The sequence below is a fragment of the Cetorhinus maximus genome, chromosome 19 (assembly GCF_964194155.1).
Source record: "Cetorhinus maximus chromosome 19, sCetMax3.hap1.1, whole genome shotgun sequence".
Classification (NCBI taxonomy): Eukaryota; Metazoa; Chordata; class Chondrichthyes; order Lamniformes; family Cetorhinidae; genus Cetorhinus; species Cetorhinus maximus.
Genome location: NC_135897.1, coordinates 41,494,655 through 41,566,743, shown reverse-complemented (window position 1 = coordinate 41,566,743; position 72,089 = coordinate 41,494,655). Strand labels below are relative to the sequence as shown.

The 72,089-nt window shown below is 42.6% G+C and overlaps 1 protein-coding gene across 1 annotated transcript; it reads right to left on the bottom strand.

Moving 5' to 3' along the window:
* Positions 1-39,601: 39,601 nt before the first annotated feature.
* Positions 39,602-56,993, bottom strand: otol1b (otolin 1b). The gene is made up of 4 exons (XM_078564532.1): positions 56,452-56,993; positions 54,535-54,624; positions 53,950-54,021; positions 39,602-40,987 (listed from the first exon to the last, which is right to left on the bottom strand). The coding sequence occupies exons 1-4, from the start codon at positions 56,813-56,815 to the stop codon at positions 40,113-40,115; spliced, it is 1,401 nt and encodes a 466-aa protein (XP_078420658.1). The 5' UTR covers positions 56,816-56,993; the 3' UTR covers positions 39,602-40,112.
* Positions 56,994-72,089: the final 15,096 nt, after the last annotated feature.

The window sequence follows — 72,089 nt, the reverse complement described above, 5'->3', positions numbered from 1 at the left end:
TTAACTACTCATAACTATGTACATATATACAGTATAAGGTCTAAGCTAGAAGCTGTCTCCATGCTTGACTCCACACACATCTCTGTCCAATACAAGACTGCCATCTAGATTTGAGTCATGTGTTCCTTTACATCACAGTGTGGGTGGTCCTGTACCCAGTCCTATATTAACCCTTTCTATGCCAGACCTTATACTACACCTCTCCCTAAGTCTTTATCTGCGATATTTACAACATACTCCTGATTGACCACCCAACATATTTGCATTACTTCTATTCCCCCTTCTCCCCCACCTATGTCCCTCATGTCACCATGTTTACAGGTCCAGGTGGTCTGGAGGCTTTAGAATTCTTCTGGATCATGTCTTTACAACAGTTTGAGGAGTGGTAGACTCTATTGTACTGGCTAAACCTTGATGAATAGGAGGTTGTTTTAAATGCGGTTGTTCTGGTGTTTGGTCACGTTCACCAATTTCTCTCCAATGCATAGTGGGAGGATCACCTTGAAAGATAAAGAGGAGACTCCTCCTGTTCCTCCTGACCATACCTTTCAGAGTACTGACAAGGTATGACCATGGCTGGTCATTGTCTTTCCAGACAATAATGCCCTCTCTAGCAAGGTTCTTAATCCAGACTCTGTTATCCTTGTGTAGGTGTGGCAGGTGTCCAGTGTGGTACCTTTTGTTGTAGGAGGAAGCCTGCTTCTGCCTGTTGGACTGGTCTCTGCCCTGAATGTTTTGGTAATTTTTGGCTGCCTGCTGAGTTTTCTGCCTATCAGGAGTTCAGATGGAGCTAAGCCGTAATGAAGTGGGTGGACCTGTAAGTTAACAGTGCTGTTGGGAAGTCATCGTTCTTCATCAGGAGGGCTTTTATGGTGTAGACGCCTCTTTCTGCCTCACCATTCAACTGCGGGTAACTTGTGGAGCTGGTATGGTACTAGAAGCCGTTAGTGATGGCAAATTGGGTGAAGTATTCATTTGTAAATTGTGGACCGTTATCCAACATTATCTGGCCCGAGATGCCATGGCTCATAAACATCTCCTTCAATGCTCTCACAACTGCCTCTGAGGTTGTTGTGTACAATTGGTTCACCTCAATCCATCAGGAAAAGTAGCCCACAGCAATGAGGAAGAAACTGCCATTGAGATGGATAAATCAATGCCCAACCACTCCCAGGACCTGATTGGGATCTATGTGGTGATAAGGGACTCCCTCTGGCCCTGCATGCATAGCACTCACACCTGGCAGTTTGCTATCATGTCTTTATTTGCTCTTGAAATGACTGGTCACCACACTGCAGATTGGGCCCATGCTCTGCATTTGGTACTGCTCAAGTGTCCCTGGTGCTTTTTTTTTGGAAGGTTCCCAGCCAAAGGGGGGTTGGAATGACCAGACGCTCAATGTATACCAACAGATCATCAATGACGGTAAAGTGCTTCTGTTCTTGAAACCAAGTCTTCATGGTACTACCGCTCGGTCTCCGCTGTGGCCACTCTTATTGACAGTAATGGCGGATATGGGCACACTCCTCAACTTGCATTTGTTCCTGACGGATTTGCTGGAGTTTTTCTGTGGTAACTGGTAGGTGTTTCCTTGTCAACTGGGAGTTATGATTTGAGCTCCTCGATCAGGTTGACATCACATTTTGCTGGAAGGCCCACTAAAGCCCTGAAAAGTGTTTCTGCCATTGTTTGCTTTTTTTCTCCCTGAAAGTATACCATCTTGTACGCGAACCTCATGAGGTGTAGACGGAATCTCTGGATTCTGGGGGCCATCTTTGCGAGTTCCTTCTCATCGACCTGTGAAACCAGTGGCTTATGGTCTATTTCAGTGGTGACCTTTAGGCTAATAATGTAGTCCAAAAACTTCCCACACCCACGTGACTGCGAGAGCTTCTTTTTCGATCATGGCATATCTTGTCTCCAACAGTCCTCTGGATATGTAATACACTGGTCAGTGACATCTGCCCTGTTGTTCCTGAAGTAAGACTTCTCTGAGGCCTGTGGACGAAGCATCTGCTGCTATGGTGGTGGTCCGGGATGGGCCATAGTGGGCCAGGATGTTGGTTGAGAGCAGCACAGCTTTTATTCAACCAAATACTTGCTCTTGGTGCATGTCCCAACAGCATGCCTGGTCTGTCTTGAGAAGGTGCTGCAGGGGTTGTGTGACTCTAATGGTCAGTTAGGGTATTGCTTCTGGAGTGTCCCTGCTCTTCTGTTGTTTTACCAGCTGGGCAATGGGTGGTTGCTCTGTACCATGGCTTGCCTTAGCCCCTTAAGATGTGCTGTAAATGGAAGTTGGATCGCCTGACAAGCTGAATGGCCTTTACAAGGTTCAAATCTTCCTTAGCTTGCAGCATGTCCACCGCTCCAACAATAGCTCTGTCCCTGATTAGCACTGATTTCAGGTCACCATAGTCACAGCCTTCAGCTATTCTGCACAGCTTTTTAATGAAGGAGTCCTGGCTGTTGGACATATTTATTAATCTTTGCTCTTTCAATGATCTTGTTACTGCTCAGATTAAAATATGGGTCAAATGATTTTTAAACTTCATCAATTTTTTCTGAGGATTTATCAACTCCTTGTCTAGCTATTATATCATCAACTATTGGACCTACCAAGTAAAGCAGTGTGCTAACCAGTTCAGCTTCTGTTTCTTTGTCTAGTTCTGAAGCAATCGTGTATCTAAGGAATCTCTTTCTCCAATGTCCCCAGTTTTGGTCTGGGACTTGGATGAGTCCAAACTGATCTGGTAAGGTAGATTTTTTGATAAATGGTCATCTAAAATTAAAAGTGTGTATAGCTTTAAATGTTGTAAGGAAATCCAAGATGGCACTGCCATATATTTCTTTTCAACAAGTTTTCCCACACTTGTCAGTTTTGACAGGCTTTTGCAGTAATGGTGCTTCTGATTTCTGTGTTTTAAAGTTTTCAGCAATGACACCCTCCGGATGAACCTTTCTGAGTCTTCCCGGCGGTATCTAAGTATTTTTGGGTCGTGATACCGTCAATTCCCAGCTTTTGCTGGGTTATTTAACTGCTGTTGACTTTCAAATTATATTTCTTTTTTTGATCAGAGTAAGCTTGGCTGCCACCCGGTCAGGCAATGACACAGGACTCAGGCTGTTTGCAGTCATTAAAATGGTAATTCTGATTGCTGCTGACTTAAAAGCTTTTTAAATTCATTCTGGCCAAGAACTTAAGTTTTTTAGTTTATCCCTGCTAGGCTTCCTGACTCTGCACTCTTTGGGTATTGAAGCTGGACATCCATGGGGTTCAATGGAGTCTTTTGCTGCAACATGGAGATTTATTTCTGCCATCTGCTTCCAATCTGAAAAGTGCCCAGTCTACTTCAGTTTACTCTGGAAGGGCAAGGTATTCCAAAAATTTGAGCAACAGGTGAAACTAGCTGTTTCACACTGCTACTATGCAGTAGCAACATGAGTGGTATTCACCACCAACAGGATGCTGCCATCAAGCCAAAAAGATGTTCTGCCTGTCACACAAATGAGTAATGTGGTATATGAATTTCAGTGCTAATGTGATGTTAGGTATGTAGGTTGTACATCCCAAAGACTGGCGGATTGTATGAAACACACCCCTTCTGCTATTTGCAATTGGCAGGGTACAGACCATACCCAACCAACCCGTGTTTGCAAAATTCAAAACACAGTGTCCAACATTACATGTGACTCCGCAGTTGGATGACGTTTGCTAAATAATCCTCAGTAAATTACATTGCCAACCAATTTAAAATTATCATTCGGCTCGCAGTGTGGTGCATTTGCATGTACAGTAAGCTACATATAGTAATACACAGGGCCCTGTTCTTTGCAGACAGTAAGATCATATACACATATTGCACCTGTTTCAGCTAAACATGGCAACCCCTCTACTAATCAGAGTCCACTTGCCAATGAATCAGCAGTCTCTTCTCAAACAGCATAAATTGTTTTTTCCCCTGACATTGGCATTTTGTTGTGAATTGTCCTGATGAATGCAAGATGAAAAGCTTTGACAAAAATAAGTCTCTTTTTTGAGCAATTGTCTTTCTTATTCTTTCTGCCCTGTCCTTCTGGATCCTATCTTTGCTTTTGCATAAGCATTTCCTTCTCCACTCACCATGATTGTCTACAAGTCAACGGGGAAGTCTTCACTGCACCTCTATTCCATTTCCACTTGCATTCTCAAAAGCTGCTACTCCCCTCACAATTACCTCCCTCTCTTGGCCTCACACTGCATCTTCTCATTATAATTCACACAATTGGAAAGCTGGCTCATAGATGGCAAGGTTTTCAAGCCCTTGCCCTGGGACCATTTTTATCCATTTATGCTGTATTTTGCAAAAAAATCTTTCACACAACAGGGGGGAGAAAAACAGCACAGGAGAAGGTCTGACAACTCCATTGACAATGAGAAGAGACACAATGGTCCACATTTGAAATGATGAAGTTCAATACCTAATTCCATAACTGGGTTGTTGGTATTCTTCCACTCTTTTCTCTTTATGCCTAACTCTCACTCACACATGTTTCTCTTGAACATGATGACCTGCTTTGACAAAGACCTGCCAGTGATCTGACAAGTGTTTACCACCAATGTTATATGTCTTTCTCCACAAGTAAACTGATGAACAATCACATGCTCTTACTATACCAAATATCAGCACACTAACTGGCATTTCATCTGATCTAGGTAGAGCATGATGGAGAGGTGCACTTGGCATTCAATGAACACAAGTGAGCATGAGGTCAAGGTGGCAAAGAAGGTCAGTGGGATAACTCACTGGAGGGCCAATTAATTTAGTTCTACTGAAGAGGGCAGAAAAGCGGGTTTAAGGGGCCGAGCACAAAAAGTAATTGCTGATAGCACTAGACTACCTATGAGGCAGCTTCCAAGACATCCAAAATAGTGGTAATCTTATGTATGGTGTTGACATTTTGCAGATGGCAGCATGCCATAAATTTAAGGGAAGTGTGTCATGTGATTTGGCCTCAGTTTCACTTCTGCAAGCACCAAAGAAATGCCCAGATTTCTATAAATTCTGCAAAGCATGTGGCAGAAAGGGTCATTGGCATTGTCAGTGCACTAGAGCAAAGGCTGGTGCAGCTACAAAAGGCCATGCACTAATCCAAATGGGCCGTACACAACAGGTACATTCAAGCAATAAGAATAACCATATGGTATCCCATCGGAAACATATACATGAGGCGATGGGCAAACCAGAAAGTGATGATAATGTGCACGATGAGATGAAGACTGGTGGACACATGTTTCACACCATCAGTCTTGTGGAATACATAGATGCCGTCTCCACCGTGTGAAGTGTTTACCAGGATTCAAGTTATCTGCCCTAAGAAAGTTGGTGCCTACTTGTTATTGGTCAAGATTGACACAGGGGCAAGTGCCAACATGTTACCCCTGCGAATTCTAAAAGACGTGTATCCAGAGACATGGAAGGCCATGGTGAAGCCTACTGCCATGAAACTCTCAGCGTACAATAGCTTACTGATTCTGCATGAAGTTTCTACCCATCTTTGGTCCAAAATCTTTAAGTCTTACTATTCCATCCCCATCAGACCTCTTGTTTGGAAGGTCAGTACATACCAATTTACCCAATTTACCTGCTGTTATCCATTCTGCTCTCTCAGAGACTAGAGAGCAACTTTTAAAACTGCAAGAGAAGTTGACCAATCTGCACGATAAGAATGCAGGTAGAGAATTGTCAAGTTTACAGTTGGGACAACAAGTTCACATCCAGAATCTCACAAAAGGTATGTGGCAACCAGTCAAGGTGACGAGGATTTATTTGGAAACAAGGTCCTATGAAGTCATTACACACAAGGGCACAACGGTGAGGCATAACCAAGGACAAATCAGATTCATTCGAGATCCTCAACCACCATGTAGTCACATTACAATGAGGGCTAGATCCCAAAGGCAACCAGGAACAACTTCCAAGAATAACATTCCCACAGATCACTGTGAGCAAATAAAAACACCTCCAACAAGGTTACCATTCCAAGTCCTGGGCGTACAAGTAATTTACCTGTACACTTTAGAGACTCGCAGATTCATCTGTTCTATACGCTTATGTAATGGTAATTAAACATAGACAGGTATTGTAAGTAGTTATACTTCTTTGGAAGGGGCAAAGTATCTTTAAAAAGCAAAGGGGTGCTGTAGGGATAGCACCATGACATCACTTAAGGGGAGTGTGCCATGTGATCCAGCCTCAGTTTCACTTTGGCCTGGAGCAGAACATGCACACACGGCCCTACAGCTCTGGTGTCCACAAGCTTTCTATCCATGTACAAAAATACCTGGAAAAACTCAACAGGTCTGACAGCATCTGTGGAGAGGAATACAGTTGTCATTTCGAGTCCGTATGACCCTTCATCAGAACTAAGGAAAACTAAGGATTTCCAGCATCCGCAGTGTTTTGCTTTTATCTTTTTGTTTCTATCCATGTATATCTGTTCTCATGTGCCTAGTCTTAATAAATTAACCCACAACATGTTTACCCAATCCATTATGAGTGAGTGGTGCCTTTATACCATTATAACAATGCTACAACTTTTAATTGCAGTTTAAGCTCCCTTGCCCCCAATGGAGTCTGCGACACTAGTCATAGCATCCCTTAGAGATACTCATATTGAGATATGCAGACCTTGAGTTTGACTATCTCCACCACCTTTGGCAGGCAAGAAGATCTAATGTATTTGGGATTTAATCAATGCAGTGATGTCATCAATTATGCTATCCTGCAGAGCAGTGAAATTGTTCAGCTATAGGCTAGTTGAACCAGCACCATGCCCAATTACATAATATCTCATCATGAGACTACCTTTGTATTCTTCTGAGTTTTGGAGCAAACTCATGCCTCAATGCCAGAAAGCCACCTCCCTGCCAGCTGTCAAGTTGTTGAAGACTGGAGCTGCACCAGCTCCCATAGGTCACCAGGTTCTAGCACAAAATTCTCCCCTTTCCACCCATATTGTATTAAAATAATTGCCTGTATTTTGCAGTCAGCAGCAAAATGAATACAGCTCACTGCAGACTTCAAGGAAAGTTTCCTAAAAATATCTAGTAATCTTTATGGCATGGATTTTATCTTTTCTGGTAATAATTTAATTCTGGTGCCAACCATAAGTGTTCTCCAGTGTCCAGTGACAGTGATGTCATCAAGAGAGTTAAGTAACCAATAACATTAATGAATTCTCACAGACATCAATGCAGGGTTAATAAAGCAAGGATTATCCTTCTCTAGAATCATTTTATGGAGTACAAAATAAGAATTGGGACTGCACAACTTTAAAAGATGTATTATTTTAAACATCTATAGAATTTATCATAATGAAGGAATTTGACATTCTGCAAATATAAAATTAGATTTCAGGGCTAGAGAGGTTGTTCATCAATGAATATGACTTAGAAGACCATTAAAAACACAGTTACACCTCAAACTACAGGGCATAAATGTTTCAAGAGTTTTTACGGTGAAGACTAATGGCGTGAGAAGTCTAATTTCACATCCAATCAGTGATTTCTAATTGATTTTCATCTGTGAGGACTTCAACATTATACTCAGTGGATGAGCAGAGAAACATTGTCAGCAATGTCTGGATTTCCATGGTTAACAATGCATGTGCAGATGCCAATGGTTGCTGTTAGCTTCATAGGGTAATGACAATGAATGGTGACAGTTTTGCTGTCATTGCAACCACAAAATCCAGCCCAATGGCTTCACGACAAATAATTTAAGGTCTCAATTGTGTTGCTTGTCAATCAACCATATCCTTAATTGAATAATTAATTTGAACAATTTCTCTGAGTATGTAAACAAAAATTAGTAGGAATAAATTTTCAACTTCAAAGTCCCAATAGTGAGCATCATCCTGTGGGAAAGCATGTTGGAAATTCAAGCATGTAGAGTATGAGCTTTTGAATACATACCATTATTGACAAAGCTCAGCTGGCATTGAGCAAGAATTAAATATTTCTGCCACTGGTGGTAGTTCTGGTTACTAGTGGATAAAAAAACACAATTCTACTAAATCATTAGCATTCTTCATTTTCTTTTTGTTAACGTCCCTGCTTTTGTTCGTTACACACAAGCAGCACTGGAAATCATGGAGGTAGTAGTAAAAAGAAATATTGAATGTGTTGCTGCTTTACTGTAACATTTACACTGCCATTAAGTATTATTTTTGGGTCACTACTATTAGCATGGAAAACAAAGCAGATCACTGTTGGGAATAGGGTTACTGTGCATGGGTGTAGCTATGGAATGAAATTATCAGTATTTCATAGGACATAATGGTTTCTGTCCTGCATGGAGCAGAGGAAATATTAGGGCTGTAAGAATGGTACATATTTTAGATTTTGCTAACAGGTTGCGCTGAAGTGGTAAGAATGCATATTAAACAAATATCTGAGTAATTAATTAACATCTTAGATAGCCAGAGAGGCCAGCTGCCATTCTTTGTTGCATTTCCCATTCTTTTAATTTTATTCTATATGTTGTCTTCAATTGTGCTTTTCCTCTGTGCAATCTGTTTAAATGTTTTCTTCCATTTTGAACTTTCTTTTTCTGTCCATTTCCATTATTCTCAACATTCTTCAGTTCTCTTTTTCATTCCAATTATGAAAGCATTGTACCTAGTAGCCCAAAATTTATACTATTTGTTAAGCTGAGAGTAGCAGGGCTCCAAGTTGTACATTTTGCAGTTTATTGCTCTTAGCTGGAAGAAAAAAAATTGTAGTTTAGTGGCAAGTATCAGAGGTGTAATCAGAACTGGAGTAAAGTGAAGGGATATGCGGTTTCTTCTCGAGTCGTTGACTTGAGTCAGTGAGAGTCGAGTCTGACTCGAGTTAATTTTTTTTGACTTGACTTGAACAAAAATAAATTGTGACTTGACTTGAGTTGGACAAAATTAACTTGGCGACATTCCTCAGTTTAAAAACAAAGGTTTTTTTTATTCCTGGCATGATGCAGTCAATCAATGTTTCGCACAAACCGCAATGTATGTAATCCAGCACAGATTTTGTCCTCCTACTGTTTGATCCCACCCATTGCCACCACTGATTGGCTGCTTTGGAAACTGGACCACCATACCACAGCAGCAATTGGCCAAGCAGATTGCCAATCAGGGATGGTCAAAGTGCCAGGTTCCCTATCCCTTCCTTTCTCACTGACCTCATATGAGGAAAGGTTTGTTTGTTGGCATCAGTGGAAACACCTGGAGGCAGAGGATGCAACTCCAACTCATGTGTTGAATGAAGAGTTTCTGTCCAGCTCCTGATGGCATGCACTGCCTTTCAGAAGCCCAAACACAAAAGTTTTCCATTGCCACCCCCAACCGAGGGTCTGCCATGACTATCCCTGACCTGACACTTCCATGGTTGCCCCTGAGCCAGCCTTTCCATGGTCACTCCTGACCCTTCCAAGGCCACCCATGACTCTTCCATGACGACCACAGAACCTTCCATAGTCACCCCCAGCCCTTCCATAGTCGCCCCTGGTTCTTCCATGGATACCCCATTCGAGCTTTCCATGGCCATCTGCCTGAACAGCAGAAAGATACAGGGGACAGGGTCAGAGGAAATGGACAGAGGAATGGGATAAGAGAAACATACAGGAGAGAGGGAAGGGAGAGAGGGATGGGGGAGTGATGGGGAGAGAAACAATGGAGCAAGTCATTAGTACATGTAAACAAAACCTCAAAGCAAAACCTCAAAGCAAAACTGCATTGAATGTTGAAATGCTGAGGTAACTTTGATAATTGATTCCTATATAACACTTGTATTGCCCCCACAAGCTATACAGTAATTATGTCATCATCAAAAGTTGTATCATTTTGTTATAAAAGTTATGAAAGTTTGGTCACGAATATAACTGCTGTCTAAAACATGTGGAATGAAGGCTCTGTGATGGCATCAAATTTCATTCACCATCTGAAAAGCCATCCTGAGAAATAAGTTTTAATCTTTTTTCATGACTTAAATGCAATTTTTACATGTGCTTACATTTGAAGAAATGCCACCCTTTTATGAATTTATAGTTCTAAATGACTTCAGATATTATATTAGTTGTAATATTGTCATTGAAATCTTTCATCATGAACAACTGAGAATTTCTTGTCGCAATATTAAAATTACAATTGCTTATCCTGTCGCTCATTTCAGAAATTTTGAGTGCATGAAGTAGGCAAAGTTCATAAAGCAAGAGGAATAGGCTGAGGATTATTATTGTTCAGTCAACAAATGGAACAAAATAAAGGCTTCTTCAGCTTCAATGGGCAGAATTTTGCCCTTGATGGGCGGGCGGGCCCCACCGGCTCGGTAGTGGGCGGGCAGCCGATCACCGCCACTGAAGCGGGCCCCACCACCATTTTAAGTGGGCGGGCCAATTGAGACCCACCGAGCGTGTTGCCCAACGGGAAGCGTTATGCGCTTCCTGTGCGGGGGGGAGGGATTCCCCAAATGTCAAAGTGTGCTCTTTCACTCATGCGCGCGAAAGAGTGCACATCTCCCTGAGACTAAGTGCTGTCTCAGGGAGATCACTGACAGTACTTCAAAGTTTAAAAATAGAATAGTAAAAAAATTATTAACATGTCCCCCTCATGTGACAATGTCACACGAGATGGGACATGTAAATAAATATGACTTAAACTTTATTAAACTTTTTAAAAACAGACATGAAACCTCATCCCTCCGGTGGGTGAGGTTTCATGTTTTTTAAGAAGCCCGCTGGAGCTCCTGGCCTGCCCGCCAGCCTTAAGGTTGGACGGGCAGGGCCTTTAATTGTCTTAATTATCCTGTCAATAGCCTCAATTTGGCTGTCCATCCGCCTTCCTGAAAATTTAAAAGGTGCGGGATGACGTTGGGGGTTCTGCCCAACGTCATCCCTGTCATTTTCGCGTCGGCGAGCGGGCCCCACCCCCAACTCACCGACAGAAAAATTCTGGCCAATGTTTGCATTTTAATCCATATCATATTTTCAGAATATGCTGAAGTAAAGCAAAAAGAGCAAGAGGACTTCCACTTTAAAGAATGACTTCTGACTTGGCTTGGGAAAAAAAATTACTTGGTTAGAACTCTAGTTTCTTCTCTTCACTGCATCCTATCTATATATCACTTTCATCATTGCTTACATTTGATTCACCCGTTTCAGATTTTTTTTATTACTCACACTCACTTTTTCAGACAATTTTGTGATCATTACCTATGAGTACTGTGCAGTCAGCCAATCAACTGTGCTGAAACATTTACCACTTACCAAAACAAGAGATAACTATGGCAACAATGCAGAAGACGTAATAGCATTAGATTCAGAGACAAGAGACAATGGACTGGATGTTCGCTACCTAGGCAGATGGCTAGAGTTGACTAATTTCTCAACTCGACAGATCTACCTTGGTAGAAAGTGTCCTTTCAGACCCAGTTTGGAGTGGTTGTGGAATGTAGTCAGGCGCGCCACCACCAGAAGTAGTTCAGAGGGAGCCATGGGGCAGCCGAGTGCCAAGAGTGCCAAGTTTAAAAGACACACCCTAGTTCTGTGAGGCTTTATCCCAGTTGTTTGCTTAAATTTTAGGCCCCCTAGCCTTCACTCTCACACCCCCACCCACTCCCCATGCTATCTCCATGCCATCTCATGCCAACTCAAGGCTCCTATGGCCCCTTATATCTTCCATGCCAATTCATGAACCCCACCCATCCCCAATTGCCCCTCATACCCTCCATGTCAATTAATGGTACTTCCATGCCCATGCACCCAGTATACATTCTGTGCAGAACAATGAACCCTATAAGAGGAATGGTATATAGAACTGCTTAAAAAACACACACATTCATAATTTTCTTTTGAAAACTGCTGTTGCTACAGCCCTATAAAAGTATCAATCAACCAGACTTTTGAAGTATGAATAACAGAAGCTATAAGCACTTGACACCTCTTTATCTTGTGCAAATAAACTTTGAGCCATGCATAAAAGCGATCACAGATAAAATAGCTCCCCAGCTATGTCAACAGAGGTAATTATTTTATGGGAGTCTGGACTCTCAGTCAAGCTTCATTATGCATGCTTTACTGAGTCCAGACTCCCATAAAAGGTTTTAATTTGTTGATGGGGGAAGCTGTGGGATCAAAGGTGGCCCTAGGTTCTTTTCTTACCTGATATTATCAAACAAGGGGTCAGTTCATGATCAGAAGCAGAACATTTATCCTGCTTGTAGACTTGAAATGCTGAAATACAGATTCTGTACCAACTGAGACAAATGAAAACAAATATTGAACTGAAGACTTTTCTCACTTTAGACACTTGTCACTCAGACACTAAGGGCAGAATTTTATGGTCCCTCATCAGCGTGTTTAAAGGCGGTGGGGGGGACCAAAAAAATTCTCCAGATAGCCATACCACCGCCCTCCCATCTGCCTTCAAACTGGCTGCAATTTTACGTGAGTCAGGTGAGGCCTAGGGCGGCCCGCCCACTCTCACCCCAATTTTCACAAGCCTTGACATAAATTTGCCACTAGAGAAACAGGGAGCACAATGGCCAAACTTTATGGCTTTTATCACCCATATTTCCATTGCAGTGAACGCCAATGTACTACATATGTATGGATACATATTGGGTCATTATTTGCTGTAGCATGGCATCTAATACTTTCTGTTCTTAGACTTGCACTTGAATATTTAAGTGTTTAAGCCTTTTGCATGGCAAGTTGTTCAAAGTTTGATCTGACAACAGTGCAGTGGGGCAAACTGGTCCTGAGTGAACAGGACAAGCAACCATGTATCTCCAAAACAGATCAGATTGAAGGATTGTGAAATTAACACTTCAAAGACTGAGAAGTGCACGTAAATTAGAGTAGGTGATTTCAATGTCAAATCAGATTCAGAAAGGAAAATAAAGAGATGGAAAGATTGGATTAAGAGAGGGAGAAAAAAGACAGATGGGAAAAGTTTAATGCTCTGCTGAACGTTAATTGGCTGCCTCACCCGGGCAGAAGTCTCACCTCAGAGAATTCCCAGTCAATCTGAAGATCTGTACTTCTAGGAATGCCAGTGTCAGCAGTGGTCGGAACTGAGACTATAAGCAGTCCCCAGATTCTAAGAGCAGGTAAGTGCAGGGGGTCTTACAGCAGGGAAGGGATGTGAGACCCGGGGGTGGGGTCAGGGGGTTGGGGGGTCTTGATGGAAAGGCCGGGAGGGAGGGACCACCAATAGAGGGTAGACCTTGTGGGCAATGCGTGTTGTGGAAAACGGGTCCTTGATAGAGGGCCCCTCCTCTGCTTCCCACCCGAGGCCTGAGCAGGATGACCTACTGAGCTTTCCCTCTACCCCAAAATTGAGGCCAGGTGGCAAGTAACCCTTAATTGGCCAATAATTGGCCACTTAAGGGCCTCAATTGGGGCGAGAGCGGGCAGGCCACCTGAGGCCTCACCCACCTCACGTAAAATTGCAGCTAGTTTTGGGGGCAGGCAGGAGGGCAGTAGTAAGGCCATCCGGGGAATTTTACAGCTCCCATCACTGCCTGCAAACCCGCCAATGGGAGACCAAATAATTCTGCCCTTAGTGTCTGAGCCGAAAGTGAGAAAAGTCTCCAATTCAATATTTGTTTTCATTTGTTTCAGTTGCTGCAGAATCTGTACTTCAGCATTTCAAGACTAGAAAGAGGACAAATCTTCTGCTTCTGATCATGAGCAGTGACCTTTTGTTGGATAATGTCAGGTAAGAAAGTAATCTAGAGCCACCTTTGATCACAACTGGCAGAATTGTTTTCTAACGTGCACAGTCCACACTCAAACATGAAGAACAACTTGAGTGAGATACACTCATAGGAATGGAAAGTACAATTATACTGCCTGCAAATAAGTGGAGCAGAATATATCATGTGGGTTAGTCCCAAATATAAGATGACTAAATTATATAATAATTATATAATATACTAATAAAGGAAATATATAATGGACAAACGAATCCTAACTTCTATTATATTCTCAAAGCATTTAAAAAATTGAGGATACCAACCCATAACTTACAGTTTAGAATGCTTAAAAGCTTACAAGTAAACATATTTATGATTTAAACTACATTTTAGTATTCCTGGTAGAGAAGTCATGTGACTAAGATGAATATTAATTTCAGCATTGCTCCTGGTGCCCACCTAGCTTTGGGTGTTATGCTGACCCAATTTGCTCATGAAGTATGTCATATTAGGAAGCTAAGAAGCGTACTCACAGTAAAATGTAACAATACTATGTATTTTGTAGTGTATGGGCAGAAACTTCCGGTCAGCGTGTGACGTGCTGACGCGTAAAATGACACGTGATGATATCGGACATGCGACCCAAGGTCATCGCGCGCCATCGCGATATTTCATTCGGCAGGCACGCGCTGGAGTTGGCTGCACCCCCGCCAAAATATAAACAGCCCATTAAGGCCATTAAGTAATCAACTGAGCCACTTGAGAACGCTTTTCAGGAAACCTCATCCACGAACGGGATGAGGTTTCCTGAAGCTTTTATTGAATAAATAAATACATTTTCATAAATATAAAAACATGTCCCCACAGTCACATGAGGGGACATGTTTAAATAAATTTTAAAATCCATTCTGTTATTAGTTTAATATCCACTCAATCTCCCTGTGGCACGGAACTGCCTCAGGGAGATTGGAGCGTTCTTATGTGCACGTGCGCGAAAGAGCGCTGGCCCTGACTCTCCTCCTCCCGTCGCCCACACAGGCAGCACTGAGTGCTACCAGCCACGTGTTACGCTGGGCGGGCCTTAATTGGCAGCGTGGAGCCAATCGCGGGTGGCGATCGGCTCCACGCCTGCACCCACCCATTCCTGCCCAGCCCACCCGCCATATGAAAAGTCCAGGCCTATAAGTTGCTGCCAAAAATGTAATCAGTTATATTTAGCACCACAAAAACGTTTAGTATTTGTTGTGTTATACAGGGTAACACTTTCTTCCGATCTGACCAAAATTAGTGGAATCAAAGGAGACAACTGATGATAAATGCTACTTTATTATATTTACACAACTACAAGCAATAATCTCACATCCTTCTGCCCATCGGGGACCCTGTGGCGATGGCTGGTTGAGAGATATCCTCAGGTTCCTTGGCACCAGTCACAAACCCAGTCCACAGGTGAAGTCCGAATTTGACTGGAAGGTCTCCGCCTTTATAGTATGGTTAAACAAAGGACTTATCTTGTTTGCTACATTTTTTCTTGAGTTAGTCATGGCCACCTGGTGTTTGCAAGCATTAGACAGATTATATTATATTAACCCATGAGTATCGTTCTGATATCCCCACAGTATTAAAGCCTATATATTACATTTTCATTAGAATATGAATAACGAATTCATTTAAATAAAAGTGAAAGAACTTCATGGCCAAAATTTTACATCCCACAGGCAGGCAGGTCCCTAACCTGTCCGGCCATGAAATAGTGCGAGATAGTGCCCGGCAGGCACGCATGGCAGTCAGAAGCGTGCCCGACGACAATTAAGCGGGCAATTAAGCCCATTAAGGAGGCAATTGAAAATGATTTTTTGTGGCCCGTGCACATTTTTGGTTGGTGGACGGGTCAATTAGTCAGACGGCCTTTACGTTTTTCCTCAAACCTTGTTCTAGGGAGGGATGAAATCTCCATGGGGAAATAAAGGCCCATAACTTCCGTACTCCCCAGCATCGGATTTTGAGGATACCCCAAAGATGCGCCGGGGAATCCCTCTGGCAAGTTCCCAGGCAAAGGTTTGCACGGTAATTGCCCAGAAGTGCTAACTTCCTCTGGACAATTGCACTGCGCTAGGAACCATCCGAAAATGCAATTTAAATCGCAAGCTTCGGATCGTTTCGCCGGGGTTATACCAATAGTTGCCCAGAAAAAGTTAGAAGAATTAAAACCTTTTCTAACTTCTGGCTAACTATTGTAAAGGCCCAGGCCTACCCCATGGCACTCCCCCCATCCCCCCCCCCAAGCCCCACCCCGACCTCCGACAACCCCGCCTAACCCCCAAACCAATCTTAGCTTCCCCCCGACCTCAGGCACCCCCCAACCTCGGATCCACCCCCAACCCAACCTTGGATTCCCCCCAACCCACAACCTCTGGACCCCCCTGACCACCCTCTTCCGGACCCCCCCAAACCCCTCCTGACCAGAGACTCCCATTCCCAACTCCCTGACCTCCGGACACCCCCAACCACCCCTCCGACCTCCGGACACCCCTAACCTCCAATCCCTCCCACTCCGGACACCCCCAAACCTCAACACTGCACACCCCCTGACCTCCAGACACTCCCCCCAAACACCAACACCCTCCCGATCTCCGGACCCCCCCCAAACCCCTCCTGACCAGAGACTCCCACCCCAACCCCCTGACCTCTGGACACCCCCAACCACCCCTCCGACCTCCAGACACCCCTAACCTCCAATCCCTCCCCCAAACCTCAACACTGCACACCCCCGACCTCCGGATACCCCCCCAACCTCTGGATACATCCCCCGGCCTCCGGATACCCCCTGACCTCCAAACACCCCCTGACCTCCAGACACCCCCCCTAACCACCAAAATCCCCCGATCTCCGAACACCCCCAACACCCCCAACCTCCGGACACCTCCCTGACCTCCGGACACCCACTGACCTCCGGACACTCCCCCCAAACACCAACACCCTCCCGATCTCCGGACCCCCCCCAAACCCCTCCTGACCAGAGACTCCCACCCCAACCCCCTGACCTCCGAACAAACGCATCCCAACCCCGGGCACACCCAACCCGCAACTCCCTGACCTCCGGACACCCCCAACCGCTCCTCCTGACCTCCGGACACCCCGAACCCCCCCACCCCACTCCGATCATCCCCAGCACCCCCTGAACACCCCCAACCAGCCTCCGAACATACCCAATGACTTCCCCCCGCCCCCCCCCACCCCACCCCCCACCCCCCGAATGTATCCAGCCCTCAAATCCTATCTACTTACTTTAGACACTTACCTTCCTTTTGGCCTGTCAATTTCCATGGCTTTTAAACTTATCTGCTTTATGGCAGCAAGAGCTGTAAAAAGGTGGGCATGGCCTCCTTGAATACGGTGGAGTTAGACTTTGCTGGGGAGGCGAGGAGCCTTTCAATGCAGGCCCCAAGCAGCTCCGGCAAATGGAAGTAGCAATGCTATTTTCAAGACCGGGTAAAGTGTGCATTTATTTCTTCTAATTTCTGTGGGGCAGCGCTTTCCGACGCTAGTCAGAAGTTACTGCCCGAAATAAGAAGAAATATCTGGGGACTGGTTATTTATGAGGTTTGCTTTCAGAAGCTTGATTGTGCTGCATGGACAGTTTTTTGCAGCATTTTTGTTGTTTCGTTCATTCTGTGGAGGTCTGCAGCTCCCTGAGGCAGGGAGCTCACTGTAAGCGCTCACCAGCTGTGACATTGGCGCCTGGGACCCTCTCCCCGCCCCCACCAGCAGTGCTGAGCCTTTCTCAGTGTGCGTTTCACGTTGGCTGGCCAATTAACAGCCAGCCAGCGTGAAATCGCGGTCAGGGGTCAGTCGCAGCCACGGCCCCATTCCCCGTCCACTCCCGGGCCCACCAATCGCACACACCTGATGAGCAAAAAATTCAGGCCCATTTTTCAATGCATTAAAAGAGGCTTCATCGCTTCTTGAGCAACAGTTACATTCCTAAATCACGTGTCCAACATTTAAATTCAATTGGATGTCACTAGTTATATTGTAAATAATTCCCAATTGCTTGGTCAGATCTCATTGCTAATAGCTAGAAAACCATCATCTTGAAGATAGCAAATCAAAAATTCACTGGGTTAAGCAACCTTATTTATCCAGTACAGTTGAATCTCAGGCAAAAATGCTCGAGACACAGATTAAAGTTAAAATGAATGGATTGACAGGGTCAAGGTTATTCTTTTGCTTGACAGTGCTAACAGGAAAAAATGAAGAGCTAAAGATATTGATGTTGATTGGAAAGGACAGAAATAGTTGAAGGAGCAGAGAGTGAGTGAATGGAAGCATAAGTTAAATACTAGAAAAATAGTTACATCAGATTTTACAATCCACATTGTTATTTTTAAAACTGTGATTCGTGTTTCCACTGAACTATTCTTTTCCCAAATAGTTCTAAATGTACCATCATGAATTGTACAATAATATTGAGAAATTCTGCTAGTGCCATGAAAATGAAGCTAATTTAATCATTGGAAGAATTTTATAAGCATTTCTAGGTGACCTTCTTGTTAACCTCCAATCTTGTACAGACAGTACAGCACCCCCAGAAATATTACACTTACATTACATAGGTTGTACGGCACAAAAATTGGTCACTCAGCCCAACCAATCCATGCAGTGTTTATGCTCCATTCGAGCTTCCTCCTATCTTTCCTCATCCACAGCTACCATTTTAACCCTCTATTTCCCTCACCCTTATGCAGTCCAAAATCACATAACTCTAATAGTACTTGCAGTTATATAGTTTTTTTCACAGCAAAAGATCTCAAAACAATTTACAGAATTATTTACTTTTGAAGTGATGACTAATGTCATTCAGACCAATGCATGGCACACAGGAATAGCTAAGCCACAAAATGAGCTGGACTCTTCTTCAAGAAGCTACAGGCTTCCAAGCGCTGCTGTGACTTTACTTTCTCGACTTGCATATTCTGAATCAAAACTGAGAGCAAGCTCCCATCGGTATCTGCTCTTTCTATTAGGAGTTCATTTCTGGGGACAGGAAATCTGGCGCTGCGACAGTGTTTAAATGGCTGCAGCATTTCAAGGAATGGGTCACCAATTATCTAGGAGCAAGAAATTGAAGTACTGTGAGGAAACAAATGTGAGGTTGCTACAACATGACTTAGAGCCCCAAAATTTTCTGAATTGGCTGCGGAGATTTTATTATCATAAATAAACCAAAAGAAGCAGAAGGAATGTGGCACAGGGAGAAGGGGGACAAAAAGGATGTAGTACAAAAATTGCTGGAAAAGCTCTGCAGCTCTGACAGCATCTGTGGAGAGAAAGAGTTAATGTTTCGAGTCCAGATGACTCTTCTTCAGAACTAAAGAGAAGTAGAAATGTGGTGAAATATATATTGTATAAGGGGTGTGGGACAGATGAAGCTGGATGAAAGGCCAGTGATAGGTGGCAAAGGAAAGATTGCAAAAGATGTCATAAACAAAATGTTGAAGAGGTGTTGATGGCGGTGATACTGGCTAAAGGAGGTGCTAATAGTGACATGAAGAGTAGAAAGCAGGATGAGCCAGTGACAGAAGGCCCTAGTCGGGGTGTGGTGGGGGGAGGGGATGGTGTTGGAGCAAGGATCAAAATAGGCTAAAAGGTTGGGGTAAAACAATGAATGGAAATAAATTTTTAAAATAAAATTAGAAATAGGTGGGAAAAAATGTATGTATAAATATTAAAAAATATTTGAAAAAAGGGGATAAAGAAGGGGTGCGGATGGAGGAGAGAGTTCATGATCTGAAGTTGTTGAACTCAATGTTAAGTCCGGAAGTCTGTAACGTGCCTAATCGGAAGATGAGGTGCTGTTCCTCCAGTTTGCGTTGAGCTTCACTGGAACATTGCAGCAGGCCAAGGACAGACATGTGGGCATGAGAGCAAGATGGTGTGTTGAAATGGCAAGTGACAGGGAGGCCTGGTCATGCTTGTGGACAGACCAAAGGTGTTCCGCAAAGCAGTCACCCAGTCTGCTTTTGGTCTCTCCAATGTAGAGGAGAGCGCATTGGGAGTAGCAAATGTAGTAGCCCAAGTTGAGGGAAGTGCAAGTGAAGCACTGCTTCATTTGAAAGGAGTGTTTGGGCCCTTGGACGGTGAGGGGGTGGGGGAAGTAAAGGGGCAGGTGCTGCACCTTCTGCGGTTGCATGGGAAAGTGCCATGGGAGGGAGTTGAGGTGTAGGGGGTGATGGAGGAGTGGACCAGGGTGTCCCGGAGGGAACAATCGCTATGGAATGCAGACAGGGGGGGGTGAAGGGAAGATGTGTTTGGTGGTGGTATCATGCTGGAGTTGGCAGAAATGGCGGAGGATGATCCTTTGAATACGGAGGCTGGTGGGGTGAAAAGTGAGGACAAGGGGGACCCTATCATGGTTCTGGGAGGGACAGGAAGGTGCAAGGGCAGAGGTGCAGGAGATGGGTCAGACATGGTTGAGGGCCCTGTCAACCACCGTGGTTGGGAAACCTCAGTTAAGGAAGAAAGAAGATATGTCAGAAGCACTGTTTAGGAAAATGGCATCATCGGAACAGATGCGACGGAGGCGAAGGAACTGAGAGAATGGGGTGGAGTCCTTACAGCAAGCAGGGTGTGAGGAGTTGTAGTCGAGGTAGCTGTGGGAGTTGGTGGGCTTGTAATGAATATTGGTGGACAGTCTATCACCAGAGATTGAGACAGAGAGGTCAAGAAAGAGAAGGGAAGTGTCAGTGATGGACCATGTGAAAGTGATGGAGGGGTAGAAATTGGAAGCAAAATTAATAAATTTTTCCAGGTCCAGACGAGAGCATGAAGCAACACCAAAACAGTCATCAATATACCAGAGAAAGAGTTGTGGGAGGGGGCCTGAGTAAGACTGGAACAAGGAATGTTCCACGCACCTCATAAAGAGACAGGCATAACTGGGGCCCATGCGGGTACCCATAGCCATACCTTTTACTTGGAGGAAGTGAGGCGAGTTTAAGGAGAAATTGTCCAGTGAGAGAACAAGTTCAGCCAGACGGAGGAGAACGGTGGCGGACGGGGATTGTTCGGGCCTCTGTTCAAGGAAGAAGCGGAGAGCCCTTAGACCATCCTGGTGGGGGATAGAGGCATAGAGGGATTGGGCGTCCATGGTGAAGAGGAGGCAGTTGGGGCCAAGGAACTGGAAATTGTTGATATAATGTCTACTGCATTCGCATGGAGACACCAAACCCAGACTGGGTGACCACTTTGCGGAACACCTTCAGTCTGTCCGCAAGCATGACCCAGACCTCCCTGTCGCTTGCCATTTCAACACACCACCCTGCTCTCATGCTCACATGTCCATCCTTGGCCTGCTGCAATGTTCCAGTGAAGCTCAACGCAAACTGGAGGAACAGCACCTCATCTTCCGATTAGGTACTTTACAGCCTTCCGGCCTTAACATTGAGTTCAACAACTTCAGATCATGAACTCTCTCCTCCACCCCCATTTTATGATCCCTTTTTTTCAAATATTTTTTTCAAATTTTTATATTTCCATTTTTTTCCCCACCTTATTTCTATTATTATTTTTAAAATTTATTTCCATTCATTGTTTTATCCCCACCTTTTAGCCTATTTTGATCCTTGATCCCACACCATCCCCTCCCCTCACCCTGCCCCCACTAGGGCCTTCTGTCACTGGCTCATCCTGCTTTCTACTCTTCATGTCACCATTAGCACCTCCTTTAGCCAGTATCACCGCCATCAACACCCCTTCGACCTTTTGTTTATGACTTCTTTTGCAATCTCTCCTTTGCCTCCACCTTTCACTGGTCTTCTACCTAGCTTCACCTGTCCCACACCCCTTATGCAGTATATATTTCAGCACATTTCTACTTCTCTTTAGTTCTGAAGAAGAGTCATCTGGACTTGAAACGTTAACTCTTTCTCTCCACAGATGCTGTCAGAGCTGCTGAGTTTTTCCAGCAATTTTTGTTTTTGTTTCAGATTTCCAGCATCCGCAGTATTTTGCTTTTACTTCAGAATTTTGTGCACCCCACGGAGTTGGCTGGCAGGTTGCAGAGGGGGGTTGTAAAATTGGATGGAATGTTGAGGGCACCATGTCTGTCACCTACTCACCTCCACTGGTATTTTACCAGCGGTAGGGTAGGTGTCAGGCGGTCCACCAGCCACTGCACAAACTGAGTCCCTTAAGCGGCCACTTACTTTTATCAGTGATGAGGGGTGCCTATGCAATGTGGCAAGTCTGCTAGATAAACCCTGGCAGCCTCACTGAAGGCTCAAGTGTCCCTTTTAGGGCATCTTGTGCCCCATAGAGCCCCTCCCCCCAACAGAAACAACTGCCTACCCACTTGATTACCCTACCTCTGGCCTCCTGATTGCTGTAGCCCCCTCATGCAGGCATGACTGACTGGCCTGGCTTGCCCAGTAAGGCCACCTCTCCTACCTAAACTCTGACCTCCATCGTTGCTCCTGCTCAGTGACTGACTGCAAGATGATTGTATGCAGAGTTGAGGATATTCTGCAGACATGTGCCATTTTTGTGAAGACCATACCCATGGAACTCGGGTTGGTTGGGTGCTGCTGATGGCAGTGGGTCAGGCTAAATCCTTATAGAAAAGGAACTGGAATTCTATAGAAGAAAGTTCAGAGCTTTGAAGGACTTCGTGGCCGAAATTCATGGCATATATGCTGAGTAAATCTGTGAGACCTGTCCTTTTTGTATTTAATGTGAATTTTATAGCTTATAGCGACCATAATTTGCCTGTTATTTCAGTTTAATTTATGTTGATTTTTGTTCTGATAGAAGTTTTAAAATGTGAAATCTTTTCCATTGGCTTTTTCCATTGATGCCGTTTGGTCTCCATGGAGATCGTGACATTTGGCCTCTCACCCCTTAAAAGGAGGAAGCTCTTGAACACATCACTATTTTTAGGCTCATGTGTTTGATTTTAATAGGTTCCACGATGTAAATTGTATTTGCTCCACATTGATAACTATAATTGTTATTTAAAGCTGTTAAAATACTTATATCATATGTTCTTGTGTCTGTACTGTCTTGATTATTATGGAGGCAAGAGTGACGTTCAAATACTCAGGTACTTCTACAGTGAAAAGTAAAATCCAAAACATCAACTTGACAACATATTTAGTTTTGATGGCATAGAGAAATGTTCTATCAGAAAAAACAAAATGGACAAGAAGATTAATGTCCTTATAGGTATTTGGATCATTTCAAATAAAGATTGAAATAGTGTTTCAACAATTACATTTTAGTGAAGTGTACTGAATTTATGTGCCCCATGAGTGAGCATTGCACTCTGTTATTGTGTGGGAAAGCTTGGCAATTTGTCTACTTTTCCCATTTAAAGAAGGTGATGCCGCGAGACTTAAGATTTGTGGCATATTGCTAAAATTTGCTATTCTGGCTCACTATCAGGGACAGCTGCGTTAGGTTAAATGCTGCACTAGGTTAAGCAAATAACATGCCTTGACGTTATAATGTTTTGTATTTGAAGTGGTATGTGCTGTGAATTATTCATTAGCTTGTCATTGTAGAAAAATGATATCACCATCTGGGATGCACTTGAGCTGTCTCTGGAAAATCATTTTTCCTAAATTAACTTCAAAAGATTTTATTTTATATTCATCTTTTAGAATTACATTTGCTTAGTTGCCCAAACTTTATCATTAAGCCATAAAAGCTTTGGCCATAGAAGGAGGCCAATTAGTCCTTCATGTGTGTATTTGATCTTTGCTAGAGCAACCCAAAATTAATCCCATTGCTCCATACTTTCCCATATCCTGGTGACATCCTCTGCTTCAAATGTTATTCAATGTTTCTTATAAAAGGTGCAATGGTCCCTACCTCAACCATTTGTCTTGACATAAAATTCTACATTTCAACAATCCTCCATGAAAAGAAATTTATTCTAACCTCACTCCTCACAATCAATGATAGTTTGATGGACCATTGTGATTGGCTCTCCAGCTAGAGGAGTTAATCTTTCACTATTAACTCTGTCAAAACCCTTTATAATTTTAAAGAAAACCTGTACTAAATCAACTCTTAACCCACGCAACTCCATTGGGAATAGTCCTGGTATCTCAAGGCTCCCTTCATAAGTTCCCATCCCAAGCATCATCCTGAACCCTACATTATACACTTTCTGTGGTTTTAATACTTTTTCCATAATCAGGTGCTGAAAACTGCATACAGTATGTTAACTGTGGCCTAACCAATGTTTTGTATAAAATTACCATTACTTCTTTGCTCTTGCTCTTTGATGTCTGCATTAATATTACTAAAAATGATGTTACCTTTTATGGCTTTATCAACTGCAGACACATGTTGAATGTTTTCAACTTTTGCTGTAGTGTAACATATTTTTTAACCAGTTAAACTATTCTTTGTATAAAAATGTTGAGCATATTTAATTTTGGTGTGAAAAGTAAGAAATGGCAGCATGATTGATGTAGTGTATTAAAAGACAACCTGAGAGCAGATGTATTATAGGAAGATACTGTAAGCAAAAAGACATGAAGATTCATGGCTGTGGTATTCTGTGTGTTAAATGACAACCAGTGTCGTTATATAAGTTCACAGAAATATTCAATTAGTGTAATTGCTGGCAAAGAAAAAGTAATTCAGTTGAGGACTGTCGTTGTTGTAATTAGATAATTTGAGATGCAGAGATTAATTATAACTAGGTTCTCAGTTTTCTTGCTGTGATCTTGAGAATTTCATTAACTATGCTTCCAATTTCAACTCTCATCTTGACTTGATCCATCTCTGACTCTTTCTCTCCCTTCCCAGATTTCTCTTCCTCTAACCCTAGTGATAGGCTTTCCACAGAAATCTATGGACTTGTTCTATACGTGAATCATTTTTTTTCCCACCCTCATTCCTGTATGAACTCAATGTCCTTTTCTATCAATTTCTCCATCTCTGTCTCATTTGCTCTGGCCCTACCTTCTGCAAAAGCACTGCTGAAATAGCTTTCTTTAGTTTCCCCTCTGGTGGAATTGGCAGGCCCCCTAAATCAACTCCATCCCATGTCCCATGCTTTTGCTCTTACCTATTCTTCCCCTCACAACCATGACAGGGTCCTCCTTGTTCTCACTTCTCACCTCAACTGCCTTTGCATCACCAGGTCACATTCTGCCATTTCTGCCATGTTTATGACCACACCGACAAAGACAGCTCTGATAAAGAGCTGTGAGCCTAAGTGTTAACTTATCCACTCTCTCCACAAATGTTACTGAACTGTTCTTTGGCTGGGATTTTCTGGCCCCATCGTAGTGGGACCCGCCGCGGGAGATTCTGCAGCCCAGCCAGAAGTGCATTGATTTTCAGTGGGACTGGACGATCCTGGCAGCAAGCAGGGCCAAAAGATCCCATGCCTCCAGTCATTTCTGGTTTCTTTCCAATTTATAGTATTTTATATTTTTACTATTTTATCTCACATTTACCTGCATTAAGAAAAAGGTGCAGTGTTTAGTGTTTAGTCCTTGTGCAAAAGCATTCCTTCTTTACTCTGCCTTATGTGATCCTTTATACAAATTTATGGTGCCAGATATGAAATAAACAATTCACAACAGCAAAGTTCCTTAACAGGAGATGGGTCGTCAACAACGTCCTTTGGAAAAATTGCTATCTCACAGTTTACCTCAAAAGCTCTTCCGAAAATCAACACAAACTTCTCAGTTTGTCATTTTTGAAAAAAAAATTTAATGCTTTTTGAAATGCATTTTAATACTGGGTTTTCAAATATTTAATGCATGCACAAAACTGGCACTTTAACAGCAGATTTTCCAACTAAAGACCTCAATTATCTTAATGTACTAATGATGTAATTTTAGAAGAATGTCTGCTTCTCTAGCAATTGTGACTAGTGTTCTTTGCTATAATTTAGCCACTTTGCTTAAATCCCAAAATATAACATTTCCAACTTCACCGAGTCTAGTTTAGGGCATGAAACTTTTTTAAAAATTATGTCAGCTCAATGCAACATTTAACATTGTCCCCTTTAACATTTAAAATAATTGTATTTTCTGGAAAGAATCACTTGGACAACAATTAAAAAAAAAGTCTGCAAAAATGTTTCAAAAGGGATTTTTCAACTTTTTTCGTTTTGAATCATTTGTTCAAAATAGGAATATAGGATATGTGAAAATTAGCATATTTGTGAAAAGGGTGCCAGATGACTTAAAGACACAAGTGAGGAAGGATAAATGGAGGTGAGAGAGAAGGAAGAAAGAAGATTTGCCCAATCTGAAAGACCTCACTGTCAACTCAATGCACAAGGGACTGGTAACCTACCAGGCCTGCCTTCAGATGGCAACTAATGCAGGAACAAAATACATTTCCAAATTATTTGGATCCACCTTCAGAAAAAGCTGTATAGAATATGCATTAATAATTCACTGGCAGTGTCAAAAGTACAGTTTGGTAGCTTAGCATAAGCAGTTCTTGCAATTATTTTAGAGCATGTAAAATAATTGTACAATTTGGATGTGCCAATGAAGCCCAAAGTATGCATCCAGGTATTGGTGGATTACTGACCTGTGGACCATCATAGAGAGCATGATTGCTACAAAGATCGCTACAGTGGACCCTGCCTTATTCAAGGTTCTGCCTTAGTTTCCTAACTAAATGTTATAATTGAAGCTTTGGACACCTTGGGTTACAATATGTTGTTACGAACAAGGTGACAGAGAACTACTGCAATCGCTGTTCCCTTCCCTACTATCCATTATCAGTAAGCTTTTGAAAGGAGGATGTGTGCATTTCTAACCCCTGAGTGTGTGGACAATTTGAATAACCAGCTGCAAGCTTTCAGTGGGTTTAAATAAAAATGATTGTTTATTCACGTGATCATGTCAAAATCTAATGCTTTGGCACTCACTCGCACATTCTCACAAACAGAAACATACTCAAGGAATGTGCAGTTAAAGAGAATAGTGCATTTTTACAAGTTATAAATAAGAGAAATGGTTCATACTTCACATGATTGCCCTATTCTGGGCAATATGCATTGTAGGCCTGATGGAAAAGGCATCTTCACTCTTGAAATGCAGTTCAGGTAAGTTCAACAGCCAGAGTCACGTGTCCAAGTGGTTTTCAAAATTCTCTCAAAGGGATATGGGTAGAATTATCCCCCTGTCGGGGGGGCTGTGCGGGGGCGGGCGCAGGCGGGGGTGGACCTGATTGGCGCCCCCGATCAGGTCTGTGACGCCATTTTATGTGGCATACAGTGTGAAGCACACCCGGAAGTGCTGTGCGCTCCCTGTGCGGGCAGGTGTCGGGGTGGGGGGGGCGGGGGGAGGTGGCGTACCCTGAGTCGGGGGTGCGCTCTTTCACGCAGATACCTCAGGGAGATAAGTTTTAAGTTTTAAAAATTTTAATAAAGAAAAAAAAATTAAGACGTCCCTTCATGTGAGCTGGGAACATGTCAATGAACATTAATGGAAATATTTATTTAATTTATAAACACTTCATGAAACCTCATCGTGCCCGTGGATGAGGTTCCCTGAAAAATGTGAAGGCCGCCTGGACTCTTTGCCTGCCCGCCAGCCTTAAGATTGGACAGGCAGCTTTCCCAATAGGCCTAGTTAGTTAATTAACTAATTAGCTGTACGCCTGCCAAACTGAAAATCTAAATGATACACAGTGATATTGGGATGCACTCCCTACATCACCCCACATCATTTTACACCTCGGCAAGAGGGCCCAGTGCCCACTCGCCGAGCCAAAGATCTGCAAGTCGCAAAGTTAGTTTGTTGTAGTCTGGTTACCAGGAGGTCAGTTTGCAGTATTGGTGGACCCAAAAAAGAACAGTCTTGGAGAACTTATGATGTTATAGATTCCGGCTCCTAAGGCATAGGTGTTACTGCCGGTTCTGCTGCTGCTGTGTCTCTCTACGTAAATATTAAAAGGAGAACAGCATGGCTGCCCTACCATGTGCCCCCTCTCAGTTCAATTTTCACAATATGCTGTTGGTCTTAGGTTGATTAGCTACAAGCTGGTTTATTGTTTGAAGACATTCATTCTGAGTGAGGGTTGAGACAATCAATGTCTTTGTTTCAGAAAAAGCCATTCAATTCAGGAATGTCTTTTGGATGGTCTCTGGATTTGGGTAGTTGACACCTCTTAGTCTGGAATGTATTCTTTGGTCCTTGTGAAACAGTGTGGCAATTTTTGAATTCATAGAGCAGGTCAGATGACCTTTGCTGGCCATCCTTTGCAGCTCATATTGTTATTATGGCACAACGGATGGTAAATGCTGAGCTACTCAAATCCCAGAGGGAAACTTGGAACAGCTGCCACAATTGTTCTTTGCAATTTGTATTTTTATTTGGAGGTGCATGCCTTGAATTCAGTAGTCATAAGTCCACCGAGCCTCAGAGGTTTTTTACAAAACTAAATTAAATATTTGTTGATAAAAGAAATGATTTTAAGCACATACATAGGTCTACAAATTACTACTATGATAACTCCTATCTCCCCTAATTAATCTAACTCCCAGTTACACCTCCATTTAGGCAACAGTAAAACAACATAGATTTCAACAGTCCCAGGCATAGCACACAATACCATGGATGGTGATATTTAAATAAATTATTTTAGCTTCAGTTCCTAGAGACAGGAGGTTGGTACATAGAGGCTGGAGGCTTTTCACACTTGTTGGATCTTAGAATGCCTTCTTCCTTACACATATCCTCATCTACTTTATACATGTTTCTCCCTCTTTAACGTAAATCTCATTGTTCCAATATGTCTTTGCAACTTTACTTTTTCCATAATATAAATCTTTCATGTTATCAGTAATCTTTGGGAAAAATAAATACACTGTTTGGCTTAGCCTCTGTTGACTAGGTGTAACACCTTACCATCTCTTTGAAATTCATGACTCTGATTTATCTAAAAATGCAAATGTTCTTCACACCTCACATTCTAAAACTTCAGGCATGTTTACGTATTTAGCATTTCAAACCTAGTTTCTCTTCTGATACATCAAAACACCCAGGTCAGCTGTCTGTAATTCAACTAAAACCCACACACACACATCTACACACAGAGAAACTAATCCAAACCCCACTATTAACCTACCTTTACAATAAATCACAATAATATTATGAAAATTATTATATTTTCATGACAGTGTTCATTTTAAAAGAAAAGTCAACTCCACCTTTTAGAAGTTATAAAGTTGCCAAAAAAAGTAGTAAGCCTGGGGACTGAGAGCTTTACAGGTTTGAGCAAAGGAAGACCAAGAAATTGATAAAGAAAAAATAAAATATGAAAGTAAACTAGCAGGAAACATAAAAAAGATTGTAAAAGCTTCAATAAGTATGTAAAAAGGAAAAGATTGGCAAAAACAGATGTGGGCCCACTATGGGCAGAGACAGGAAAATTTATAATGTGAAGTAAGGAAATAGAGAAACAAGACAAATACTTTTGCGCCTGTCTTCACAGAGGAAAACACAAAAAACCTCCTGGGACCAGCAAGAATGAGAAACTAAAGGAAATTAGTTTTAGTAAATAAAAGTGATGCTGAAGAAATTAATGGGAATGAAAGTTGATAAATCCCCAGACCAGATGATCTACATCCCAGAGTCTTAAAAAAGGTGGCAGTAGAGATAGTGAACGTGTTGGTGGTCATCTCCCACAATTCTATAGATTCTGGGATGGTTCCTGCAGGTTAGAAGGTAGCAAATGTAACTCCGTTATTTAAGAAAGGAGGGAGAGAGAAAATGGGCAATTACACACCTATTAGCCTGACATCAGTAGCAGGGAAAATGCTAGAATCTATTGTAAAGGATGTGATAACTGAACACTTAGGGAAGAATTTTCGCTCGACGGGTGGGCGGTGCCTGACCCGCTCAAGCGTGAAATGATGCACAATGACATCGGCCAAGCATGCCACTGTCGCGTGAGATTGGCCGGCGGGCACACGCCAGAGTCAGCAGTGCACTCACTGACAATTAAAAGGCCTGTTGAGGCCATTAAGTAATCATTTAAAGTAAAATTTTCACTGCCCATCCAACCTAATGATTGACGGGCATTTTTTTGGAAACCTCATCCACAGGCGGGATGAGGTTTCCAAAAGCAAATAAAAATAAAATAAAAACTTTAATTTTTCATTAATAACATGTCCCTGCTCATGTGACAGAGTCACTTGAGGGGGCATGTTTCATTTCATTTTTATTTTTAAATTATTTTTTCATATCTCTTCATCTCCCTGAGGCAGCTCTGCACCTTCCCCCCGCACCCCCCCAACACAGGCAACGCTCAGCGCTGCCGCTCACATTTCATGCTGGGCGGGTCTTAATTGATCCACCAGTGTGAATTCACGGTCTGGTGCCAATCACAGGTGGCGGTCAGCTTCCCGACCACCATTGCCAAGCACCCCCGTCAACGGCAAAATTCTGCCCTTAGAATATAACAGTCAAATTAGCCAGAGTCAATATGGATTTATGGAAGGGAAATCATCTTTGACAAAATTGTTTTTTGTTTTTTGAGGATATTACTAGCAGAATAGTGGTGTGTTTGGATTTTCAGAAAGCTTTCAATAAAGTCCCACACAGAAGATTAGTAAGCAAAGTTAGAGCATATGGGATTGGGGGTAATATACTGCATGGATTGAGAATTGGTTAAAGGGCAGAAAACAGAGAGTAGGAATAAATGGGTCATTATCTGGTTGGCAGTCTGTGATTAGTGGGGTACTGTAGGGATCAGTGTTTGTACCAAAGCTACTCACAATCTATACCAATGATTTGGATGTGGGGACCAAATGTAATATTTCCAATTTACTATTGACATAGAACAAGGTGGGATTAGAATTATGAGTGTTGTAATGTGCTTTTAGGGGATAGCAGTGTGACATTACTAGAAGGGAAGTGTGTCACCCAATCTAATCTTAGTTTCACTTTTGCTTTTGAGCAGAACACACATACACCCAACTCAACTGCTGTTGTCTTTATAAGCTTTCCACCTATGTACAAATGTTCCCATGTGCCTAGTCTAAATAAATGAATCCACAACATGTTTACACAACCCCTTATGGGTGATTGGTGCCTTTATATCAAGGTGGTCAGTGGCGGTCAAACAGCATGGCAGCAAGATTAAGTATAGGTATGACATGGTGAACAGCCACAGATCATGCTAGATGGCATGAGATGACCCCTGACATTCTGGTCAGACCGCAATGGAGTTGTGGTGTCAGATAGTATTGAAACCACTACCAGTGTGGTGACTGCACAGAAAAGCTTTGAAGACACAGTGCCAGGATAGTGCTCAAATAATGAGCTAATCAACAGACGGGGGTCCCTCGTGGTGAGATTGCAGCGCATAGCCTGTCAGTTCAGAGAGTGGAACAGCACTTCAAGAGGACCAGCACTGGGTTAGCTCAGTTGGGACAGGTGAGTGACCAGGGTGTGGGCTGGATCGATAGCGAGAGAGGGAGAATCAAACAAAAAAAAGTCAGAAAAATCAGGCCATAGGAGGTTGCGATTATAATGGCAGAGCTTCAGAAAAGTGCGTGAAAGCAGCTACAGCGACATTCATCCCAGGTACAATAGGAGAAGCAAAGTCAAAGGGTTATTGCCAAAATGTCCACAACATTCCCCAGTTTGAATTGAAATACAGTTGACCTACATTCTGAATTCAAAATGTTTAACCAGCATACAGGTTTATTGATTCAGGTGTGTCTGAACCAGAAAAGCTAGCCATAAAAATTCACCTAGCAATTGGGAATGAATGTCTACAAAGGCTGAACACGTCAGGATTAACAGCAGAAGAGCTAAAGGATCCCCAAAAGACATAAATTACATTGGAAGACTAGTTCTAAGTCAGGTTAAACTTCCATATTCATCAACTCGAGTTTATGCCATTACAACAAAAGCCTACAGAATCCATAGACCACTTGGTTAGCAGATGCCAAGAAAAGGGTATGTACTGTGATTTTTCAGATGCAGAGGTAGCAGACAAAATTGTTGAGGTGGTGATCACATCCACTCCCAGGGAAGTATTCCAGCAAGATCTGCTAGACCACACCAAAACATATAGCATTGAAGAGTTACTTAAGGATGGACATAAGTTCAAAGCAATCCTCACAGATCGACAAAGCTTATGGGTCCTAAGTACAACCCCAAATGTTGATGCACTAACTAGAACACCAAAATCTAGCAAGACAGGTGGAAGGTGTGGCCTTCTGCATGCATCAAGGAAGGGCCCAGCTTTCCATAAATTCTGCAAGGCATGTGGCAGAAAGGGTCATTGGCAGCCGCAGTGCATGAGAGCAAAGGCTGGTGCAGCTGCAAAGAGCCATGCACTAATCCAAACAGATCATTCACAACAAGTACCTTCAAGCAATAAGAATTACTGTCCAGTATCCCATCAGAAACATATCCATGAGGTGAGTGACAAACTAGAAAATGACAATGATGTGCACAACAAGACAATGAGTGGTGACACATGCTCTACACCATCAATCCCATGGAAAAAATAAATACAGTCAGAGGTGTTTGCCAAAATCCAAATTATTTGTCCTAAGAATATTGGCAATCATTCATTATTGACCAAGATTGACACAGGGCCAAGTGCCAACATACTACCACTGCGGTTCTAAAAGACATGTATCCACATACACGGAGGGCCATGGTGAAACCTAATTTTGTACAATTTTCAGTATACAACGGTTCACTAATTTCATTCTCAGTATCCATAGTCCTGGATTGTTGATACAATCAATCCTCCTGGGTGTCACAGAAGTTCTACATCATGGAAAATAAAGGCCCAGCAATTGCAGGTCTACCAGCATGCTGTGACCTCGCACTGGTGACAATACATGGAATCAGTCAAACCTCACATGGCAGATCAACCTCAGAAACTACTCTGATCACCTCAGTTCATAACCAAACATTGAAATATCCAGAATGTTTCAATAAAATTGGCAGTTTCAAGGGAGCTGAAACATTACACTTGCAGGAGATTGCAAGCCTGTCAATTGATCCACCATGTAAGCGCAGCACCCACTTTCAAAACAAATTGAATGCCTTACTAGACAAAATGGAGAAAAATGGAATCATCAGCAGGGGACAGTAGCACACAAATTGGTACAGCTCAATCACATGGGTCATAAAGAAGGATGGAACATTGAGGGTAAGCCATGATCCACAATATTTAAGTGTAACCTTGAAATGCCCTTACGATATACCATATACATTAAAAGAGTTAAATTTGATATTTTCATGTGCTAAATTCCTCTTGAAGCTTGATGTCAAGCATGGCTATTGGTCAGTAACATTTCGCAGAGAAGTCTCAAGGGCTTAATACATTTCATACCCCATTCAGACAACACTGTTTTCAATTACTTTCTTTTGGGCTATCTGTTAGCCAGGATCTCTTTCAAGCTCACATGGACTGTATTACATGCACTATGCCAGGATGTATCTGTATCGCCAATGACATTGCCACTGTGGGAAGAACAAAGCAAGAACATGAACATAATCTGAATTTATTGAAGCAGCTGGCATGTAATGAAAGGTGGATGTTCAACAATCTGAAATGTGCCATCAATCTGCAGCAGATCAATTTCTTCGGTTCTATTTATTCCAGTGCTGGCATATGTCCGATCCAAGTGAAATAGAGGATATTAAAGCCATGCCAGTTCCTCAAGATAAGGATAGACTTGGGAAAGGGAATTGTTGAGAAAGGATGTGCCTTTCCTGGAGTGAAGACCACCAATGCCTCTTTGGAGCACTGATACAGTCATTATCGAAAGCATCGACATTGCAATTTTATGACCCTACGGAGACAACTACCACGGAGAGCGATGCCTCACAGGAAGGTCCTGGAGTATGCTTACTACAAAAAGGCAAACCAATTGTATTTACCTCAAAATCTCTGTCTGTAACGCAAACCAGCTACTCAACATCGAGTGGGAAACATTAGCTTTAGTGTTTGGAATTGTGCATTTTCATACCTTTCTATTTGGTAAAAGATTTATAGTAGAGACCAACCACTGATGATGGTTCTTCAGTGCATGGCCAAGATTACAACGTCTCTTGATAGACATTCAAAGTTATGACTGTGAGATCAGGTACAAGCCACGTAACTTGATGGCCACATTGGATACATTTATCAGGTTGCCTAACCCAGTGAAAACAGAAGACATATTCTTGGATCTACAAGCTGACCTGACTGACATTGAACTTGAAGATATTCTCCAAATTGATCTGTCACATTTTGTGCAACACAAATGGCAGCAGCTACCAGAAGAAATGACAAAAGATTCCACATTACAGAAACTGTGGAAAACCATCACTGAAGGATGGCCTGATTCAATTCAACATTTCCACAAACACGTGACACCATTTTGGCCTCATTGGAATGAGCTAGGCATCGCCCGGGGAGTTATTTTTAAAGGCAGGCAGATCATTATACCAGAATCTTTGCAGTCTGATATTCTTCAACAACTTTGTCACTCACACATGGGCATAGATTGGATGAGAAGATTCACAAGAGAGACAGCCGATTGGTTGCGTATGAACAATGACATTGAAGTCATCGGCAAGAAGCGCAAGGCATGCCAAGAGCATATGCCAAGTCAGCACAAAGAACTATTGATTCCACATGAGGTTTCTATCAATCCTTGGTCCAAAATCGCATCCACCCTCTTTCATGTCCATGGCACTGACTTCATCATCATCATTAACGACTTTACCAAGTACCCCATTATTCAAGAGTTGCACAATAGTCAAGCACAACTATCACGCACATTCTTAAGTGCTATTTTAAGTTTATTTGGTGTGCCTACAGAGATATATATAACAGTCCACAATTTATTGGTAAGCCATTTCAGGATATGTGTGAGAAGTGGAATATCGATCACACTACTTCTTCTCCTCATTGCCCTAAATCTAACGGTCTAGCTGAATGAGTGATTCGCATGGTGAAATCCCTAATTCTCAAACGCAGATGGACCAAACAAGATCTAGACATTGCACTGTTACATCTGAGAGCGACAAGTTTAGGTGCAACTATCCCATCACCAGCAGAGCTCATGTTTGGCAGACCAGTGCATACTAATTTACCTACTCTTACCTAATCTATTCTCTCAGAAACTAGAGAGCAACTTTTAAAACTGCAAGAGAAGTTGCCCAACATTCACAATTTAAAATGCAGGTGCAGAGTTTCCAAGTTTACAGTTGAGGTTTGCATCCAGGATCCCACAGAAGGTATATGGCAACCAGCCAAGGTGACAAGGATTTGTTCAGAAACAAGGTCCTATGAAGTCATTACACACAAAGGTGTAATAACTGAGGACAAATCAGATCCATTCCAGCTCCTCAACCACCACACAGTCCTATTGTATCTAAGACAAGATCCCAAATGCAACCAAGAGCAACATCTGAGAATGACAATCTCACAGATCACTGTGAGAAATTAAAGAAACCTCCAGAAAAGGTTACCATCACAAGACCTGGGCATATCAGCAGACTACCTCTACACTGTAGAGACTCATAGATTCAAAAGTTCTATGCACTTATGTAATGATGACTAAACATCAGCATCGGGAAAGTATCTTTAAAAAGAAAGGGGGATGTTATAATATGCTTTTAAGGGATAGTAGCATGACATCAATGGGAGGGAAGTCTGTCATGAAATCCAGTCTTAGTTTCACTTTTGCTTTAGGGCAGGGCATACACAAACAGCTCTGCTGCTGATGTCTTCAAGCTTTCTACCTATATATAAATGATTCCATGTGCCTAGGCTAGAACTATGAACCCACAACGTGTTTTCACAATCCCTTATGAGTGATTGGTGCCTTTATATCATTGGATGCAAAGAGGCTTCAGGGTGGTTTAGACAGGCTAATTGAGTGGCCAAGAACAAGACAGATATAATATAATGTGGAAACACGTGAAGTTATCTACTTTGGTAGGAAAAACAGAATTTCAGGCCCATACCCTATCTCTGGGGGTGAGGGGGGAGGTTGTACCCAGGAGGTATCCCAGAAGATGTGAGGGGGAATCCTCCAGAAGCTTCCACACAAGGACTATATGGGAATTACCAAGGAGTTCAAACTTTCGATGGGCAATTGCCCTGCACTGGGAACCATCCGATATTCCGATTTAATTGGAGACTTCAGATGGTTCCGACTGTACTACTAGAATAGTTACCCAGGAGAGGTTTGAAGAATTAAAACCACTCCTAACTACTGGGTAACTAGAGTACAGTCCCATCCCAACTTTCCATGGGACCCTCCTAACTACCCTCCTGACCCCACGACTATATCCCAATCCCCCCACTGGACCCCTCTGACACCCCCCCAACTATCCTTCCTGCCTCACTGACTACCCTCCCCACCCAACTACCCACCCACTATGCTCCCAACCCTCCGACTACCCTCCCAATCAACACTCCTACTGACAGCCCCACCAAACCTCCCAACCGACTCCCCCACCTGATGGAGCACCAGACCGAATCCTGACCAACCATCTGCCAACCCCCCCCCCACCAGCCCCCCATTCCCACCCTACCCATTTACCTTACACACTTGCCTTCTCCCTAGCTACTCAAAGTGGTTGGACCTTTAAACTTACCTGCTTTACATCAGCTAGTGTCGTATAAAAGGGACGCAGCTTCCTTTTGTCCGACTTTGCTGCCCTCAATACAAGGCCTCAGGAACCATTGCACTACGCATTTCTCACCTGGCCCAAGTTGGAAGGTCGGGCTCAAAATGTGCAGCTGTATTCTAGCGTAATAAAAAAGGAGCGGAGTAGCAACCTGTGATTGCCACTCCTTGGAAGTTCTGGCCTGCAGAGTATTTCTTAAATGATGAGAGATTGCGAAGTGTTGATGTCCAAAGGGACCTGGGTATCCTTGTTCATAAGCCACTGAAAGTTAGCACACAGGTGCAGCAAGCAATTCGGAAGACAAATGGTACGTTGGCTTTAATTGTAAGAGGATTGGAGTACGGGAATAAAGATGTCTTGCTGCAATCATATAGGGCCTTGGTAAAACTATTACTGGAGTATTGTGCACAGTTTTGGTCTCCTTGCCTAAGGAAGGATATACTTGCCATAGAGGGAGTGCAAGAAAGGCTGATCGCTGAAATGGTAGGATTGTCCTATGAAGAGAGATTGAGGAGACTGGGCCTGTACTCTATAGAATTTAGAAGAATGAGGAGAGATCCCATTGAAACATACAAAGTTCTTACACGCTGAATAGGTTAGATGCAGGAAGGATGTTTTCCCTGGCTGGGGGGTTCTAGAACCAGGGGACGCCATGTCAGAATAAGCAAGAAGCTATTTAGGATTGAGATCAAGAGGAATTTCTTCACTCGGACAGTGGTGAATCTTTGGAATTCTCCACCCCACAGGACTATGAGGGCTCAGTCATTGAGAATATTCAAGACATAGATCAATAGGTTTCTGGATATTAAAAATATCAAGAGATATGGGGATTGTGCAGGAAAATGGCATTGAAGTAGAAGATCAGCCATCTTCCAACCAATCATGATCCGGTTGAATGGCAGAGCAGGCTAAAGGGGTTGAATGGCCTATTCCTGATTCTATTTTCTATGTTCCTAATGACCTGCTCACTAATGTTTAGTTTGGTTTCCAGCAGGGCCACTCAGCTTCTGACCTCGTTACAACTTTGGCTCAAACGTGGACAAAAGAGCTGAATGCCAAAGGCAAGGTAACAGTGACTGCCCTTGCCGTTGGGGCAGCATCTGACCCAGTGTGATATCAAGAAGCCCAACAAAATTGAAGTCAAGGGAATCAGGGGGAAAGCTCTCCACTAGTTGGAGTCATACCTAGCACAAAGGAAGGTGGTTGTGGTTGTTGGAGGCCAATCATCTCAGCTCCAGGACATCACTGCAGGAGTTCCTCTGGGTAGTGTCCTAGCCCAACCATCTTCAGCTGTGTTATCAATTACTTTTCCTCTAGCATAAGGTCAGAAGTGGGAATGTTCGCTGATGATTGGACAATGTTTTGTACCATTTGCAACTCTTCAGGTACCGAAGCAGTCCATGTTCATATGCAGCCACACAGGTTTGATAATTGGCAAGTAAAATTTGCACTGCACAAGTACCAGGCATCTCCAACAAGAGAGAATCTAACCATTGCCCCTTGTCATTCAATGGCATTACCCTCGCTGAATCCCCCATTATCAACTTCCTGGATGTTGACCTGAAACTTAACTGGACTAGTCATATAAATACTGTAGCTACAAAAGCAGGTCAGAGATTGGGAATTCTGTGATGTATAACTCACCTCCTGACTCCCCAAAGCCTGTCCACCATCTACAAGGCAGAAGTCAGGACTATGATGGAATTCTCTAATTTTCCTGGTTGAGTGCAGCTCCAACAACACTCAAGAAGCTCAACATAATCCCGAACAAAGCAGTCTGCTTGCTCAGCACATACACTACCAACGCATAGTGGCAACAGTGTGTTCCCTATACAAAATGCACTGCAGCAACCCACTAAGCCTCCTTCAAAAGCACATTCCAAACCTGCAACTTCTACTGTCCAGAAGGACAAGGGCAGCAGATGCATGGGAATGCTATTTATTGCAAGTTCTCCTCCAAGTCATACACTATCCTGACTTGGGAATATATCTTCATTTCTTCACTGTCACTGGGTCTAAATCCAGTGCTCTAGATTGGCTTTAGCAGTCAAGAACATGGCTCACCACCACATTCTCAAGGGCAATTAGGGATGAACAGCAAATGCTAGCCTTGTAAACAAGGTCCACATCTCAGGAAAGAATCAGATAAATATATTGCTCATTGGAAATTGTCCTTGGATCTCCCATTAGGGTAAATAGTCATAGCTGTAGTGGATAGCCTTAGTTTACCAGCGATCATTTATCTAGTCTACTTGGTTCTTGAAATAATGATGGTAGCATGGATTACCATAAAGTAAGTAAGTTTATTTTTACCCATTGGATGTGGGCATCACTGGCCAGGCCAGCTTTTATTATTTATCCCTAGTTTCCCTAGTTCAGGGGGCATTTAAGAATCAACCACATTGCTGTGAGTCATATGTAGGCCAGACCAGGTAAAAATAGCAGATTTCCTTCCCTAAAGGACATTAGTGATCAGATGGGTTTTTACAACAATCAACAATGGTTTCATGGTCATCATTAGACTTATAATTCCAGGTTTTTATCAGATTCAAATTCCACCATCTGCTGTGGCAGGATTCAAACCCAGATCCCCAGAGAATTACCGTGGGTCTCTGGAATACTAGTCCAGCAACAATAGCACAAGACCATCACCTCCCCTGAGGGAGTCTTGGCAATTGGCAGAGAAACAAGTATTAACATGCATGTTCTACTATTATCAGGGACCAGGTATAAATTCTAGGAGTAGAACCTACTTCTCTTCATGGAGGGAGCAGCATTGAGTTAGGAGCTTGTAAGGTCACATGCAGGCCCCTCAATAATGTCCTGCACTTTGGAAAATCTCATCACTGTGGCATTACATGTATTGTTACATGCTTTTCATAAGAAATAGATGTATTTCCTGTCTCAGGCAACTATCATCCATCTGCTGCAACTCTGCATTTTAGCTTGGGTGATTTTGGCAGTTAGCTTCTGGTGTTTTCTACCATATAAACTGCAAATTCACTGTTATATAAAACTTTACAAAGAAGTTTAGGGCTTGTTTTGTATAAATTCACCTTCATAGCATAAACTGATGTTGTGTATGAGGTGCCTGCTCTAGAAACTACTCAATTTTCTTTTCCACTGACATCAACAATGCTTTTGCTGTATGTTGAAAATTATCCCCAGAGCCCTATCAGTGAGAAATACAGTAAGAATAAGGATTTCAATAACCAAAAGACTTTAATATGGTTAGTGGCAGACATTTAATCATATTCTTTCAAATTAAATTTGTTAAAAGCCATTGTGAAACAAAGCATTTATCATTGTAAACATGTCCACAGAACACTCCCCCATGAAATCTGCCTAGATGGTTTCAGACATCAGCATTGTAGCTTTAGCATTATACAATTTTATTATTTTAACATCTTTTTCACACCAATCAAAAGATCAAAATTAAAGGTTTAGCTAAACGTTGTTAAACATTGTTACCCTTTGGAAACTTAATATAAAATTGAAATAAGAAAACCAAGAAAGTGCCATCGTCAATTGATTTAATGAACTAATATGATGTACTCAGTACAATGTCAAGTGTATTTAAACAAAAATCAACAAAATTAAATTCATTTTTAATAATTATTTCATAATATTGGCTATTTCATTTATTGACCTAGCAAGGACTAGATCTAAAACCAACAGTACGCTCAAAAGGGAACCAGGTTGTTACAAAATAACAGAATTATTATATATAGATATATATAATATATATATGAAGCTTACTCTGGATACAAAAGAAATCCTGTAAATGTACTGTCATCATCATTGCTGGCAAAAATGCCATTCCAGTCTCGAGTTATCATCAACCAGATTTCATCATTGGGCTTTAATTTAAGAATAACCATCCCGGATGCCTGATCTATATCCTGACCAAAAATTGCATCTCTACTCTTCAAGGTCCGAGTACCATTTTTTACCAGGCTAACTCTTATAGGTCTACTTCTCACAGTCAAATGGTATGAAAACACATAAACACCTCCAATACTGCAGCGGAATTTTCCAGTTTCTGGATTGTAGGCATTTTGATCATTGTAGAAAATTTTTTCAAATTTTATTGGGGTACCAACTGGAGGAAAGGACTTACTCGGCAACAATCCCACACTAAATGCAGATGGTATGACCTTTGTATCCTCTCCTTTGTTTCCTGGCAAACCCCTTAGTCCTCGACTACCCCTTCGCCCACGAGGGCCTCTGCTGCCATCTCTTCCTTTTGGCCCTAATGATCCTTTTGGTCCCAGTGGTCCTCGGTCCCCCTTTTCTCCTTTTTGTCCTTCATTTCCCTTTTCACCAATCAATCCATCATTTCCATTAATGCCATCATTCCCTGGCTCCCCTTTTTCTCCTTCGTCACCTTCTTTCCCTGAATCTCCATGATCACCCTTCTCCCCGGTGTCCCCACATTCTCCTTTTTCTCCTACATCTCCTTTCTCACCTTTCTCACCTTTTTCTCCTGTTAACCCCATTTTGCCAACAGCTCCCTGCTCCCCTTTTTCTCCTTTGGTGCCATTTTCACAGGGACCTCCCTTATCTCCTTTATCTCCTTTAAATCCTGGAAAACCAATGTTCCCTTTATCGCCTTTTGCTCCTTGCTCACCTGAAAAAAAAGCACAACAGAAGTTAAGCATATTTCTGACCAGTCATTTTTAAAATTTCTTCATAGGGTGTGCCGTCACTAGAAACCATTTATAGTTCCTCCTTAATAGCCCTTGAGAAGGTGGTGGTGCGCCTCCCACTCAAAACCACTGCAGTCCATGTGGTGTTGGTATACCCATAGTGGCATTAGGTAGGAAGTTCCAGGATTTCGACCCAGCAACAATGCAGAAACTGATATATTTCCAAATCATTTTTTCAAATGGTGTATGACTTGGAGGGAAACTTGCAAGTGGTGGTGTTCACATGACCTGTTGCCCTTATGCTTCTAGATCAGACCCCAGCAAACCACGGCCCATGAAAGCTTCTAACCTGACTGACAGCTGCACAAAGGAAAGCACGCGAGGTACACGGCGGGCACAGTGCAAGCCAAGTGCGCATGAGCAACTGCTCCTGGCATCTGGCCAATGCACATCAGGAGTACAGTGAAAATAAAATGCAGATTCTGGAGAGATCCGAAGGAAGTACTTCAAGGTCAATAGGAGGTACTTAGTTGGAGTTGCCCCATGATTGGATGCCAGAGCTGTGCTTTTCTTGGGAGCGCATGTGGCTGCCATTTTAATGTAGTCAATCCCACCTGAGGAGCAGTGAGAGCAGCACAAGGTAAGTGTGCATTCAAAATTGCTTATTAGATTACTGCAGTTTTGACTTGCTTTTTTGGTTTTGCAAGTATATGCACGGTAATTTTAAAACTCCAACTTATTTTTCACTTAGGTTTCAATACACTTTATGAAAAGTCAAGGCAACTCATATAGTTTTATTTCCTCATTTTTCTCATTCCCTCACTGAAGGTTCTGATTCTTGCTGAGGTCTGGTGCCATGGGTGCTGACAGTCCAGGATTTGAATCTGGGACCTTCAGGCCTGTATTAGCATAGTAATACACTGAGGAATGTCTTCACACACTAGAATGGTTATGTATTTATAGTCTGTTTAATAATCTTGGAACTGTATGTATGTGCTGTCAACTTTTTACATTGTAAATTCCTATAGCCATATTTATCATGGTACCAGGGATGTGAAACTTCAGTGTCATACTCAGTAAAGGTATGTCATATTCATAACTTTTCACATGGACTGAGCTTGTATGGAAGCTTCTGGAACTATCTTACTTATTTAAAATGGACACCACTGAACTATTAAGATGGCTGCCAAGGGGTCAGGTGACCTTCTCTTATTCAACACAGCCTATCAAGTTTCCGGGAAGTTCTGAATTGAATATCTGGAATGGACATACAAAGACAAATGTTAACTGTGGAATTTACGCCTGCTGTTGTTCGGTGTTAACTCAAAACACAGAGCCAGTGAGCTCCTAGAATCTATGTATCCAGGTTTGCAATTCAACAAAGGAAAGCTGATGAAACCAGTTATCCACAAGTTAAGTGTGAAAGACCCCCATCTATGTCCTATTTTATATGAATTGCCTTTTAGCTTTAAACTACCCTGGGTAGACAATGGCCATTGACCATGTGATCGAAGCTGCCTTCTGATATTGAGATCCTTTATTATCCCAATACCAGTAGAGGCCAGGGCAGACTATAGAAGAACACCAACAAAACAACAACTGCAGAGAAAGGTGTGCTATCTTTGCCTTTTCAGAGCCATCAATCCTCAGCCAATCTGAGAACCAGACTCTGAAACAAACCGCAAGTCACCAAGCAGTCTAAGTACTTAACCTGTTCCAGTTTCAACATTCGCCTGAGAACCAACCTCCTAAACAGTAAACTGCAAGAAACCTCACAACCTACTGTGAATCATTCACTTTACAAGGTCCTCATTTCAACTTTAAATTATCAAACCCAGTAATGAAACCATAGGCCTGCCATGTGGGAAATGGAAATCATAAATCAGAGACTGAATTAACTGTGATCTGTAAAAGTGCACCATCTTTATCTGTATCAATTTTTGTGTGTGTGTGTGTATGTGCGCGCATGTACACCTGCGTGAGACCGAGTGGATGATGCTGCATTAATTTGGGATAAGTGTGTGAGAATGAATAATCTTCTTTATTTTAAACTCATGAAAACTTGTTGCTGAATTATTTAATTGGAATACACACTCCAAGGGTAAGAAAAATCACACTTCATTCCATACAAAACGTACCGATTATGGGCAGTAAGAAAGCAAACACATTTTGTCCATGACATCGGTGAAGTGGGGTGATCAGGAAAGCTATGTTGTTCTCCTTAGCACAGAGAAAGTTAAGGGTAAATTTAATGGAGGGGATTTAAAAATCATGAAGGCTATTCATTAGGTAAATAAGGTGAAAATCTTTCTGGTGGCAAAAGGATTGGGAAGACAGATTTAACATAATTGGCAAATGAACTAGAAGGTAGCAGATTTGTAGGCCCAGCAAAAACTTGATCTATAATTCTGCTGGTGGGCCGGAGATTAAAGGATTGAAACATAAATGCTGCAGTGTCTGAAGATCTTCACAAGCAATCTCAGTTTAACACTTTGAGGTGGACATCTCAATAATTGGTTTGCTTACGCACTTCTGAAAATTAGAGTTGAAAAAGCATCTTCGTTTCTGCCAGAGGTACAGTTAAGGTGTGCATTTTTAGAAGAAGGACGATGAATCTAATAGAAATTGTAGAGTGTCCAGTTTTAGATTAGGATCTTATGTTTTGAGAAAATTGAAAATTAGGAATGTGTTCCCCAACAGGTGTGGAATAGATTACAGATACATTTTGTAGCATCTCTTTTAGAATGTGCTATGAGGTTATTAAATCACAGCTCCAGGAATGAGAGGTAGAGAGAGGATACAGATCAGTGTACTCCCCACAAGGTGTGGGGACTGCCTTTTGGTCTCTCCACATTTTCTTCCTCTTACTGTTTTTCCCTTGGTTTTGCAACACCATACTGTAGATAATAGTAAAGCTGCATTTATATTGACAAGGCAAAAGCAAAATACTGCAGATACTGGAAATTTGAAATAAAAACAGAAAATGCTGGAAGTAATCAGCAGGTCAGGCAGCATCTGTGGTGACAAAAAGAGTGACCCTGGACTTTGATGTCATTATAAAGAGGGGTGACCAACTGCAAAGTTCACATTAAGCCAGGAGGGTGTGAAAAAGAGGATACATTTGGTTTCATTATTGTATGTAATGCATCCTTATGATGGTATAGTTATCATAATAATAAAGGTTTTATGTTTATTTGTACAAAAAATTCTCATTATTATAAGGGTTCATTTCTTGCGCATTTACGGATGCTCCATAAGTGCTCCCATACAGCTTTCATACCCGGATGTGCACAAAAAATTTGCTCATCGCTATTCTAGATGGTAAGCGGTTGCGGGATTGAAGAGTGCCGCTAAAGAAGATTTAGTGGGTTGCTGCAGTATATCATGTAACTGGAACACACTGGCAGTGGAGGGAGGGAATGTTTAAGGTGATGGATAGGGTGTTAATCAAGTGGGCTCTTTTGTCTTGGATGGTGTTGAGATTCTTGAATGTTGTTGAAGCGGCACTCAACTAGGCAAGTGGGGGAAATTCCATCACACTTTTGACTTGTGCCTAGTAGATGGTGGACAGGCTTTGGGGAGTCAGGAGGTGAGTCACTTATCACAGGATACCCAGCTGTTGATATGCTCTTGTAACCACAGTAGTCATACAGCCAGTCCAGTAAAGTGTCTGGTCAGTGGTGACCCCCAAGATGTCGAGGGTGGGAATTCAATTAATGTCATTAAATGTCCTGGAGAGGTGATTAAACTCTCTCTTGTTGGAGATCATCATTGCAAGGCACTTGTGTGGCACGAATGTTATTTATTGCTTATTAGGCCAAGCCTGGAATTATGTCCAGGTCCTGCTGCATGCAGGCAATCCCTAAATATACTACCCTGTGCAGATTAATGAAGTTAAATAATTGTAGTTAATTGTTTAAATACCTATGTGGAAGCCAAAAAGGTCACTTATTCTACCAAGAACATCATTATTACACATACATCTTCTGAAATGCATCATTATTCATATAAATCATTAAGGAATACATCCTTACATAAATAAAATAGTTTGAACCTATGTAGTGTTAGAATCTAAAGCAGGTGTTGTATATGATGTTTGAAGATCTAGAAGTGGTGTTTTCACTCCTCTTTACTGAAAAACTAATACATCAAAATTATTAAGCTGCTCTTAAGTTTTATTAAATGCAACCCCACCAGCTGTGATTAATGTTTTCTTTAATATTGAATCCAAAACCATGAGGAGTCTAGTCTCATGCATGAAACCGAAAGCATCACTGAGGATTTATTTAACACCCCATCAAGTAAAAGTCAAGAACAGGATACTAGAAAGATGATGCATCCAGCTATCCCGCTGAAGCCAGTGCTGCTGGTCCTAACATTGGGCTGAATCTTAAATGCAGGTTGGGGTTGGGATCGAAGGACAGGGCCACATTTTTTTGCTGCAGGAAGTGTTCCGGATCGGCATACAATCCTGAGCCTTTTTTGAAGGGACCAGGTGTGGTTTGGAACGGCTAACCACCTGCAAGCAGCCGGTAGCAAATTGAGGGAAATTAGAGCTGATAGGCCCCATTACCCGTGCCAACTGGGATCTCCAGTTGGCAATGCGGGCAAAAAATAGCGACCTGGATCAGGACATGGAAACCATGCAAGGCTCAGGTCAGGAAAGGGGGAGGGGCACTTCATCCTGTGCCCCCACCTGCATGGCAATTGGCCATGCCGTGGAGGGGTTGCACCTCAAAATTCATGACCAGGCGGCAGTAGCATTTCTATATACGAAACCTTTGCTTCCAAGGGCAGCTCCATGTTAAGTTGTCCTCTCTCTCTCTCCATCAGGAATCAGCAGCCCCCCAAATCGGCTAGTGGGATTGCCAATGTGTCAATGCTGGAGAGCATCCTATAGGCCCTCCAGCCTCCAGAGCCCAGCTGCAATCCACAAGCTCCCTCTCTGCTACTAAATTGGCCTGACCATGTGAAGCAGGTTTTCATAAGCCATGGGTCGTGACCCCCAGTTGGGTCATGGAGCAAGAAATTGGGGTCACGATTGGGATCAGCTCTGAGGCCCCATCGCAGACCTGATTTTTTTTTCTGGCCATTGTTCACGACAAGGGGAGGGGAGACTGCCTCCAAGTGACCCCTTGCATGACAGGGTCACATCAATCAACGGGAATCCCAATTGCGAGGCCAGCAAATGGGGAAGGCAGATTATGCTGCAGTTGGAGGTTTGGGGTGAGATGGGGTTAGGAAGGAGCCCAAGTGTAGAGAGTTCTAAAACCCCTGATTCACCTAGTGCTTCTCTAATCCGCAGCTCAACAGCTTAACTGAGAATCATTTTGATAACTGCCAGCAACTTGCTCTAACACCATGGATAATTTTTAATGTAGATCTTCTACCTCCAGCATGAGCCTTCTGACACTATTGCAAATGCAAAACAAAATGGTAAGGAATGTGCGCATAATTACAATGAGACTTTCCTTGAATGTGGGTTTGTGAGTGTTTCAGTAAAATCCGAAGAAAATCGAAAATGCCTCAGTTGTCTCAAGTGCTGTGTAGTGAAAGCCTGAAGCCAAATCAGCTTAAGCAGCACTTGGAGACTATTCACAAGGATTATGTCTGGAAACCACAATCAATTTTCCAATGTCAAAAAGAGGAACTTTCGCAGCAACAAGTTCAGTTTAAGAGGTGCTTCACCACCTCTGATCAAGCTCAAAGAGCATTTTTTAAGGCTAGCTATCAGTTTGCAGGGGCAAAGAAGCCTCACACAATTGCAGAAACATAATTTTAAGCATATTGACTGTAGCAGGTAAAATCAGTGTTTGGGGAGGCAGAAGCAAATAGACCTGCAGCTGTGCCTCTCTTAAACAGCATCATCAAGCGAAGAATTGAGGCAATTGTAGCTGATGAGGAACCCACGCTGGTGGAGCGCCTGAAGCGCACATCTGCTTTTGTTCTTCAAGTTGATGTGAGCACTGAGGGGTGCGATGCACTCATATGGCTTTTGTGCACTACATGTGGGAGAATAGTGTTCTTGAAGATACTCTGTTCTGTCTCCCACTTCCTGATGGTGCAGGGAATCTTCAGTGTGTTACAGGGGTACATGGAGCACCATCAAGACAAAATCCAAACATGATTGAATCCAAAGCCATGAGGAGATGCATCTTACGCATGAAACCTGAAACATCGTTGAGGATTTATTTGACACTTAAATGGAGTAAAAGTCAAGAACAAGATACTGTAAAGACGATGCATCCAGCTATCCTGCTGAAGCCATCCTGCCAGTATTAGTGTTGCCAATATTGGGCTGAATTTTAAAAGCAGGTTGAGATCAGGATTGGAAGATAATGCTGCAGCTATGAGCAGGGCACAGATCAGGCCTGTGTGCCTTGGTGAAGAGCGTTGCTCCATCTGCTGTTTTGACTCACTGCATGATTCACAGGGAACTAAAGAACTGAGCACAGAGCAAGGGGTAGAATCTTATCTATGGCGGGTGGGCTGGGCAGGAGTGGGCGGGTGGGGCACAGAGCCGATCGCCGCCCGCAATCGACTGCACGTCACCATTTTACACCAATTAAGGCCCGCCCAACGTAATGCGCAGCCGGTAGCGCTCAGCGCTACCTGTGTTGGCAAGGGGAGGAGGGAGATTCAGGGCCTTCGCTCTTTCGCACAGAGAGGCACGGAGATGCCTCAGGGAGATTAAGTGGATAATAAAAGTCTTTGAAAAATAAAGTAAAAAATTATTTAAACATGTCCCCTCATGTGACAGTGTCACATGAGCTGGGACATGTTTGTGAAGTTGACAAAATTTATTTATTAATTTTATAAAAACTTCAGGAAACCTCATCCCTCCCGTGGATGAGGTTTCCTGGAAAATGTGAAGATCACTTGGGCTCTCCGCCTGCCCGCCAACCTTAAGGTTGGATGGGCAGCATTGTTAACAGGGTAAATTGCTTTCTTAATGGCTTTAATAGGCCGTTGACAGTTCAGCGGGCGCTTAGTCGTCTCCAGCACGCGCCTGCCAAACACAATATCAAAATGATGCGCGATGACATTAGGACACACGCCCGATGTCATCCCGCGCCATTTGACACATCGGCGTGTCAGGCCCACCCCCACACGCCGACTGCAATATTCTGCCCAAGGCAAAGTATTGCAGCAAGTCACATCAATTGTGAACTCACTAAACATCCCCCAGTTCATACACGTCTGTTTGCAAAACTGTGTGAAGACATGGGGTCTGATCATGATGTATTGTTGTTTCATACTGAGGTCCACTGGCTGTCAAGAGGAAGGGTACTGCTGTATGGTTTTTGAGCTGAGGGATCATCTGCTTACATTTGCAATGGACTGCAAACAAACAGCATTCATTGATTTTCTCTGTGTCCAAACCCAGATTTGCCACCTTATTTATGTCATGGACATATCTGGGAAATTAAATGAACTGAATGCAAATATGCAAAGAAAGAACACAAACATTCTTCAAATGGGTGATCAAATTTCAGCATTCATGAAGAACATTGCATTTTGGAAGAGTAATATGCTGAAGTTGAACTCTAAGTCTTTCCCCGAATTTTCGAAGTTCTGTTTGACAATGAAAGTGCAGTGTCCCACTCATGTGATGACCAATCATTTTAGCCACCTGGGGGCGCACTTTGCATCCTTTTTCCTCTATTTGGATGTGACAAGTTCAACTGGGTCCAAAACCCCTTTCAATGTCAGCTTGAAGACCTGGATTTGCCTGCAGCTGAACCCTATTGAAATTTCAGAATCGATTTTTACATAAAAACAATTTCTAGAGCTTCTCTGACAGAATTCTGACTCACTGTGAAGACTAACTGTCCTGACATTGCACTACACGCATTGAAAGTGATGGTTCCATTTGCTAGCTCGTATTTGTGTGAATCTAGATTTAGTACGCTTGCCTGCATCAAATCTCGACATCGATCAACCTTGGATGTCACATCGAAATATCAACCACATTGCCAGATTTTGAGAGAATGTGTCACAACATACATGCCCCTGTGTCTCATTAGGCCAGTGAGTACATAAAATAACATTTTCACAAGATAGTTTCAAAAACTCAGATTTTCATACGTATACAATGTATTGTATTTTTATCTTTAATGTGTGAATTTTACTAATTAAGTACTGACTGTTGCTATGCTGCTGTTCTGTTTTTGTTGGTATCAGGGGTCAAGCCAATTTTCAAACATTAAAATGGGGTTACATTAGAAAAATAATTTTGGAAGTACTGCTTTAAAGATCTGGGCAGACGTGGTTAGAACACGGAACTGTTCTGACTTCGGGTTCTCGATCCCGGACTGAAAATCCAGCCCAATTGTCTCCAAGTGATGTGATGGGTAGACCTATTGTCTGATGTAATAAATAAATTCAACCAGCTCCTAATGAAATTCTCACCTCTATCAGGTGCCCACATGGGAGGGTAAGTATACAATGGCAGTGGCAAGTTACCCAGACCCCTGTCAGTGCACCAGATCAGCGAGTTATTCAAGGTGGTATTTGGTACAATACAATACCAATGCAAATCCCTAAAAAGCAAAGCTTCCACGTTTACAGTCAAGCAACCATTGTCAATACTGCATGTGAGGTGAGACACAGTATTAAGCTAAAGCAAGTGGCTTGCACAAATGCCAGGCACATGAGTAATCCAGGAGGCTGTGAAAAATATAGAAAACAATACAGGCATACAAAGAAAACAGTAACTTGACATTTTAAGTACCAGGGATTAATTAATTTCTGGTAGCACTCCCAAGCTGGATAACCGAAATAGAATATAGAAGGCAGCAGGAACAGCTGGGGTGCATCTTCTTAAATAAAAGCAGGGCCGAGAATAATCTGTTCATGGAATCAGCTAGGCAGTAGCAGAGTCAGCTGGTGTGTATTGTGTATCACAGGAAAGTATTCAAAGAAAAGGAACAGATACAGAAAACAAGAAAAGTGAATGCAGAAACTGTAAGGGGAGCAGCAGAAGTGAGGTCAGAAGAGTAAGCAACTAAGCATAGCAATTATATTCAGAAAGTAGAATCAACCAATGAGTGAGTGTAGAAAACTTAATAACTAAGAAAGTGCAAGATTTAATATATTTGCTGGAAGAATATGTTGTACAGGAATCAGAGAGATTATCAAGAAGGATGAATGCAGAAAAGTGAGGCACAATTCCAGTGTGAGGAATCCATTGGCAGTTTCAGGGTGTGAGCACTGGAATGAGACAGAGAGCAGGCTACCGTTTGGGCCTTTATGGACATCAGTTGAGCTTGGAAATCTAAGAGAGTGTGTCAAGCACACAAAAGTAGCTGAGGTTGAGAAACAGAGCCAAACAAGGACACAGCTGAGATGGGTGTTTGCAGGGAACTCAGGGTATAGGACTGAGTTTCACAAAGATCACCAGAAGCATAAGCTCTGAGGGCTGAAATTTCAAGTCTACTGTTCATCATATAGTTCTTCACCAATAGGTATTGAACTATATTAGCAGCCATTGGATCAGATAAGTGTACAACAAACCAGCCTGCAGAGTTTACAGTTTCAGGGAAATACCAGAAAATGGAACCACACATAAATAGACACCAGGTGAACAACTTTACATCTGTATTATTGACAGCTTTAAATTATAAGATGCTCAATTGTGAATTGAATACCTTGTTTGTGATTAGGGGCTAATGAATAGGGGCGGATTTAAGCTAAATTGCAGGGGGATGGGGTCCTGAAAAGTAGTTCAGAGGGGAGAGAAGCTGAGATGGAATTAGAAGTTATAACACAAGTGAGTCTGGAAGGCAGAGGAAACAAACGCTAGATAAGAAAGAGTTTAGCAAGGCTAAATGGAATACATTTTAATGCAAGGAGCTTGAGGAATAAGACAGACGAGCTGAGGGCACACTTGGGAGTATGATATCATAGCTATGGCTTAGCTATAAGAAGGGCAGGATTGGCAGTTCAACATTCCTGGTTATAGGGTATTCAGGGATAGAGAGGGGAATAGAAGAGGAGGGGGAATCACAATATTGATTAAGGAATCAATTATAGCAGTGAGGTGGGATGATATCTTGGAATAATTATCAAATGAGGCCATATGGATAAAAGTTAAAAACACAAAAGGAGCAAACACAATGTTGGGAGTGTGCTACAGGCCCCCAAACAGTCAGGGAGAGATAGAGGATCAAATATGTAATAAAATTTCAAAGAAGTATAAGAATAATAAGGCAGTAATATTAGGGGATTTTAACTGCCCAAATACTAACTGGGATAGTTTTAATGTGCACGGTAGGAAGGGAGCAAAATTCTTAAGTTGTATCCAGGGGAACTTTTTTAGCCGGTACGTAGAAAGCCAAGAAAGGGCGGGGACAGTTCTAGACCTAATATTCAGAAGTGAACCTAGGCAGGTGGAAGGCATATCAGTAGGGGAGCATTTTGATGGTGACCATAACTCGATTAGATTTGGGATAGTTTTGGAAAGGGATAAGGTTGGGCCGGGAATATAAGTTCTAAACTGGGGAAAGGCTAATTTTAATTAGATGAGGTGCAATTTGGCCCAAGTGGACTGGGAGTAGCTACTTGCAGATAAAACTGTGTCAAAGCAGTGGGAGGCATTCAAGGAGGAAATAGCGAGAGTATAGGGCAAATATGTTCCCACAAAGACAAAGGGGGGGGACAAAGTCCAGAGAACCCCGAATGTCAAGGGACATAAAGGTTAGGATTAAGGAAAAAAGAGAAGCTTATGGCAGATACCGAGGGCTCAATATGGCAGAGTCCGTAGAGGAGTATAAAAAATGCAGGGGGATCTTAAAAAGGAAATTAGGAAAGCTAAGAGAGTGCATGAGAAAGCATTGGTGGGTAGAATAAAGGAAAATCCAAAGGGGTTTTTTTAAATACATAAAGAGCAAGAGAATAACTAGGGAAAGAGTAGGGCCAATTAGGGACCACAGAGGTAATCTGTGTGTGGACCTGGAAGACGTGGGTACAGTCCTCAATGAATACTTTGCTTCGGTCTTCACCATGGAAAAGGACGATGCAGGTATAGGCATCAGGGTGGAGGACTGTGAAATATTAGAGGAAATTAACATAGCGAGGGAGGAGGATTTAGTGGCCTTAAAAGTGGATAAATCCACAGGCCCAGATGAGGTTTATCCTCATATTAAGAGGCTGTTGAGGGAGGCAAGGGAGGAGATATTAGGGGCCCTGGCAATAATTTTCAAATCCTCACTGGCCACAGGTGAGATGCCAGAGGATTGAAGGACTGCTAACGTTGTCCCATTATTAAAAAAGAGAGGAAGGGATAGATCAGGAAATTACAGGCCAGTCAGTCTAACCTCGGTGGTGGGGAAGTTACTAGAAAGAATTCTGAGGGACAGAATATATCTACACTTGGAGAGACATGGATTAATCAGGGATAGTCAGCATGGATTTGTTAAGGGAAGGTCGTGTTTGACAAATTTAATCGAATATTTTGAGGAGGTAACCAGAAATGTTGATGAGGGTAATGCATTTGATGTGGGCAACATGGACTTCAAGCAAGGCTTTTGATAAGGTCCCTCATGGCAGACTGGTCAAGAAAGTAAGAGCCCATAGGATCCAAGGCAAAGTGGCACATTCAACCCAAAATTAGCTGAAAGGCAGGAAACAGAGGGTGATGGTAGAGGGATGTTTCTGTGACTGGAAGTCTGTTCCCAGTGGGGTTCCACAGCACCTCTTTGCTGGGGCCTTGCTGTTTGTGGTGTAACATAAGTGATTTGAGTTTAAATGTAGGGGGTATGATCAAGAAGTTCGTGGATGACACAAAAATTGGTAGGGTGGTAAATAGTGAGGAGAATAGCTATAAATTGCAGGAGGATATCAATGGACTGGACAGGTGGGCAGAGCAGTGGCAAGTGGAATTCAACCTGGAAAAGTGCGAGGTAATGCACTTGGGGAGGGCTAACAAGGCAAGGGGTTACACTATGAATGGTAGGACCCTGGAAAGTACTGAAGATCAGAGGGGCCTTGCTGTGTATATCCACAGATCCCCGAAGGTAACAGGGCAGGTAGATAAGATGGTTAAGAAAGCATATGGGATACTTGCCTCTATTAGCCGAGGCATAGGATACAACAGCAGGGAGGTTATGCTGGAACTGTATAAAACACTAGTTGGGCCACAACTGGAGTTCTGCATACAGTTCTAGTCACCACATTATAAGAAGGATGTGATTGCACTGGAGAGGGTTCAGAGGAGATTCACCAGGATGCTGCCTGGGCTGGAGGGTCTGAGTTATGAGGAAAGATTGGGGTTGTTTCCATGGAGCAATGAAAGTTGAGAAGGGACCTGATAAAGATGTATAAGATTATAAGGGACATAGATAGGGTGGAAATGAAGGCGCTTTTTCCATTATTAGAGGGGTCAATAACCAGGAGGCACAGATTTAAGGTAAGATGTAGAAGGCTAAGATGGGAGTTGAGGAGAAATTTTTTCAACCAGAGGGTGGTGAGAGTCTGGAATTAACTGCCAGGAAGGGTAGTTGAGACAGAAACTCTCGCAACATTTAAGAAGTATTTAGATATTCACTTGCATTGCCATAGTCTCCAGGGCTATGGGCCAAGTGCTGGAAAATGGGATTAGTGTAGTCAGATCTTTGTTGGCCAGTGCAGACATGATGGGCTGGATGGCCTTCTTCTGTGCTGTAAATGTCTATGAGTCTATAATGGTGCATTATTCATAAAAATGTTATTTTGTTAGTGGAAAAATATAAATAAATAAGGCAAATGTAGTAAATAACCTTTTAACAGATTTACTGTGCTACCATCTATTACAGTCAAAATTCCTCAAATAGAGCCACTGGCCTTATTTGATATTTTGCATGCTAATATTACAAATATTACAAATATTAGACTATACAAGCTAGCCTTGTAAGCGGATCATTAAAAACCTTGTTATGTGTAAGCAACATGTACCTTACCATACCTTTCTCGCCAGGTTTTCCAATAAATCCTGGAAGTCCATCAAATCCATCTAGACCACGATCTCCTTTTGGCCCTGAACAGCAACAATTACTTATTTTAAAACATACATTAAGTATCAATTTTTGGAAAATTTAATTTGTCTTTGTAATTTGAATAAAGTAACCAAAGTTCAACAATAATATGAGAGAATAACCTTAACAAAATCAGGATAGTGGGGAAGAGCCATTTCAGGTGGAGGTAAGAAGAAATGTCTTCACTCAGAAATTGTGAATCCTTGGAATTCGCTATCCCAGTTGGTTGTGGAGGCTCAGTCATTGAGTGTATTCAAGATTGAAAGCAATAAGGGAATCAAGTGATATGGAGATCAGGCAGAAAGTGGAGTTGAGGTCAAGGATCAGCTGTGATCTTATTAAATAGAGCAACAGGCTCGAGGGATCGAATGGCCTACTCTTGTTCCTATTTTTTATGCACTAATGCTGTTTACTATTTATCAGTAGTAAATAGTCATTAATATTGATTCCGTTTTTGAACTATATTGTGTTTGAATTGGTTAAATCATGTACCAAGGAATTACTATCCAGCTCACCTTTCTCTCCGATAGCACCCTTTATGCCAGCTGGTCCTGGGGATCCAGGGAGACCTGCTATCCCCTGGTCCCCTTTTTCACCTGAAGACCCTATGAAAGATGAAAAATAACAACTGTTGAATTCATGTGATTAAATTCAGTATCTATCTCGTCTGTAAACAGACTAAGCAGGAAATTTTATCAAACCATACTGCAACAAATTAATGACAAATATGATCATTCAAAGATGGTGTTGGATGAGACACCAATGAGATACTAATCCTGCTCCCTGCACATTAGAAAAAATCTAGCATTATTAAGTTACAATACATATTTAAGTTAAAACTTTAGAAATGTTAACAATGTTTATAGTTCTATGTGCCTATTTTGAATATTTACTTTGGCTTTAATTATTTAAATTGTTTTGCTAAAATTTAAGAACACATTCCTAAGTGGAGCTCAATCACTTGCTCCTTGCTTTGATTTTCCTGGGGTATTCTTCCATATTGGACACTAATATGGTATTGTTGTAAAAAAATCAAAGGTGCCATTTGCAATTTGGAATTACTCTTAATTGACTGCAAACTGGTTCTTCAGTTATCTCTGCCAGTGGTGTTTAAGTGTGTTGACAATTGCAGTTGCATTGCAGTGACTGTGCTGTTCAGTTCATGTCAGACCACTATTTCCAGTTTTTTTTTGTAATTGAGTGCTGTGTTACATTGCAGGCACTGAAAGAGATCACAAAGCTGGGCAATGTCGAGGTGGGAAAACTCTCAATGCAGTAGATGATGCTGTTCTGAAATTGAGGAGCATAAATAATAACACATAACTTGTGCTTTACCTTTCTTTGGAGTGCTTGGCAATGGCTGGCAAAAATGGGAAAAGCACCATCACTAAGAGCATAAAAAAAATCAATCAATTTTAGAAATAGATTTGTATCCCCAGTTGTACTTTGAAGTTCCTAAAAATATTGATTAAACGTTCTCATCTTTTATTTTGCACTAAAAGAAGTTGCCGAATGAAACCATGGACATAAGCTGAGAAAATTGGACTTGATCAGATATAAATGTAGAATATTGTCCCATTATAAACCTAATAGTAAATGTGAATGGAATATTTAGTAGTGCTTTAGGGGGCTAATAGTACAGCCTGGGTACAATAGTGCTGGGACCACTTCTTTAGACATCCTGCACATCTGCATTGCTTTCTGCTGACCTCATCAATACAAATATATATTTGACACAGTTGGCACTCAGTGCATGAAGAATTGGGAGTTTCATAAAGGTGAAGATTTTGTTATCTTGTATCAGCAATTCATAAAAAGGCCAAATGGTCGCCCTTAAAGAAAAATTGTTTAAAATTTGCAAAATGCCCAGGAAGGCGCAGAGGCAGCCAGGGTCCAAAGTGTAGAAGCAACATGTAAGCTGAATTGTTCCAAAGCATTCATAAAGTTACACATATTGACTTGTCAACAGGAGAGTGGCAAAGAACTATAAAAATAGCTGCAGAGAAATAAAAAGGCAGCTTCTGGCACCAAATCAATCCCAAGAAACTATGTTCCAGAAATCTGGAGCAGATTTCCCTTGCATTACATAGTCCATGCGTGTGCTGTAGCTGGACCACCGTTCAAAAAAAATGTTGATTAAATTAAAGACCATAATACAATAAGCAGCTGCATGCTGGCTGTGTTATCAAGAACACTGTGCACTGAATGCTTATGCAAACCTGAGAGCCCCATGATTTGGAACACTGGTGACCAAAGCAATGCAGTGCGATTAGCCACAAGGCTTACATTATTGCTCCATGTGTTTTCAGATTGTTCCTTCATATAGCTTCAACAACTTTTTCGGGAGCTGATGATAGTGACCATACTACATACAGGCTCTAACAAGGAAGTACAGGGTTTATTGTACAATTCAACTATTGTGTCAACTTTACCTGCTTTTCCAGGCTCTCCCTGTTCACCCTTTTGTCCTGGTACAGAAGGGCAGCAGTCACAGCAGTTAAAAAGGAACTCATCGGAATCAATAGTAAAATTTCCATTATCTTCAAAAGGAGGCACAGTTGGGAAGGTGTCAAATAAACGGAGAGATGTTGACTTCAGTGTGGAACTTTCAGATGAAAGACCTGAATTATCAGTAGCAAGTTCTTCTGCAGGTACTGTCGAGGTTGGAAATGGATCTCCTGTAAAAACTTCACCTTTCTTAAATTCAGCTTTTGGTGGTGGTGTACTTTTTGCCACTAGTTGTGCTATGAAGAGGAACAACAGAAGGAGCTTTGTGTGCCATGGAAGGCTAAACATTCTTGCAGCTGAAAAAGATGAGTCAATATTTTAACAGTTCATGGAAACAAGAGATAAAAGAAATAACAATCCCATGTCAGACACCATAATAAAATCCACTTTTCTTTGCATTGTTAGAAGATTTTTTCATATAAAGAAAAGTTTATATGTGTACAGAATATGCAACTGTGATGTTCAAAAGTTCACTATCATTATGATAGGACTCATGGGGTTCTGCAACACACCCATCAACTTTCTGTGAGGGATGCCACATTGAGAGTTTCAACATAAATATTATGGTGCTCAGTACAGATATGCAGTAACCAGATGGACAAAACAGGCCAAATGACCTCCTTCTGTGCTGTAGCTGCTCTATGATTCTCTGTCTATATGGCCACCTTCCAAAACCATGCGGGCCTATTCATGATCAGAATGCACAAAGAAAGCAGTGTTTAAACATGACCATAAATGCCATAATTGAACAATGAACAAAAGAGTAGCAGTGCCACCAAAGCAAAAAAGGACCAACATTTTTCCATTTCACTAGATTGATGGGCTGGTTTATCAATTTTCCATGGAGGCAAGCACAGTTAGGGGCAGGCACTGAATATTGCATTCCCATAAGGCATCATTAGATGCCAATATCTCTGGAACATGAAGCAATTTTCAAAGGGAGGGCAGGATGGGTGATTCAGGAAACTCTTTCAAGTTATCAACAGTCACAGATTGCAACTCTTTCTAAGTACAATCACAGTTCTTGGTTTCCAGGAGTGGGACATGAACCCACAACCCTCTGATTCAAAGGCAAGGGTGCTATGAACTGAGCCACAGCTGACACCTTGAACCTGCACTCCTCCAATTAAGTGATTGTTGAACTTGTTGATAAGCTCATTAAAAGACTCCAGAGAAGCAGTTTTAAATATTCAATTGGGAGGCAGGGAAAAAAGCAGCATCTGGGCCATGTCAGGGTGCAGCACAGGTTGTGAGCACAGTCAAGAGCCATGAATGCGGATGGAAACACAGGTCAACATTCTTGTGAAGTGGAGAATATTGCACATCTGCTCAATCAGTGGCACAGAGGAGCTGAGGGGCTTGCATTTGTGAACAGTGAGTGGTAGCATTCTTGACAGGGAGGTGAGGCTGCTGGCATTACTTGAGCAGCAGAGGTTGGCAGACGAAGCCCTGGTGAACAAATGAATGCCAGCTGACAGACTTAAAATGGAGCAGACTGCCCTGACACTGGGAAGAGTAATGAGGAATAGCTTCTGTAGATGTGTCTTATTGGTCAGGAGGAGACCAGAGAAACACAGCAAGAGGCTGCAAGAGGAAGGCAATGCTACCCAAGACATCGGGAGCACCGGCCAAGAGACAGCTACCTGCAAATGACAGAGTGCCAGTACAATGAGAGACTGTGCCTATCCAGGAAGTTGGTCTAGATATTTGTGCTCTGGTCCACAATGACCTGATGCATCACGACCCCCTTGGTAGTCCCCCACTTGCAACTGTCAAGTTCACCATGGCACTGAATGTTATGCAACCAGGTGATTCCAGGGATCAGCGGCAGACCTGGGAGACATTTCACAGTTCGCAGCTCATCATGCTATCAGGCAGGTCACAGATGCCCTATTCCAGAGGGCGGGAGACTACATCCATTTTGAAACAATTAGTTCAGCGCAGGCACAGAGGGCATTGGTCTTTGCCACCATCGATGGATTCCTCAGGTCAGGGGGCCATCAACTCACATAGCCATCAAGGCACCAACAGACAGGCCAGCCAGATTCCTCAACAGGAAATGTTTCCACTTAATGAATGCCCAGCTGGTCTGTGACCACAGGAAGCATATCTTGCATGTCTGTACCCAGTTCCTGGGCAGCTGTCATGATTCCTTTATCCTACAAATTTTTCCAGGGTGAGGTGATGGTGTAGTGGCATTGTCCCTGGACTAGTTATCCAGAGACCCAGTGTAATGCTCTGGGGACCCGCCATGGCAGATGGCAGAATTTGAATTCAGTAAAAATCTGGAATCATTGTCGATTATTGTAAAAACCCATCTGGTTCACTATGTACTTTAGGGAAGGAAATCTGTCTTCCTTACCTGCTCTGGCCTACATGTGACTCCAGGCCCACAGCTGGTTGACTCTGAAATGCCCTCTGAAATGGCCTAGTAAGCCAGTCAGTTGTAATAAACCGCTACAAAGTCACAAAAAAGGAATGAAACCGGACAGATCACCTGGCATCAACCACAGAACCATAGAAAAGTTACAGCACAGAAGGAGGCCATTCGGCCATCTTGTCTATGCCCGACCGAGGACACCCAGGTGCCCTTTCTAAACCCACCTTCCTGCACCCGGCCCATAGCCCTGCAGCTTACAGCACTTTAGGTGCAGATCCAGGTATTTTTTAAAAGAGCTTAAAGTTTCTGCCTCTACCTCCAACTTGGGCAGTGAATTCCAGACACCCACTGCCCTCTGCATAAAAAGCAACAGCAATCGCAGCCCTGTTGACCCTGCAAAGTCCTCCTTACTAACATCTGGGGGCTAGTGCCAAAATTGGGCCAAAATTCTGCCCTCCCTTAGAAAATTGCTTCATGTTCCAGAGATATAGGCAACAGCCTGACATAGTCATTGTCACGGAATCATACCTTACAGGTAATGTCCCAGACTCCACCATCACCATCCCTGGGTATGTCCTGTCCCAATGGCAGGACAGACCCAGCAGATGTGGCGGCACAGTGGTATACAGTCAGGAAGGAGTTGCCCTGGGAGCCCTCATCATTGACTCCGGACCCCATGAAGTCTCATGGCATCAGGCCAAACATGGGCAAGGAAACCTCCTACTGATTACTATGTACCACCCTCCCTCAGCTGATGAATTAATGTTCATCCATGTTGAACATCACTTGGAGGAAGTACTGAGGGTGGCAAGGGTGCAGAATGTACTCTGGGTGGGGGACTTCAATCTCCATCACCAAGAGTGGCTTGGTAGCACCACTACTGACTGAGCTGGCCGAGTCCTAAATGACATAGCTGCGGCAGGTGATGAGGGAACCAACGAGAGGGAAAAACATACTTGATCTCATCCTCATCAACCTGCCTACTGCAGGTGTATCTGTCCATGACAGTATCAGTAGGAGTGACCACCACACAGTCATTGTGGAGATGAAGTCCCGCCTCCACATTGAGGATACCCTCCATCTTGTTGTATGGCACTACCACCATGCTAAATGGGATAGATTTCAAACAGATCTAGCAACTCAAGACTGGACATCCATGAGGCACTGTGGGCCATCAGCAGCAGCAGAATTGTACTCAAACACAATCTGTAACCTCATATCCTTCATTCTACCATTACAATCAAGCCAGGGGTCAACTCTGGTTCAATGAAGAGTGCAGGAGGCCATGCCAGGAGCAGCACCAGGCATACCTAAAAATGAGGGGTCAACCTGCTGAAGCTATAACACAGGACTATTTGCATGCCAAACAGCATAAGCAGCAAGTGATAGACAGAGCTAAGCGATCCTACAACCACCGGATCAGAACTAAGTGCTGCAGTCCTGCCACATCCAGTTGTGAATGATGGTGGACAATTAAACAACCCACTGGAGGAGAAGGGTCCACAAACATCCCCATCCTCAATGATGGAGGAGCCCAGCACATCAGTGCAAAAGATAAGGCTGAAGCATTTGCTACAATCTTCAGCCAGAAATGCTGAGTGGGCGATCCATCTCGACCTCCTCCGGAGGTCCCCAGCATCACAGATGCCAGTCTTCAGCCAATTCGATTCACTCCACATGATTTCAAGAAACAGCTGAAGATACTGCAAAGGCTATGGGTCCTGACAATATTCCGGCAATAGTACTGAAGACTTGTGTTCCAGAACTTGCCGTGCCCCTAGCCAAGCTGTTCCACTACAGCTACAATGCTGGCATCTACCCAGCTATGTGGAAAATTGCCCAGGTATGTCCTGTACACAAAAAGCAGGACAAATCCAACCCGGCCAATTATTGCCCTATCAATCTACTCTCAATCACCAGTAAAGTAATGGAAGGGGTCATCAACAGTGCTATCAAGCGGCACTTGCTTAGCAATAACCTGATCACTGATGCCCAGTTTGGGTTCCAGCTGGGCCACTCAGCTCCTGACCTCATTACAGCCTTGGTTCAAACATGGACAAAAGAGCTGAACTCCCGAGGTGAGGTGAGAGTAACAGCCCTTGACATCAAGGCAGCATTTGACCTAGTATGGCATCAAGGAACCCTAGCTAAACTGGAGTCAATGGGAATCAGTCATACCTAGCACAAAGGAAGATAACTGTGGTTCTTGGAGGTCAGTCATCTCAGCTCCAGGACAATCACTGCAGGAGTTCCTCAGGGTAGTGTCCTAGGCCCAACCATTTTCAGCTGTCTTCATCAATGACCTTCCTTCCACCATAAGGTCAGAACTGGGGATGTTCGCTGATGATTGCACAAAGTTCAGCACCATTTGTGACTCCTCAGTTACTGAAGCAGTCCATGTCCAAATGCAGCAAGGCCTGGACAATATCCAGGCTTGGGCTAACAAGTGGTAAGTAACATTTGCGCCACACAAGTGTCAAGCAATGAGCATCTCCAGCAAGAGAGAATACAACCATTGCTCCTTGATATTCAATGGCATTACCATCACTGAATCCCCCACTATCAACATCCTGGAGGTTACCATTGACCAAAAACTGAACTGGACTAACTATATAAATACTGTGGTTACAAGAGCAGGTCAGAGGCTAGGAATCGTGCGACAAGTAACTCACTTCCTGACTCCACAAAGCCTGTCCACCATCTACAAGGCACAAGTCATGAGTGTGATGGAATACTCCCCACTTTCCTGGATGAGTGCAGCTCCAACAACACTGAAGAAGCTTGACACCATCCAGGACAAAGCAGTCCACTTGATTGGCACCCCATCCACAAACATTCACTCCCTCCACCACCGATGCACAGTAGCAACAGTGTGTGCCATCTACAAGATGCACTGCAGGAATTCACCAAGGCTCTTTAGACAGCATCTTTCAAACCCACGACCACTACCACCTAGAAGGACAAGAGCAGCAGATAGATGGAAACACCACCACCTGGAAGTTCCCCTCCAAGTCACTCGCCATCCTGACTTGGAAATGTATTACCATTCCTTCACTGTAGCTGGGTCAAAATCCTGGAACTCCCTTCCTAACAGCACTGTGGGTGTACCTACACCACATGGACTGCAGCGGTTCAAGAAAGCAGGTCACCACCACCTTGTCAAGGGCCCAGCCAGCGAAGCCCACATCCCATGAATGAATAAAAAAAAATCCCTTCAGGCCAACATCCAGTTTCTGTGGGTGGCTGCTGGGTATAAGGGTTATCTGTTAAGGAGGTGGCTCCTGACACCTGTCCGGCACCCAGGCATGAATAGAGAGAGGTACTGCAACCAAAGCTATGTGCTAACACAAACCTGCATTGAACAGATCATTGGCGCCTTGAAGATACGCTTCCGTTGCCTTGATAGTCAGGTAGTGTCCTTCAGTGTGAGCCAGCCAGGGTGTCTCATATTGTGGTGCAATAAACCTAGGTCACAATTATACTACACTATCAATCTGTAACCTATAGTTATACAGTGCAAAGCAAAATAAGACCAAAATTATGCTGTGGACAGCATATTGCACTTTGTTTGCCAGTAGAGAGCTCCATGCGATCATACTCACACATCGTTATGCTGCTTGTTGGTTTTTGTTAAATCTAGGAGACCACAGGAAAGCTTAACCGTGTATAAAAGTTGGAGTCCAACACACTTCAGAATGGAAAAATAACTTTGTTAAAAAAGAAACTAGTCACTTCATGCTGATTTCTTTTAATCTGGAGGATGGAAATTTACAAGCATCTGCCTCTTCCCTCAGCAACAGTAATAATGTGCAATTGACCTCAAGGTCAACAATTCAATTTTGTGGCCTGTATGGAACAGGTCAGGCATTCACAGATGTACCTTAACAGGAGGATGATACATTGTGAATTACTTTAAGTGATACAAAAAGCATATCGTCTGACTTACCAAGAACAATGCCACAGAAGATCCACTTGTGACATTAAAAATACTAAATCAATTAAAGTGCACGCAAGGTCCAGTAGACAAGTTTCTCACACTTGTTGGCATGGATCTGATGCGGAGGCTGAGAGGGACGTGACTTCATAGCCATACTTCAGAATTTGATTCAATGCACAATCAGAACCACTTTGCATTGATGTAAAAGCTACATGATAACTGCAACTTTAGTGAACTACAACAGTCTTGGAGCATTGTTAGGAATAATTTAAAAATAATTTAGAATGATTGGTGCTTTTTTCCTGATCAGCAATTTTTGAAAAATGGAACAAGAAGAAATGCAAGAGAATGAGAAAAAGTATTTACACTAGAGGAATTACATTTTGCAGTTAGTATAACGTAGGAAAATACTCAGTGAGATTTGGCAAGCAGTAATGAGATGGATGATGTGGCAATCTCTCCTTGGTCATGTTAGTTGAGGGAAAAACGTTGGTCAGAACATCAGAAGATGTTGCCTGCACTTCTTCTGAATAGTAACATGCAATTTTTAATGTCCACCTGAACCATGGAACAGAGAGGGACATGAGACTTGATTTTTAGTCTCTGCCAAGGCTGGCATTGGAGTCCAGTGGGCATTAAAATAGCCCCGCTGACCCATCTCAGCCCTGGGCAATATTTGCAGTGAGGGGATGGAGGTGGAGGTAGCAACAGGGCCACTTCCCCCATCCATACACAGGAGGTAGCTAACACACCTTGTTAAGATTTTCCAGTCAGCCTCCTGGACCGCACATGTGGCAGGGGCCAGTTTAGAAGCCTGGAGTCAGCCTCCCAGTGGCAGACTGGTGGGTGGGGGGGGACAGTGCTCTAGACAGGCCTCTGAGTGCATGAGCAGTTGTAGGCCACCCTGCAGAGGGACCCTCCCGCTGCCCTGAACAGTAATGGCCTGGTTGCAATCCAAGCTTTTAAGTTTAGGTTTATGAAGTTGGAGAAAAGGCACCTCCATTTTGAAGTACCCTCTCCTTTATTTAGATGCCATCACAGCCTGCTACTGCTTTCCAGCTGGAAGGCCTCTGATTGGCCCTCTAATTTCAAGAGCTGGCCCACCACCCTTAATTCAATGGTGAGTACCCCCTCTGGCCATTAATTAACTGCCCCTCTGAAAATAGGGATCTGTGACTCTTTCCCCCCAGTGGCAGGTTCAGGACCCAGATCCTCTTTCTCTTATCCCCAGAGGAAAACCCTGCCCATGATCTTATATTATTGCTTTCCCTGAATGATCCCACCTCTGACAGCATTGAACACCCCCTCTACTGCCCTGAAATAGCAACCCTAGTCACGTGCTCAAGTTCTGGAATGGGGCTCCAACCCACATCCTATTGATTCAGTTGCAAGAATATTGCCAACTACAGCAAACTTTAGGACAGCAGACTTCTATAGTTGTCCATTTGGTCATCACTGTTTTTTCAGGGTCTGGCGGAGCAATTTCACATTCCTAACTATGTCTTAAACTATTATTTTGAATTTGTGGAATCAGTGTTACTTCTCACAACGATTAGAAATGAAGAATGACCACCTTTCAGCAGTGATTAGTAAACTGCAGTCACACTGGTATTTTTACCTCATTGCAAAAGCAATCTGAGTCCATAGGAACAATTGAAAACTTCAACTCATCGTTCAGTTTACAAATAACAATAGAATTATACTCCATGGAGTTTGGGTGTAAAGCCAGCCATAGGATAAGTGCTGCAAACATCAACTCTAAAATCTATTTGTACCTATTTGATATCTAAAGCCTAAGTACAGCAGAAGATTCACTCGTGTTTTCAATTATTGGTTTGAATGTAAGAACCATTGGTGTCTGTATTCCACACTAATGTCAATTGTTTGTGCACTTCCTGAGGTCTAACACAGGCGTTAAAATTGCTTAAAAGTTCAAACAACTCTAAGTGGCAATACAGATTAAAGAGTGCCAATCTGGTCTGTGTAATCGGTGGACATTGAAAAGCAAAGTGATGTGTAGTATAACTGCAGTATTCTGGCCCAACTCCATAACTTGAAGCAAAGTTACTTAGTTTAGAAAACAAATAAATATGATTTAAACTTGATCTACAGTATTTGCTGACGATTGCTTCATTCACATTTCCATTTAGATCATGAACATGAAAATGGTTTTATGTGGCAATAGTACAGAAAGAGTATCAGTATAATCAACCGTTTCAAAAAGCAAGTCATGATCATTAACGTTCATTGGCCTTCCTATTCACAAGTGATAAGGGAGAAACTAAATCTTTGCCATTTTCCTCTGATTATTGGGTGTTAGTCATGTTTCTTGCAATAGAGCACCTTTAGACGTATTTCAAAGCAAGAGTCCAACTTGAGTATCACTGAGCAGTTCTCCGTTCCGCTTGTATAAATTGCATTAACAAGGCATAAACACAGTCACTGTTGTTTCGAGTACTTACCGGTACTGTATATCCGCGCTAATGCAATATTTTAATGACAAAGGGTTATTTTTGCGTCCATCAGGGTAACCAAAAACCAACAGTTATCCAATAACAACTCAAGTCTTTGTTACAAGATGTAACCTAAGGATGTTGTAACTCTGTTGGTTCTGTAAAGCCACTGAAACAGAACGTTTGTTGCCTCTTTGCCACAGAAATAGAGTTTAATGATTTTATCACTTCCGAGTACATTTCAATGTTGTTAAAATGTTAAAAGCCTACGGTCTAGTGTTAACTGCAATACTAAAGTGGTATTCATAAGATAACGAGTGAAAACGTTCATATTTCGGTAAAAGCCCCAAATTAGTGAACATTCCGGCTTTTTACACTTTTGAAATGTCCACAGATCTACCCTACGACGCAGAAAAACGCTATCAAAATTAAACCTCATATAACATTATATGAGGCTTTAAGAACCTTTCCACAGTGATCTAGGATAATAGTGTCTACAACCTGTCTTCAATATTAAAACTCATTTCAGAGGTAGCCTATGGCAATACCATACCTCAACATTTTATGTCTGCGCAAAATACGTATGCTTTGTTGAAAATTTAGGATTATGTTTAACATAACCTTTTCCCAGTAATAATGTTAGGGTCAAGGTACGTAAATCGCGATTCCGAACCCCGTTCAATCTGATTGAATTTAATGTAGTGCATGTTAACTATTACAACACTAAAGGATATACTTTAAAAACTAGACATCACTTTTGAAACTAGACATGCTAACATCGGTCTTCCAGCACTAATAATTCTACCATTGATGGCAAAAGTACTAAAGCTAGCACCACCAAGTTTATTGGCATACCTGTTGTAACGTTTGCTGTACCATTTATCCCAAACATCTAGGACCAATTGGACCAAATGAATTGCATGTCTCCCATTCCCCGATTTACTTATTTATTACTTATAGCCCAGAACCAATGGCAATGTATGAAGTATTTGCGGGCGCATGGGATTGGCTATTTTTTCAGAACTTTCTCCCTGCACAAACTCCAGTGATAAGATAGAAACTAGCCCTATTTTCTACTGATGTATTTTTGCAGTTTGATGACTATCTATTGTGCCATTTGAATGAAGGTTCTTTTTTTAAAAATAAATCTGCTGAAACGGTTCAATTACTTATATAATACAGTTTGGAAAAACACATTAGGAGTCATTTTAATATAGTATATTTGTAGGCAGAAAAATACTTTAAAAAAAATATTAACTCAACCACTGTGCAGGTACACATTTTAAATCATATTTAGTAATTGCATAGCACTGCCCTCTCATTGGGTGACTTTTACTTTCTGTTGCAAGACTTAGGTGATTAATATCCAAGAGAATTAATTCGGTTCCTAATATGAGAAACACGCCATGTAACCAAGATCGGGTCGTTTAGCATTTTATCCCAACATCTTCCCAATTTTTGACTTTTTAACAATCAATTTGAAAATGCTACGTATTGTAGGATCATAGCCAATTACGTAGTTGCCCCGAGATTTTGCGAAACTACGAGTTCGGACAATCTTGGGAAATCTAAAGGAATTGGTAACGTTGCGGTATTAGTGAAACTTGCGAGTTGGTTGACGACTACATGTGAAGAGATTCCATTCAACTTTAACACGGGGGCAGAATCGTTAACTCATCCAGGCCGATTTCACACGGTTGCAAAAAAGAGACTGGAAAATGCTGGAATACTTGTGGGTCTGCTAACATCTGGGGAGAAAAGCAAACTTTATGTTTCAGATCCATGACCTTTCATCACACGTTTTACTCTGCAGTTCCAAATTTCTGCTTAAGACTTTTGAGGAGAATGAATATTGATATTGAAATCAAATACTAAAGGGGCGTATTTAATGTAACATGAAATAATGAAAACCTCATTTGCAATAGGAATAGGAGTAGGCCATTTAACCCCTTGAATCTAACCCACCATTCAATGAGATCATGGCTGATCTGCAACCTAACTCCATATACCTAAATTTGTCCTATATCCCTTCATACCTTAGGTTAACAAAAATATATCAGTCTCAGATTTAAAATTAAGGATTGATCTGGCATCAACTGTCATTTGCAGAGGAAAGTTCCAAATTTGTATCACCCTTTTTGTGTAGAAGTCTCTTAATTTCACTCCTGAAAGATGGGGCTCTGATTTTTAGATTATGACCTCTAGCCCTAGACTCCCATCCTGCAGAAATAGTTTCTTTCTATCTAGCTTATCTGTTCCCCTTACCATCTTGAAAACTATAATCAAATCACCCCTTTTCCATCTAATATCCAGTATCATTCTGGTAAACCTACATTGCACTCCCTCCAAGGTCAATATATCCTTCTTAAGTGGTGTCTCAAAACTGCTCACAATACTCCAGATGTTGTCCAACCAGTGCTTTGTAGAGCTGAATCATGACTTCTACCCCCTTGTATACTGGTTCTCTGGGTATAAAGGCCAGCACTCCATTAGATTTTTTGATTATTTTCTGTACCTACTGGTGATATTTTAGTGATCTATGTACCTGGGCCCCCAAATCTCTTTGGACTTCCTTTTCTAGCTTGTCACCTTAAAAAATACACACATCTACCCTTCTAGGTTCAAAGTGCATGTCCGCACGTTTGCCAATATAGTGCAATATACAAGGGGGTATAAGTCATGATTCAGCTCTACAAAGCACTCGTTGGACAACATCTGGAGTACTGTGAGCAGTTTTGAGAAACCACTTAAGGATATATTGACCTTGGAGGGAGTGCAATGTAGGTTTGCCAGAATGATACTGGATATAAGGTGGATAAGGGGTGATTTGATTGTGGGCACTTTGAACCTAGAAGGTTCATTCACCACAATTTTCCCATCCGCTTAATCCACCAACATCTCTGAAAATACAACATCAGAAGAAGCTCAAAAGATGCAGTACTTGGATAAACATGGATGTCCTGTTATTTTTCCATAGCACAATATATTTGATTAAATTCTAATGGCTGTCCCATTTGCTTGTTCATTCCTTAGGGCAATGTCTTGACCAATCAGAGTCAAGCTGCCTGGCTTAAATTTCAAACAATGCTTGGCAGTTAACTATTCATCACCATCAACTGGCCCATTCTCCACGGCAGCACCTCTACTAATCAGAGTTCACTTGCCAACCAATCAGCAAGCACTCTCTTCTCATACAGCATAAATCTGTTGTTTCCCTTACTTAGCATTCTTGCAAATTGTTCTGATGAGTGCAAGATGAAAAGCTTTGTCAAAATGTCTCTCTTTTCAGCAATACATTAATGTGCCTTTTATTGTTTTACTTTGAGCATAAATAGATTAAGTTCAATGTAGTGGCATGTTAATATCATTTGTATGGTAAATGCTGAAATGTAGTATTTAACTTGGTCATTAATTAGGGTGTACATCCTTGCGAACTCACTGGAAATGAGATGTTCAGCAAACTTTTACTATGGGATATTTTGGGTGCATATTATTTTTCATAACACACTTTGTCCTTAAACTCCATTTGATCTTATGCATTATGGCAGTTTTCGGAAGACCGACAAGTGACCTTGTGAGTATATGCCTTGCGCAATGTTTACCTTTCACTGGGCTACTAACCTCATGTTTTCTGTAGAATATGGAATAACGGAATGAAGGCATAAATTCGAGGATTAGCTGCAGGTTTATGCACAAATGTCAACTTTATTGTGATGTGAAAAATGGCAATATTTCAACAGGCATCTTCATAACTACATCGCAAATTATCTGACTATTGTAGTTATTAAAAAGAAAACCATGTTGAGAAAATTTGGCGGATGGTCTTACAACTGTGAAAGTAGGTGAACAAAAATAAGCAAGTTTTGGCAATTACTCATTGTATTGGAAGCTCTTGTTAAGGTTACATGATCTTTACAAATAAAGATTTTGAAATCCCTCCTCCATCCCCACCCCCTTTCCTTTTCTTCCCCCTCCCTTTTGTTTTTTCCAATAATTTATATTGATCTTTCTTTTCCCACCTATTTCCATTATTTTTAAATCTATACCTGTAATGCCCTGTTAGTCTTTCCACCCCACCCCCACTAGAGCTGTACCTTGAGTGTCCTGCCATCCATTCTTAATTAGCACATTCTCTTAGATAATATCACCACCTTCAACACCTCTTTGTTCCTTTGTCTGTGACATATTTTGATTATCTGCTCCTATCACTGCTTGCTTGTCCCTACAACCACCCCCGCCCCCCCACCCCCCCCACCCAACTTCTGTCCCCCCACCCCCCTTAAACCAGCTTATATTTCACCCTCTCCTAATATTACTTAGTTCTGTTGAAGGGTCATGAGGACTCGAAACGTCAACTCTTTTCTTATCCGCCGATGCTGCCAGACCTGCTGAGTTTTTCCAGGTAATTCTGTTTTTGTTTTACAAATAAAGGGTCGTTAATCTCATTCTGAATAAAACCGCCTCGGGGACACATTCACCAATTCAGAAACGTGTTTACCTCTGGAAATGAGAAATCAACTCAGGCCGGAGGACGGTATCAATGACCTTTTCTCTGGTCAAAAGCTGTTAAGACTGTTCTGTAAAATTAGATCTGCTAGCGTCAAGTTAGTGCAACACGCATGAAAACTGCCTTTAAGTTGGACACTAGTTAACTTAGTTAATGCGGTAGATATCAATGATAATGTAACGAACAGAGAGATGGATAGGATCTGTTCTTCTGAAATTAGGAACACGTTCGGGGAGGCGAGAGTATTGGCCCAGAAAGAGAAAGGATAAAGCCTACATTTCCATGCTAACGAGCTTTCAGAATTGGAAACATGCTGAGGTAATTGATTAAACCAACGCATTGGGCTGAAAATCCCGGAGGTTACATAACGAAATTGAAGGAGGTATAGTATCTGGGAATTGACAGCACGGATAGCACTGGGAAGAAAGGTCATTTTTCGTTGTTGATAAATCTGAACTGGAAAGGGCAGATAATGAAGTGCTTTTATAGATCCATGAGATTTTAACTACTGAGATATTGACTTGGGAAACAGCAGAGCGAAAAGTTACTGGATAAGGCGCGATTTCAGACATGAGGAAGATCACTTGCCCATTCAGATGTTGATCAGCCAACATAGTCAAGAACTATCTGAGATCAAAACTTATTAACGTACAGAGAGAAATAGGGAGCTATCTAGCATCCAATAATTATAGCATCGTTAGAACTGCAATTCTCAAGGTATATCATTTTATAACGGGTCTACATGGACTGCACAAGTATCCTGCTGCGAAAGTGTAGCCGTGTGTAATTGGTTTGTCCTCTTCAGCTCAGTAAGTATAAATGCGGTTAATATACCATCTTAAACTCACTTAATTTAACTGCTATAGATGACGGAAGTTAGCGGTGTTTGTGAATTACTGGATGGAATCGACACAGATTTGCACTATGCGGTAGGAGGCGGGTAACAGGACGTCTTACTCGCCGGCAGCGATGGCGGCTTTTCAGCAAGCCGCTGCATTAATTATTTATTCCTCGGAAATACTGGCCATGCCACTTCACCATACTGGGTGCCACATTTAAAGTGCAAAGGCACACACACCTCAATGCTCCCAGCCCACACTGCCACACACAAGGCAGAATGGCTCAGAAAGGCAAGCTAACTGCAGCCCCCACGACCCCCTGGAGTGCCTTTTGAATGCTCTGGAGGCCGGACATAATGTACCCTAACCCCACCCTGGCTGCAGGATGGGCAACAACATCATCAATCCAGCATGGAAGGTGGTGGCAGCGGTGGTCAGCACCAATGCCCTGCAAAAGAGGACAGCCACCTAGTGCTGCTACAGGATGAATGGTCTCATCTGTTCCGCCAGGGTAAGTCACTCTTCTCATCGACCTCAACTCACACACTCACAAACCCATCACACATCCACAGGGATATCACACATCAAGGTTCAATACCACTAACTCTCACACACACCCTCACATCTCCATCAGGCTCATATCCTCTGGATATGTCCTTATCCCGCCCATGTCTCCGCTCACCACACAAACATTCCACACAGTGCCATGTGTCCTGCTCACACTATCTCCATCTGCTTTCATGCAGGAGAAGCTGGCTCACAGCAGCAGGGAGAGGTCCAAGACCCAGGGTGGAGTGACCTACATTAGGCCCCTCACTCACTTTGAGGAGCACGCCATCATGCTGACTGGCGAGGATGTGGACTGCGTCTGCGGCGATGGTGAGGTTGGCGGTGAACACCTTCATGAGGATCCTGCACCACATCATCCCTCCCTCAATGCAACTGTGAGTGCTCTCTCTCCTGTTTTTGACTCTGCTGCTATGCACTGATTATTTCTACGTTGGATCACGGAGCTCTGCCAAGCGGCCGACACCCTCAACCAGCCAATCCCTCAGCTCCATCCAGGTCCTCAACTCCAACCAAGAGGATCCTCCTCCATTGAAGAGCTGGATATAAGCAGCCTGGAAGACCCATCCAGTGCTTACCCACACCCTTCACCAGCGCAGAGACACACACCTCAGAGGGACCTGGATCTAGGGCAGGCTTCGGTTCACCACACAGGCACATGTCCATAGCAGCAGGAGGCAGGTTCGTACGAGCTCCCCAGCACTCAGAAGACTGCTGGGAAAGAGACTGGGGATGAGGTCCAAGTCAGCTGATGAACCTCTGGAACCAGCCTTCCAGCTCATCATGGAGAGTCAGCAGAAAGCGGGGGAACCTCATAGAGCTGTTGGAAGCCCTCAACAGAGTAGCATGTGAGTCGGAGGAGTGCGTCCGCCTGCTTTC

Coding starts and splice junctions, on each gene's coding strand:
- otol1b (XM_078564532.1), bottom strand. CDS start 56,815: ATGTTTAGCCTTCCATGGCACACAAAGCTCCTTCTGTTGTTCCTCTTC. Junction 54,625..56,451: donor GGGAGAGCCTGGAAAAGCAG/GTAAAGTTGACA, acceptor CATCTTTCATAG/GGTCTTCAGGTGAAAAAGGG. Junction 40,988..53,949: donor TGGAAAACCTGGCGAGAAAG/GTATGGTAAGGT, acceptor CTTTTTTTTCAG/GTGAGCAAGGAGCAAAAGGC.